The following is a 72,089-nucleotide window of genomic DNA, read 5'->3' as shown; positions in this document are numbered from 1 at the left end:
ATATAGACCTGGAAAGGTGCAGAATATGTCCCCTTTAAGACAATGACAAATTGACAAATAGACAAATTTCACTGTTTTGACAAACCTTTGAAGCATCTTTTGCTCTTTTTCAGTTTTTTGTTTTGCAGGATGTTTATTGACAAGAGTTAAGGTACATTAGATTGTCTGGAAGCTTGTGCAAATGCCTGAGGAATGAAGATATTTTATAAATAGACAGTAATGGGAAGAAGCATTTACATAACAAGGTTTTCATTCGGTGAGTAATAAAAGGTTCACCTCACCAAGTTCAAATGTCATTTTATTAGTATGTGCACTTTAATTCTGACAGACGTGGGGATTTTATTGTCATTATGAGTTGAATAAAAAGCTCCATGTAGACTCAGTTGTTGTTCTCTGCTTCCTCTAAACCCACTCGTGCTTCATCAGGGTGGCTGCTCGGTGCAGCAGGCCTCCCCGTGGCCACGCCTCGTGTATCGGTTCTGATCAAAGAGACTCCGGCAGGGAGATTACCCAAAGAGGGAGCACTCCAGGGTTTCCGCCGGGCACAGATGGCACACAGCGAGCCTCGAGGCCCGGGGCAGGAGCCGGTGAGGAAAATCAGAAAGATGTGGGCACGGTGCTGAAGCTGTCTGGGGAGAAGAGCCCCCTGGCCACTGACAGCCCATCCAAATGGAGGCAATCTTACAGCTCCTCAAGGGAATGGCTTGCAAATGTATACCCATTCCCTTCTTCCTACGTAGCGTGCCTCCATCTCATGTATGAATGAAGCTGAACAGGAGAAGGGGGAAGCGATGAGGAAGGGGGGGGGGGAGGAGAGAGAGGATGATGTGGTGGAGGAGAGGCAGGCAATCTCTGTGTGTCCTTTGAAGCTTGTCTTATGGCTTTTCTCTGTCAGGTCTCTCTCCGGGGACACTCAAGGAATCTGGCAATGGAAGGCATCTGTATTGTCAAAAATCGGAGACTGAGTTGGAGCATCCAGCCTGAAACGTCTCTGCATATAGTAAATAGCTCACAACATAACCTATGACATTCAGACCTCAGCTGGCTCGGAGACAGTGACGTGAACAAGGCTGAGCAACATGAATAGATACGATGCAGTAATGGAAGAATCAACTTTCTTTAAATCTGGGTTGTATTTTTTTGGTTGTGTCCATCGTTGCTATTGAATATGACATTTTATTCAATTAATTTGTAGAGATTTCATAAGTGGGGCATTTGCTAACAGCTTACATTTAGTTCTTTGAGTTATTTACAATGTTGTGTGAAGTCAAGAGGTTGTAATATGTAGCAAAACCGAGTAAAGCTCTATAAACAGGACCGCGTTCCCGCACATGCTCAGTGGCGTCTGCTTTACACAGAACAACTCTCCAGAGACTGAAACGTGATCACTGTTATTAGTATTTGGAGCCGTTTCTAAACATACTAACAAGACCGTAATCTGTGTGCTGAAGGAACATGTCACCCAGTGCAGCGGTGTGACTCACTGACATGTTTTTAATAGTTTTTGGACAACAACTGAGGTTTCTGGCACAGAGGAATAAGATATATCAGCCATATCCTTTAATACAGAAAAAATGTGCTGGCTAAAAGATTGTTAGATCAACAGAAAATGAATCAACAATCAATTAACATTTGCTGGTTTCAGCCTCTTAAATGTAAGAATTTGCTGCTTTTCTCTGTTTTCTATAATTGCAAACTGAATATTTTTGGGTTTTGGACTGTTGCTTGGACAAAATAAACGATTTTAAGACGTTACCTTGGACACTGGGACATTTTTGTGGGCATTTTACACAATTTCCTTTTTTTTTTTTTTTTTAACATTTTACAGACTAAATGATTCATTGAAAACATTTTCCACGGATCAACTATTGTGGTTAGTGGAAAAAGTGGTTTAGACGCTGTAAGTTTGGTAAAAAATTGGGGATTTTCAGAAAGTTCATGTTGCCTGCCTGGTGATAAATGCAGTTGAACAGTAAAGCTACAGATGTGGAATATGTAGCTTGTGAGTAACATGTTATCCGAGTCAACAGGGGTGATGACGATAGTATGAAGATAATATAAGGAGACCTGGAGTTTAAAAGCCTGGGTTTTCCTCTATGCAGGCATGTGTTTGTGCCTGAGTTACAGTCTTTTCTGCAGAGGTCTCCAGTCAAAAGCCTATCTTTAGCCTGCTGTGTGATTGTGGCAGAGCTCTGTAGGCCTTGTTTAGTCCCCTAGTGCAGAACTAATGTGCATCAGATCAATAGTAGCTCAGAGGCAGGGCTGAGATGAAGTGTGCACAACAGCAACAGAAACATGGCCACTGTGCTCTCACCATGTCAACTCCTCTCTCTCTCACCATCAGAGACAAATGTTTTGGGGTTATAGCTTCAAACTTTCCTGGTTTAATTTGAGTTTACGAAGGTTTTTCAAGCATTGCAAAAAAAAAAAGAAGAAGTGCATTGTAGCTGCAAAAAATACAAAAACACTCCGGGAATAGGTGCACTTTTTATTTGCACTGATTGTCTTCAGCGTGACATAATTTCTCTCAAATGTTCACATTGATTGTCTTTTCTTCCTTCTCTTCTTTCCATTTCTATGAGGGAATTCATGTATGGTATTCTTCAAGCTTGGTCAGGACTAAATAGCCTTATCTGAGCGTGCCTCGTGCCTTGTGTATCGCGTGTCAGACACGATTGTTTTCGGAGGACATGACAGGCAGATAGACAGATACTGCCGTATGCCGACTCCTTGTCAATTCTCAGAGCGGCAGCATGTGCGTTCACTCTGTGTTATCAGGCGGGAGATTGATTTCTATGTCCATCTTGTTTGCCCTTCCCTTTGTGTTTCAAAGCTCAATTTAGAGAGGCCTATGATGTATTGACGCGCGCACCGTGAATTACCCTGCTAAAAGATGCAAGCGCACAAAACATCTCGCCAAAACGGATAGGTTGTGTCCTTCCATTTGTGACGGTGGGTTGTTGCTGTTCAGGGCACGTCCTCATTGTGAGGCAGCGTGTGATGTCTCGCAGAGATGAGGCTAATGTTTGGCAGCCAAACTGCAGCAGCACTAACTAGATCAAGTCACACTAAAATAGGATGTCAATGGTGACTAATATGAAGAAACTATTTGCCTCGTGGCAAAGCTTTTCTTTTTTTTTTTTTTTTTCCTCAGCTCTATTCACCTTGCAAACGCATTCATCACTGTGCAACACAATAAACGAACAAACACCATCGCTCTCTACAGCAGAACCCCGCCATCCCCCCTACACTCTGTCTCTCTTTATCCGCTCTCCCACCATAAACCTGGGCCTTTACTTCATTACCTCGACAGGCCGTTTGTAGGCCTGAATGCTGCACATCTAATTAAGAAACTTGCTTAATTAAAAAAAGAGGCAATAAGCCTTTAATGGTGACAAAAAATAATGAGTATGTCAGTGAGGGATCCAATAATGACCGAATGAAATACTTCTGCAGCGACTTGAAGAGCAGACATTACAGCCGGGCCCTTCACACGTTTTGACCGCCGTCCGCCTCGACCGTAGCCCGACCAGCGAAAAAACCCTCAGCTCAGCCGGTCGCCATTGTTGTTTGGTCAGGAGGACAAATGAGATAGTTAGTGGCTGTAATAGATGTGGCTGTAAAAGCTACCGTGGCCGTATTAGCTCTGCTCCCTCACCCATCAAGAGCTGAGCCGAATATCAGCCACTAAAGGCCTTGAGGAGAGAAGGCACGTCTCCAGAATACAGAGGAGCATCCAGCTAAATGCCAGCAGGCCGGAGTCATTTATCTCCCCGTAATGTTTCATGACTATTATTATGCTCATTCATTCACTGTGATGTGCGGAGCTGCGGAGTTCAGCGGTGTCAGATGGTTCTAATATTGTGCGGCGTTGAGTTTTTGATGCTAATTGTCAAACATTTGACCCTGCTCCCCTAAAGCCGGGAACAAACTGGAAGACATTTAAAACCCTGTGAGAAAGACACATTTTAATTGCCGAGTTTGGAGATACAGTCGTCTCTGTCTTCTGCGGAACAAGCTCAAAGCACAGGATTACATTCACATTTGTTCCGAATCCAGTCGTAAAACATGTTGACTCTCCACAATCGATGAAAACTATTCATTTATGGCCACATGAGGGACACCGTTAATCCATGGCTAATACATATTTTGATAATAAATTGATAATTAAAAGAATAAGGGCTTGTAGACATATACTAGACAAAAAAAGAGGTAAAACATCATCATAGAATACCTGTAAAAAATAGATTATTTGCTTTTTTCCTGCAATTGTTTTGTATTATTGGATTATTTATTATTTTATATTCATATACATGTGTTTCTCAGCTGTATCAATGTGTTGACCAGTATGTGCAACAACATACAACACGTTTTTAGGCTATTTTTAGGGTTTGACTTGTAGGCACAAAGGACAAAAATTTCTCCAGACTCCTTAATGTTAAAGGAAGATTGTGGTTAAATTATAACAAGACTGAGAGTCTACAGCCATGCTAGCAGCTCTGTGAGGCCACTTATGCACAGCGGTCCTTTGAGCTAAATGCTAACATGCTCATGATGAAGATGCTGATGTTGAGCAGGTATAATGTTGACCATGTTCACCAGCTTAGTTTAGTGCAGATGCAGGAGTTGATCAAATAAATTAAAATTTTGACCTGATTGTGGTGCTAAAGGAAAAGTCAGGGAATCATTAAAGATATCTGTACCAAATTTCATGGCATTCAATAGTTGTCAAGACATTTCTGTGTGGACTAAAGTGGTTTACTGATCGACTGACATTGCCGTCCTTTATTCAACAGCGCTGCATCTTTCCAGAAACAGTACCCGTTATTCTGGCTAAACCACAAACCTCACTGTTAACAGTTTAATAGTGCATAATTCTTCTGTAAACGGTAGTTCAACAGTGAATTCTGCCTCACAAGAGGTACATGTACGATTTTTGTAATTGGGGTGAACTGACCCTTTAAAGGACTTTAAAGGACAGCTCCTATAACGAGAGTATCACAGCCCAATACGACAATAATGTGAATTTAGCCCTCCTTCAAAATTAAAAAGATCTGTCTGAGGTATGAAAGATTTAACGATTTTTATTTCCATTTCAATGACTTTCAACAAAGTATTAACCAATTGTGGTATTTATACTTTGACTTAAACACTTTTTCTACAGCTGATTAACTGTAACTGCTACAAATATATGAATTTGATGTGGCATTGTCCTCTCTTAGCTAGTTATATATACAGAAATAGTGCAAAATACATCACCAAGACCTCATCATTTTCACATTGTGAGAGAATTTTCTGGGCGATTTTTGCTTTAAGGGAAGCCATCAGAACTTGAAAGAACGCCATAACTTTTGCAGCGTGCAACGTGCGATATAAATACCGGCAGCGCGGCTTGTGAATGCATGTAAATACCTTCATGAATGCTAATGGCACATTTACAATACAAAGCAGCGCACTCAAGAAGGTGAAGCAGCTCGAGCATCATGTGTTTGCTACATAACAGATGGTTACATCACGCTGTAAATTTCCTCACACAAGGCCAGCGACTCCGCCGTGATGTGACCCAGCCGGCGAGGAGAATGAGCGGATGGAAGATGGAAGAGGATGAAGTCAAGGATGAGTATGCTCTTCGCTCGGTTTAGGCTGAGCTGTGATTGGTGGGCTCAAGTTCAACAGCTTTGTTTGTTGCTGCAGTGAAGCGATAATCAATGCCTGTCTATCAGCATGAGGGAGAGTATTTCTGAGGCCCAGTGGGGGGAGAAAGTGTCAGGAAGAGCAGCAGTGAGGGATAGTATTCAGTGTGAAATGGCAGCAAAGGTCACAAGCTTCCATGCATGAGAAACAGGCCACAGTTGCTTCCTTTTTAACCCAGACCTTGAAGTTAGCGATGAAAGTAAGCACAATTTCTCACGTCATTATAAGACATGAAAGAGAAAAAAAAAAAATCTGTTTGCTGCTGTGAAAAAGGACACACAACAAACTGTTTCTTATTTCATCCCAAAGCCTTTGTGGCGCTTCCTGTTGCAGCTACTTGATTGTATTTCACTGTTTTCCGAGTTGATTCAATGAACTAAAATGAGATGAGACACATTCATTCCCGCAGGACAGGACAGTCGCTCTCTAGAGTGGATTTACTGACTGAAGCTTGAACACAAAAAAAAAAAAAATTCTCATGCATCAAGGTTGCTTTTCCCCCGCACACGTAAAACGTCTCGTCATTCATTAAGCGGATCAGACTGTGTTTCTGTCTAGAGTTCTGGCAACGTTGATTGATAATTTAAAGTTAAATTTGAGCCTCTTTTCAGACTTGCATGTTGTGAATGTGACGGCAGTTTTACATGTTGGTCAGATGTCGTTAAAGTTATGACGGCAATCATAAACTAAACTGGGTCGAGTTATATTTTTGTAAAAGAAATAAACCAGATTAAAATAAAGGAAGGAAGTACGTACAGACATCATCTTTTTTGCACAACAAAAATAAAATCTGTTTAAAATACCACGAAACATTGAATATATGTTAACTTTAACCCTCCTGTTGTCTTCCCGTCGACCGTGCAACTTTTGTCCTCTCGGGTCATTTCTGACCCGGGAGGACAAAAGTCCACAGATGTTATAAATTTTAATAAAATACCCAAAATTCAATGAAAGTAGTGATCATTACTTTTACTTGCAAAGTGTGTGGTATGGAACCATCCATGTGATTTTCAGGCAATTAGATGAAAGAAATCCATATTTCAGATATAAAAACATTTGAAAACGGGTCAAATTTGACCCGAGGACAACAGGAGGGTTAAAGTCCACCTCTGCTTAAAAAAAGGGCAAATTTCTCTGTGCTCACCTTAAATCTGAATTAAAGGCGTGCACCTACGAGCATGATTTGTGACATCACAACTAGTTTGGAGCCAATCGTGGTCCAGTATGCAACTCACAAAAGTGTAATGTGGAAACTTGAAGCCTCCAGTGCACAAACACTGAGAATTGACTTTACAGTGAAGTAGGAGACATCTTGTGTCCAACAGTTACATGTTTCAAATCTACATTTTTGTGTATCCATAGATTATCCAATTAGTGAGAAGTAGGAGATGTTATTTTAAGGATTTTTAACAAGGTAATTGAACTTTTTTTGTGAAAAAAAGATATATCAGACACAATTAATTACTCCAAGTAGACGATTTCTTAAAACATGTTTGGAGGGGATCTTTAAATTGATTAAGAGATTATTCTTCAAATGTCAAATTATTCTATAAACATGTTGTTCCTCTGTGGTGTTGGGAAAAAGTGAAAAAGATGCCAACTATACAGATAAAATCACATATATCCAGCAAAATGGTTAACATACAGCATGTACAACATCTCATAATTGATCACCATCAGACTGTTCAGACTTTATGAAATATGCAGCAGTTTTCTGATAAATGATGAAACTGATGAGAGAATTCATAAGTGGATTTAACTGTAGGAAGCGGCGGCAAGCTTCCCTTGTGCTCAAAAGGGTTATTATTTAAGGCTTCATCACTGATCTTCTTCTTTCATATCTGTACTTTCAACTCACAGCTCCTGATGTCAAATATCGCACAAGCATTGAGGCTGCTTCTGTAACATATCTGAATAAAACCATTTCGAAACATTCACATTGCAGACACCTATAACTGAATGACAAAATCTATCACTTTAACAGATGAAACCAGCAATGTTAAAAGGAAAATTCACCGCTGTGAATATGATGGTTTCTTAAAACTAGGTCACCTGTGTGGTAGAAATGTGCAATTATTTTTTTTAAATTGGTGACCTATGTCTAGAGAAAACTGAGAAGAAGGCTGCAGATTCCCCAAACTGCTCAGAATGCATTGCGTGGTTCCCGTCCAATCAGACTGAATGACTCCACTGATGGTGTGTTTATGGCCAGCAGAGCAGCTGTTTAGCAAAGACAAAAAGTTAGTGAGCAGTTATATCTCTTTATTTAGGCTTATTTTCATTTACAAAACGTTTTTTTTCCCCATCGAGTCTGGATATATATCGATGCAAGGATCATAAAACAAACGGTGCGCTGGAGTTAGTTATGTTCCACCAAACTGGAAGAATCTTGCACAGTCATGATAGTCTTAAAACATATAGGAAGGCCCTTTGTAATGCCAGAGCTGCCTATTACTCATCATTAATAAAGTTCCTTTTCAGCACTTTAGCCAGGCTGACAAAGAGTTATAACTCGATTGATCGATGTGTTCCTATAGCTCTCAGTAGTAATGACTTCATGAGCTTCTTTAATGATATAACTTTAACTATTAGAGACAAAATTCATCATCTCCTGCAATCAGCGGGCACCAATTTATCCCCAAACACAGGAACCTTAGAAACAGCTGTAAAACCTGATATATATTTAGACTGTTTTTCTCCAGTTGAGCTTTCTGAACTAAATGCGATGATTTTTTCATCTAAAACATCAACTTGTCTCTTAGACTCCATCCCAACTAGGCTGCTTGAGGAAGTCTTACCCTTAGTTAGCACTTCTTTACTAGATATGATCAATCTGTCTTTAGTAACAGGCTAATGTATGTACCATAGTCTTTTAAAGTTGCTGTAATTAAACCTCTTAAAAAGCCTACTGTTCATTCAGGCGTTTTAACCAACTATAGACCTATATCTAACCTTCCATTTCTCTCTGAGATCCTTGAGAAAGCAGACGCCAATCAGTTGTGTGACTTTCTACATAACAGTAGTTTATTTGAGGATTTTCAGTCAGGATTTAGAGCGCATCATAGCACAGAAACAGCACTGGTGAAAGTCACAAATGATCTCCTAACTGCATCAGACAAAGGACTTCTCTCTGTGCTTGTCTTGTTAGATCTCAGTGCCACATTTGACACCACTGACCCTCACATCATATTACAGAGACTGGAACATTTTATTAAGCTGGTTTAAGTCCTGTTTATTAGATCGATTTCAGTTTGTATGTTAACTATGAATCCTCCGTGCGCATAAAAGTTAGACATGGAGTTCCACAAGGTTCTGTACTTGGACCAATACTATTCATATACTATTTTATATGCTTCCTTTAGGTAATATTATAGGAAACACTCCATAAATTTTCATTGTTATGCAGATGATACCCAATTATATTTATCAATGAAGCCAGATGAAGCCAAGTTAACTAAACTTCAAGCATGCTTTAAGGACACAAAGACCTGGATGAGCTGCAATTTTCTGCGACTAAACTCAGACTAAACTATAGTTATTAAGTTTTGCCCTAAACATCTTAGAAACACATTATCTAATGATATAGCTTCTCTGGATGGCATTACCTTAGCCTCCAGCACCACCATAAGGTATCTGGAAGTTATCTTTATCTTCTATTGTTGTTGCTGGGCTTCTCTGTGTCTCTCTCTCCCCTCTCCCTTTTCTCTCTAAACTCAACTGGTCAAGGCAGATGGCCGCCAAACCTAGACCCCAGTTCTGCTTTGGGTTTCTTGCTGTTAAAGGGCAAGTTTTTTCTTGCCGCTGTCGCCAAGTGCTTGCTCATGGGGTAATATTGGGTCTCTAAAATAAAAAGTACAGTCTAGACCTGCTCTATGGGGTTAGGGTGCCCTGAGATAACTTCTGTTGTGATTTGGCACTATATAAATAAAAATGAATTGAAATGCACTGAAATTGAAATTATGTTGATCAATGCAAACTTACCAAGAGCTGTAACGTTACACAAGCCTGAATGCTGCCAGAGCAGCTGGTGGACAGTCAAAAGCCTCTGAGTCTGCTGTCTCCATCTCAGCTTCTTTTTGGGAAACAATCATGGATGAAGGGATGAAAAACTGCATCCAAATACTGTTTCTTTTACTGTTTAGGATGATGAGTTAAAGTCTGATATAATATTCTGTCAGGTTCACCAAAGCACCGCAAAGTTTGTTGCAGCACAGAGTTTTCTGTTCTCTCTGCACCAGTTGATGGTGCAGCTGCCTGTCCAGCTGCAGGTGCTTCTCTTCTGGCTGCCGCTGTACCGTAGCTCTGGTCCGGTGGTCACTTCCTCTGACTGTCTGATTCCACCCACAGTGTGATATTCGGCCTCATATCATGAAACTAGTTTTCTTCCAAATATACTGACATATTTAAAGTATGTAGTAGTATTTTAGTGTCTGTTTTTGTCTATCACTAGCGTAACATGGTAGGTGGATTGTTTTGGGAGACCCACATTTGACCGTCCTTAAAGGCACCACTACTGATGCAGGCTGTTGTTCTTCTTTGCCCCCAACTATGTCACTGTACACGTCAAATGATGGTGCTGGTGCCGGAAGAACAACAGATTTTGCAGCGGCGCCCCAGAGACACAGAGAACATTAAAAACACTCTTCCCACTATATGCCTATTATGGATAGATAGAGATAAGAAAATCGGCAAAGTGGTCCTTTAAGTATTCATGCCTGAAAAGAGCTTTAGTTTGGTTCAGTGTTAATTTCCATTGCACGTAGCACCATGTGACCTGCCTCCTCTACCAGCCGTTGGCATTGTCTTCCTCCATGATAAACAGAGTTTCTGAGAGCGTCTGATGAGCGCGCGGACAATGTAGCGTTAATGGGTTTGTGAGTGCTGTTTTAATTTCCCATGTGGAGGCCGGGGGAGCCCGTCCTCCTGACCCTGGCGTGTGTCGGACAGCCCTTCCAGAGCTCAGCGGAGAAAAACGGCCTTATTAGCCCAGTTCATTAAAATCATTAATAGTCATGAAATGAGAGGCACCAGAGTCCAAAAGGCTTAATGCTCCATCCATATTAATTAGACGCCCACAAATCTGAAGTGAGGGAAACCTGGGCCGCTGCAGCTCCCGCCACACATACACACACATAAACATGCACACACATACACACATTTAAGCAACCTGCCTACTGTGGCGTAACCTCCACGCACCTCTCACCCTCCCCTCCCCCAACTGTCACTGCCGCTACCCTCCTGTTACCACTCCCGATTAAATTCCGTTTTAATTAAAACTGATCACATTAAGAAACTGATGTGGTTAATTAACTGGACTCTGGTGGAAGTGCCTTCCTCTACATCTGACGGCTGCATTGTAAAACACTTTCCGTCGAGGGAAGGAACGCATGGTGGGGGCGCCTGCTTGTAATCCCACCACCACCACCACCACCACCACCACCCCCCCTCGCTGCCTTCCACCCTCGCTACCCTCCTCTGCTTCACACAATCCTCATTTCTCTTTAAATTCACTGCAAAACTCATCTGTCTTAACAAGTAATTTATCTAATTTTCAGGCTTCAAGTCTCCTTAATTCAAGAAAAAAAAAATCTGCCAATGTGGTGCTTCCATTTGTTCCCACTGAAACGTAGGCTCTGCAGTAACATCTAGTGTCATCTGTAGGAAACTACAGTTATAAAAGGCGTGTTCCCTTCCACAAACCTTATTTTTTTTGTATCAAATTTAAGAAACGTATGACTTTAGAGGGTTAATATAATCCCAATTCTGCATTTGTGAGAAACTAAACCAAGTGCAAAGTGCAGCCCTGTGTTGTTGGCTGTTAAGAAAGCACATGACAACTTTTCCAGTCACAGCAGACAGATGTTTTTAGCAAAAAAAACAACCTTTAAGTCAACACTACCTGCTCAGCATCAAACACAAAGACACAGTTAACGACTAGCTGGTGAACATAGCGGAGCATTTAGCAGTGAAAAGAACCAGATATTTCCCTCGGGAGTCGGTGGAGACTAAAAACAGAGCTAAAAGAGAGTGAATATTGGACTTACATTAACCAGATGGACAGAAACACGACTCCAAATGAATGATAGTGTTGCTCTGTAACTGCTGGATGAGGAAATAAGCAACATCTTAACTTAAAATATGATATATCAATGTGTTGACAACTTGTTTCTACTGCCCCCAGGTGGCCATAAAATCAGTTATTGTCTGTTGGGGAAATTGTCATTGATATACAGTTGTTACCATGAGCAAAGAGACAGTAAAATAATGCTGATTGCACCTTTAAAAGAGACTGAATGAGGCTGCACAATATCAAGAAAATGATAGTAGATTCTTTAAAGGGCTCGGTGATAAAGTAACTAGCCAGCTAAAATTGATTTTTTAGGCCTTCCCTCACTCTTTTCTTCTTTTTGCACGCTCTATCCTTTTTACTTGACACACCCTTTTCTTTCTCCCTCCCTCTCTCTCTCTTTGCTTTCCTCTTCGTTCCTCTTCTCTCCTTGTCACATGCCTCCCCTGTCTTCCTCGCCGGCCTCTGACCACACGGCGCTCTTGCTAGCAGTTAGAAGTTATGGTTTGTGGCTGGTGAGCTGACAGCGCTACAGCAGAGGGCGAGATAAGGCTGTGACCTCTCTGGCCGGAGAGGATGAGATGAATACATTTACTCCCTGTGTGATGGTAGGCTGGGGCTGGGGAGCGGAAGGAGAGGAGGGGAAGGGAGGGAAGGAGGGAGGGGGGGGGGTCAGTGAGTGCTGTCCCTGGGCGCCTGGCCCCCCCTCCCCAACTAAATCTGCTGTATCTGTAACAAGGGCTTCAGACAGCATGGACGGGGAGAGGGAGGAGGAGGGATGAGGAAGGAGGAGGGAGGGAGGGAGGGAGGGGTTGGATAGGTGGGGTGTAGATATATATATATATATATATGTGAGTGTGTTTCGTCTCTTCTTTTTCCCCAAGGCCTGATATTGGATGATGTCCCAAAATCAAGGCCTCCTGCCACAAGGCCATGATTCATCACCCTGAATAGATGTATGTGTGGTTCTGTGTGTGTGTGTGTGAGAATGAAAGAGAGAGTGGGAGTATCTGTGTGTGCAGTACAGTACATGTGTGGGTGTGTGTCAGTTTCTTTTAGTCTGTCTACATCTAGTTTGCATTTCTTTCTTTTTTTCAGTGCATACATACATACATAATTAGGTATTAAACATTTACTGGGTTTTGTCATTGTTTAGACATATACTTCACTGGAATTTAACTCCTGTAATGCAAACAAAGGCTAAATTTAAAGCATGTGATAAAGGATGATTGTGAAATCTTATTTTCAGCTATAAAACATTCAACTCATTTGAATCAACATTTGAGAAGCTTGTTTTGTTCTGTGGAATTTTTTAGAAACAATGAAATCGTGAAAAGCAGAAACGGCGTTCTGCTGAGGAGGGAAAAAAGGAGTCGAGAATCTGAACAGTCGGCACTGAGGGAAAAAGAGTCACTGGTATTGCACAGTTACAGCATCAGTTGCCCCTTAACTTCACATTGCATGTAATTTTAATGTTTACTGACCACTTTCAAAGGTGTAGCAGATGCACAAACAGCAAGTATAAATTCATTTCAGTATGAGAGATTTTAAACCTGCTTGTTTCAGACAGATAATCATCACATCCACAGAGTACACCGACCTCTGAAAAACGCTCCTCTGGTTTCAAAGCATTGAAAGTCAGCTGCATTGCATTAATGAACTATATTTTGCTGAAAAATGTAACCAAGAAGACAAACACAAAGTAAAACAACTGACACTGTGAAAACTATAGTATGAATGTGTTTGCTCACTGTGTTTACTTTGAGCATTCAGTTCAGACTCGTGCCATGTTGATACGGATATGTAAATACATTTGATCATAGACTGTATATAAAGATGGATGTAGCGAAGTGTAACGTCACCCGCTGGTTTGCATTGGAGCTGGTTTGAAGACAAGATTTTTTGCTTATGGTCGGCGCCATCTCATCTTCCAAATAAGGAGTGCAATGTGTTGCCTTTCATGCTCTGGAAACACGCCCAGCTACCAAAGCGAATGCTAGCTTACTGGGCTAATGTTAGCTACTTGGGCTAAATTGTGCTAACAGGGCAGGTATCATTATTAAGTAACATTAAACTCAGGCTGACTCAACTGTCAATCAACACCCACACAGCAGACGTCAAAGCTACTATAAGTCTTTAGATCTTATTAACGGAACAATAATTTCCAAAATGACCACTCATCAGAGGACTTGAATTTAGCGATTGAGACCACAATGACTCCTTGACTTAGTGTTTCTGGAGAGAAGTCGAGGCTTTTTGAATGGAAGTCGACTCTAGCAGCCATTGGTGGAATTGCACTTTAAGGTACTTCCACACTGGCTTCAGCCTCAAGACATAGTAGTTGCCGCTTGGGTTTGAGCTTGTAAGATTGCTATTGTGACTGTTTTATTAAAGTGACTAATTCAGACATGAGACTGACAGATTAAATTGCCATCAGATTAATGTAAAGGGGGGCGTTCTTGAAAAGGGTTTAAGAAAGGTTGCTGTTAATCTGCTGACTCTGAGATCTCAAATGTTGGAGCTTCCTTGAACGCAGAAATATGAAAAGTTTTCCAGATAATCCAAGTTAACAACTTCATTACAATGCACAAAGAGTTAACTTTGTATTTTTGCTGTTATGGATTATCTATTTCATTCAAGGTACGGTAGAACTTTGTAAACTGATTGTCATGGACGGTGTTCTCCAATCAACTGAAACCAATAGCTGTCTTTTTTGATATTATTCAGCATCAATATTAAATATTGTATGCATGACTTATATTTGATGGGCTAAAACAAGTAAATCTGTCAGTATGTTACTTAACATGAACATTTCAGTTACACTGACACACCCTTGGTGTTTTTTTTACCCATAAAAGGTGTGTAAAATTTTATCCCTTTACTACAAATCCTATACATTTGCAATCAAATGCATCATCCTTCATTTTTGCTGAACATTATTGAATGCAGGTTGTGAAGTTTTAAATTTTCTGATCGTTCCCTCAAAGTTCCAGTCAGTCTTTGGTTTCCATTCATTTCTGAACTACGTGAAAATCAATTAGCGGACTCTTGAAACTTTCTTGAGTTGTGTAAATCATCACAGCAGACATTTCTTCCCCCTTAATTTCTGTCAAAGTTGAGTTATTGTGGTTACATTGGTAATGCAGCTCAAGTGTAGATTGATTTGAAAAGTCTGCAAATCATTACCTTGTAGAAATCATGTAACACTGACAAAAAACAGACTTGATGTTCACTGTGATGAATTACAAGCACGTTTCAAGAGCTTTAAGTTTTTTTTATACCCTGTGGAAATGAATGAAAATCAATGGCTGCCTGAAACGGTTGACAAAACGCAATAAAATTTCTAAAACACAGCAGCTAAATGTTTAATTGTGGTGAGAAATACAATAAATTTGTCGTAAATCGGCCAAAAAACCTGTAAAACCCCTGAACATTTTGAACGTTTGTCTTTGTATGAGTGCGTGTGTGTAAGTGTGTGTGTAAGTGTGTGTGTTTGTGTTTCTTTTTTGAGTGTGTGTGTGTCCACCAAGGGCATCATTTATCCACCAGCCCAGAGGCAAAAACAACCTGCTGCCAGTATTGATGGTTCCTCTTGCAGTACCTGTGTGGATTGGGTTCAGAGGTCACCAGTCACAGGCAATCAGGAGTAAATGGAGCCTGTGTAACACTAGACAAACGGCTAAGAGCTTTAGAACAAAGCCAAGGCCGCCGTTCTGTGTGTGTTGCTGTATATATATATATGTGTGTGTGTGTGTGTGTGTGTGTTTTTTGTGTATTACTGCAATACTCCGTTATTTCACTCAACCTTAGCCACTGTAACAGGATTAATTCTTGTTTATTTCCAAGCGTCTGACCTTCCTGACGATCCCTTTATCCTTATTTCTTCTCAAAATTGCAAACCTCACCCAAAAGAAGTCACATCCTTTTTTTTTTTTTTTTCCTTCCATTTTTAACGAAATTAAATGATTGCTGGGTGAGCCACTCAACAGGCAAACACATTTCCAATCCTTTTATCCCCTTAGTAAGGTTTAACACTCTCAGCTCCTCCGGGCGGCCTCGTCCCCTGCTCATCTGCAGGCTAATCCAGTGCTGTTTTATTGTCTTATTGACTCTGCCAGCCCGAACGCCAAGAATCATAACAGCTTGTGGGAAGCGTCACGAAGGCGAGCTGACGAATTCGGCGTCTCGGAGCGGGGACGAGCTGAGGCAGGGGCTCTAGAAGAGGACACATATCAAAGAGGTATTAAATGCACTGATCCGCCGTGCCTTAACTCTCTCTTACATCATCATAAAACATCATCCAATTTACCAGCACTGTCAGAGAGGAACCATAATACATTTGCATAATGCAGCGTCTTCACTATGTTAATTCTCTCTCAACTCAGCCATGTACAAGGACTCTTTTTTTTTTTTTTTTTTGTGTTTAGACTTCTTCTATCTCTCTCGCTCGGTATATTGTGTGTGCATGAGTGCATTACACCATGCTAGCATGTCAATGACTGTGAAAGATTATGGAGGTAAATGAGGCTCTCCAAAGCCCTCCAAGCTCTCCATACAGCGGTGTGATAGTGATACCGCAGGGCATCGCAGGAGGAGCAATAGAAACACATTACTGCCGAAATCACATTGCTCTCCTCCACTGAGGGGTGTAAGTTACCGGGGAAATGGATGGAGCACACGGGGAGAGAGAGAGAGAGGAGGTGGGGGATGAGGTTGAGCCTCTCTACAAATTTGCATTGACACATGTGATCTCTTTTTAATTTTCTGGCTGTGTGAAATATGGGAGATGACTTGATTAAATTGTCTTGGCTGGATTCTGATGCAAAGCGGCGCACGCTGACTGTGTGCACCCACCTCTGGTGTCTTTGTACTGTAAGTTCAAGTGTGTTAAAGGTAGAAAACGCTACTTCAGACCTTCTGACAGTGTCTTGCATCATCGATCTGTGCAGTGCAGTGCAGTGCAGAATTTACTGTCTGATGGGATGTTGTGATTGAACCCTGAGCCAGGGTCAAGTCTAGTTGGAGGCCGGCTTTTATCAAATCTAATGTCTCGGTCAGTGCTCTTTTCTGTTTGGCTTGCAGGCAATTTTCTGTATTTTTCTTATCGTCATCAGGTCTCATGTGCAGAGCCAAAGCAACAATGAATTGATCTACTTACAAGTATTGTATCCAAAGCCTGATATATCTTATTTCTCTGTGCCATAGACGTCCGTTGTTGTCCAGAAACCATTAAAAACACATCAGTGAGCCACACCGCTGCACTGGGTGACATTTTCCTTCATCACAAAGACTTTGGACATGGTAGTTTGTTTAGAAACATCTCCAAAGACTAATGACTGTCAAGTTTTTAGTCTCTGGAGAGTAGTTCTGTAGGCTGTAAGGCAGACGCCACTGCTGTCACAACTTCGCTAGCTTGTTGTGCGACATATTGCAACGTCTTGACTTCATACCAAAGTTCTTTGAGAAATTTACAATGTACAATGTTTGTAGTTTCTTTTGTATGTGTGTATCCAAAGCCTGATAAACTGTATCTTATCCCTCTGTGCTGTAGACCTCTGTTATTGTCCTTGTTGTTGTGTAAAAGCCAGGTCATGGGTGTAACCATGCATTGGGGGGGGGTTGTATCCCAGTACAGAGAAAATACCAATCTGTGCCCCCCAATATACAGTAGGAAATATATCAAATATGTCCTCCTGTTATAAACCCTGTCAACAGATCTGTCTCTTCTTATTTCCTATTTATATTAACCTCAGAATCAGATCTCTAATCCACATCATGTTGTTCTGTGTCGACAGGTTCTTTTGGTCAGTCAGTGGAGGTCAACAAATGGAGAAAGTAATGTTATCTAAAAAGCGGCAAAAGCAGGATTGGCAGCCGGAAAAGGTTTTTTTTACGGGTACGGGAAGTCAGACGTCTCTGGCCCATTAATTGGGATCAGCATTCAGGCTGCAAGATGTTCCAGCTGCAGCCTGTTGCAGATGTCTGTCTTGACCTGCAAATACATCAACTGCTAAGCTTTAAACATGATGGCTGATATCTTAAAAATACTGATAGCTTAAAACAGGAAATACCATTATGTGAGAGGTATTTCTTACCCTATTCATGGTGGAGAAGTCCCTTTCGTAGTTTACACTCCTGATTGGGGCTGCCAGGCCAATGGCAGCCAGCTGGCTTATGGTTGGGTACATGATCCCAAACTCCTCATATTTCGAGGACAGCTCTGACAATACAGCCAGCTGAGTCTTGTTCTGAAAAGGTTCATATTATGATTAACACTGTTCATGATCATTTTATGTGAAAATATCACATTTTAAAGTTACCTTGAGTGGACCAGAGACCACTTGATCCCTGAAGGAGGCCCATTCTTCAAGGACTATGCCAAAATCAAGCAGAAAAAAAACTTCCCCAACAGTGTCCTCAGGTGTGCATGTGCAATTTCGTTCATATCTGCCTGTGGACCCAGTATCCCAAAAGCAGCAACTCTCGGGATGGGCAGTCAGGCCATCCAGATACGGATCCATCACCTGATCAAACAAACAGTGAGAAAAAATGTCAGTGAACTATTAGTCTAAATAAAACTAAATTGAAGTTACATCAATTAAATTAACCAAAATCTACATACCAAATTGACTTAGATGAGAAAGATCAATTGCGGTACCTTATGTTTGTGCAAAATAAACATGAAGTTGAAATATTGCAGCTGAACTGATTTGGGTTATTAAAGTTACCTGCTCTTTGATTGCCAGGAACATGACATCCTCCTTTTGGAAGAGCTTAAGACAGGCGTGCCAGGTGAGGGAGCACATCTGCTTGCAGGCAATGAAACGATATGTAGCGAGGAATGAGTACAATCCCTTTGCACCAGGACGATCGCAGGTCTCTACTTCCTCTGCCAAGGCTCCCAGTACAGCAGTGATGTTTTACTGAAGGTTTTTTTACAGCTTCATGTTGAGAGAGCAGTCGTTTCTTCTTTACTTGCTAATCAATGACAGATGAGACAGTTTATAAATACAATGTAAGCTGTATTTATTAGGAATGACTGTACCATGCAATTTCTTTGGAATTTAACTTATTCACCTTCACTTTCAGCTCACACAACCTAAGAACTTCTGCAGCTGCACTATTCCTGAAGTACAGGTGAAGCTGCTCTAGATGGTCTCTGAACATGGCTGTGTGTATAACCAGCCTACACACATCACAATGACCACTGAGGAGCCATGGCCATTCATCCGTCAGTTGTTTTACGAACCCATTTTGTTTTCCTATTGAATGTATTTCATTTAAACAATCAATTAAGAGAAATAAAATATTCCAAATCCAGTTTAATTCCATACAAAGAAGAAAAAACAAGTTAACCTACCTGTCATAACTGCAGTGCCGTCAGTTCCTAGTTCTAAGGTTAAGTGTGTGAAGATGTCCTTCACGCAACTGAATCTTCTTTCCCCACGGTCAGGTTATATGAGATCCAGGAATTGGCAGAAGAGATTCCCCTCTTTGTTTCCCCCAATATATATTGAACTATTATTAGTCAATGACTATGTTTACATGCACACTTATATTCCACTACTATCCCGAATATGACAATATTCCGAATTTGATACAAGTCATGTAAACAGCATTTTCCATTTGGATATTCCGAATTAGGCCTTATTCCAAATGTAGCATTTTCCAATTAAGATGTGGGATATGCCAATGTTATTCAGGTTTTAGGAGCATTCTTTGGACATGTATACAGTGCATTCAGAACATGCATCTCAGTTGGGGTTTTTACTGCGGTTTACAACACACAGACTTTTGCTTGTTTACCGTAAGCTCTGTGCGTTGCAAACAAAACCAACTATCCACCAGTTTGCAAGGCTGGGATAGAGATGCATGACGGGCTGGTTGTGTAACACAACCTTGTTCAGGCAAAATGACATATGATGGAGCTGGATGGCAGACAGAGGAGAGGAATGAGAGGAGAGGAGAGGCGTTGTGTGCCTTCACCACGACGGGGAACGGGGGAGGATTGGTTATTATCCTGACTGACGGTGACGACTCGGTGTGATGCACCAAAAAAACACTCAACAGTGTAGTAAACATCATACTACTACTGGATGTGCCTGTAGCTATAAATTTATAATATCAGTCATTTCAATATCACTTATAAATATAAGGCAGCAGCTCACTAATGTTTTTCACCTCGCCGGTTTACTTCACTGCCTGCAGAGATCTTGTGATTCCCGTTCCCACCGGAGCAGAGGGAAACCTTGAAAACCCTCTGCATGTAAACAGTAATATTAGTGGAATATTCATTTTCATTAGCCATGTAAACAGCTTAGTAGGGATATTGTCTTTTTCTGAATAAGGGCAAAAAAATGGTCTATTTTGTGCATGTAAACACACACTTGCACACTTGAAGTGCCCCCCATCTCCCACTTTACACGTAAAAAGGTGAGATTTACTATAGGTATAAAGACCATAGATCGACATGAACGACATGCTAAATATCATTATTTCCATCATAAATGAGGACTACAGTCAAAACCATTACAGAGTGTGTCTAAAAAGAATCATCTAACCCATATACCAAATGAGGCAAACCCAATAACGACTGTTGCAAGCAATTCAACAGCTGAATGATCACAGAGCGCCAGGTGAGGTGATGTGAAGGTATAAAGGAATAGCACATTGCAACGCTTAAGCTATTAGAAATTATGGCTCTTTTGTTGTTATGTTGTTTTTCAGAAGGGAAAAAAAAAGGGAATGAAAACAGAATATTGATTTGATTTTCATTTCAAAATCCACAAACAAAAAGGCCTTTTTTTTTTTGGTTTTCCTGGTCAGAAACGGCACATGCAACATTTATAAAGGACTTGATTTTCCTTCACGCCTTTACAAAACAGAAAATAAAATAGTTAACTAATGCATGAGCCGTAGCACTCAGGAATATGAAGGTGTACTTATTCCACACAGGAGGGCGGATTAGTAAAATGGTCTTTGAACACATTTTCTACCAGCAATGAAGTGCAGTTACTACTATTATTACTGAAATAAACAGCGTCTCTCTCTCCTCGCCATTCTCAACGCCTCCGTGGTGTTGAAAGACACACAGCAGCGGCTACTTTTCAACTGTTTTCTTATGCTTATTATCCATATTCTTATTAATAAGAATACAGTACTTTATAAGGGTTGTATCTGCCATTTCTGACCATGAAAACTGTTTATGTTTTTCATTTTTTTCACGTCGGTGCCCCCCAGCACGGCAAATTGGTTGGCGCCCCCGGGCACTCGCCTGATGTGATGTATGGATAATCTGGCCCAGGGCCTACCTCACATGACTCACAGGCTGTAAACGTAACTGCGTTCTCGTGCATGCACCACAGCGGCGGCGTCTGCCTCACACAGAACTACTCTCCGGAGACTGTACGGAGACATGATTATCGTTATTAGTCTTTGGAGTCTTTTCTAAACAAGCTGTTGTGTCCGTAATCTGCGTGGTGAAGGAACATGTCGCCCAGTGCAGCGGTGCGGCTCAGTGTTGTGTTTTTAATCTTTTTCGGACAACAACAGAGGTCTATGGCACAGAGGAACAAGCTATATCAGGCTTTAATACACACACAGTACTTGTAATTAGTTCATTGTTGGTGTGACTCTGTACATGAGACTTATTGACAATAAGAAGAATACTGAAATTCACAAGCCTTAAATTTTAAAATAGTATTACAGGACATCTCAAACAATGTTAGTTTTATGTCAATCCAGCCTTGACTTCAGTTTGTTTATTTTGTCATTAATGCATGAAAGTTGAAAAGTCAAGAAGCCGACTGGTTGATTAAAGCTGCTGGTTGTTTCAGTCACAGTCAGAGAAGCAAGACGAGCTACCCGAGAGCTTACATGAGATGATGATGTGAAGACAAGTTTGCTCATATATGTAACGTAAGAATAAAGCCTGTTGTCTAAATGAGCTCAGAGTAGAGACAGAGGAGGTGCTTCTGATCTGAAACCTTCCTCATTAAAGGCTTGTAGTGCCATCTGCTGCAGAATCAGACTTGTTACACAAATGGCAGATGTGGAAGATGTTTCTCACACTTTGAAGCACCATAAAATTGATATTTCATGTTTTACCCTACAAATCGTGTTTGCATCACTGTCAATCATGTTCCAAAGCATGCTTGTGTTGGTTTACATTTTAAGATTGTGTTTTTGCTTTGGCTTTCCATTCATTTTAGTCTTATAACTTGCAGAGACTTGATCAGAGTGAACATCACGCCAGCTTTTATTTCTCTCAAAGGTGTAATATTGTTATGTTGTGGTGAAGTTTAGTCTTTTTAAATCTATATATATATGCTTGTATTACCATGCAATGAAAATATAACCAATAAAAAATAAATGCTGACATGATATTCACTGAAGATATTTCTGTACGTCCCACCAGACAACTAAAAGATGAAGCTAAATTTACCTTAAAAAAACACACTTACTCTTTATGCACAAGGCCAGATTAACCTTCTATGGGGCCCCAGGGCAAAAGTTTATAGTTGGGCGTCTATTGACTCCCAGTATAGTACTCTAGAGCTGCAAGGATCGGTTGATTAGTTGATTGGTGGACGGACACACAAACACAGAAATGCCAAAGATTCTCTGGTACCAGCTTCTCTGTTGCCCCCCCCCCCCCCCCGCTGGATGGGATATGTATAACCTGTGATACTCTATTGACCCTGTGTTGTGCTCTGCTTTCTCCCAGGTGGCCCTGATCTAGTGATTGAGGGAGGACCTATAAAGAGGGCAGGGATTCTCCATTTTCCAGCCTTGGCAGCAGCTGTTTTGTGTGTAGTCTTCTTTTCGCGGCTTTATTTCTGTTAGGTTTAGTTCTTATGTGGGGTTAGGTTAGAGGGGAGAGCCCAGATCCTACGGCCCTTCGTGGGTTGGTCTGGGTGTCTCCTCTTCTTTTTGTTCTTTTTGGCCGGTTCACCAGCATTTGTTAGTATTTATTGTTGTTTGTGTTAATAAATTGATTTAACTGTGGTGAAATCTCCTGACTTTTAATTATGTTTGAGAGGGTCGTAACATTCTCAAATGTGAATATTTTTCCATGATAGTAAAACAACTGATCGGTTATTTAAAAAAAATAATTGTCAGACCTATTGATCATGAATATAATTGTTGTTTTCAGACTTGCAGTACTCCTAAGATGGCTTTCTGCGTGCAATGTGATAAAAAACATAACTGTACAACAAATGAGCACAATATAAACAATAATGTCTTAAAACCGGATTTTGACACAGTCCATCCTCAAGACCAGGACCAGAAGACGGAGGATGGAGGACCTGTCAAGAATGAATATTAGTACTTTCAGATTATGCAGATTCAAATGATATGGAGTCAACATGGGGCTTCTGTGGCCCCTGAGCAGTTGAGCAGTTGCCCATTTTACCCAGTAAAAGTCTGTAGTCCAGACTTGTTTATGCAATGATGGATATGATTTTTTTTTGGATTTGTACAAACTGGATTGATTCAGTGAATGTGGATGTGGGAAAACATGTGATATGATGAAGTCAAACAATGAAAGTGAATGAAAGGTTTGTTATTTTAACCTTCACTCATAGTATTCCTTATGTTTTACAAAATTACAGCTGCTTTATCAAACAACAACATGGCATCATGTTCATAACATGAAGCAAATATGCCTCACAAACCCCTGCTGTTACTTTTGTATGTTTTTCTTACAGATGAAAACAAAATATTGGCCCTGCAATAAAATCATTTTGAGCAGATTATAGAGCAGTTATTTGCAGGCAGCTGCTGCTACTTACTTGCATCGGGTCCCACATCCACATTAAGAAACTACACGTGGATCTCTTAGAGGTGCACCGTTTAAATCTGTTCATGACTTTGACTGTTGTCCTTTTCAGTTATGACACTATTGTGTTTCACTTCACTGCAGTATGTTGATGCAGAGACGTTCCAGGTTTTTCTGGTAATTTGCTGCCACCTACAGGACACAGAGCTGCTGTGTTTTGTGCTAACAGGAAGTGAGAGATAACAGTTGATACTGTTGTGCTCTTCTCTGTAGACAGATCTGAAAAATTGAATGTAAAATATTCAGTTTGTATAACAATATAATAACGTAAAGTATACATAAAGTAGGAAAAATAACGCAATATCCCTACATGAGTATATTATACCCTTGTGATATATGTATATTATTTTATTTGTTATTTTTCACTATTTAATTTACTTTCCTTGCTGATCATGACCTGCTACACTGAAGTTGTCACGAGTGTGTGTACGAGGCGAACAGGAGGATCCAAACGCAGGCATCAAATGAACAGGTCTACAGCTGGCAATAAGAAGGAAATCTAAACAGTCCAAACAGTCTAAATAAGTAAACAAATCCAGCAGGGCGAGGCAGGTAGGTCAAAAACACAGGTAGAAGAATAATGAGCAGGGAAACCAGTGACTGCAGATATCAGACAGGCAGAGAAACAGAACGGTTGGAATGCAAAGGAATTAAACATCATTGCTGAACTGGCAGGGATTGAATTAATCTGGGCCAGTATATATACCACTGTGGCTGATGGGATGATGAGAGGAAGGTGATGACTGGAGAAATGGAAAGTTCATTAACAATGCAAAGATCTGGGGAAGTAAGAAGGTGGCTGCAGGCAGGGACGGAGGCGGAACGGGCTAAATGAACAGGACTGAGGCCGTAGTCGTGACAGAAGTGTCGTCTTTGTACGGACTTGCTGCTGGATTGTTTCATGTCTTCATGAATTGGCAAAGACAATAAAAAGGGGAAGCAAGCAGTCTGGAATATGTCAATGATTATTTTTTGTGCAGCGTCAGGTTTAAAAAAATCACACTTGTTACCTCAGAGGACAAAATGTCCCTTCCTAAAACTGCTATAAAAATACTATATATTAATATTTTCCACTTTCACTGAGTTAAATTTTTTGACCAACATCAGTCCTGATCATAACAGGAATTTTAACCCTTTAAATGCCAGTTATTGACATGGTGCCACTATGTTTTTAAATGAAAAACACACAAAAAGTGAATTATTTTCCATACAGGTCTACTAAATGATAGTGGACACTCTTTTTTTTGGATTATCACAGTCTGGGATATGTCAGTGATTGGCAACAATATTGATTTTGATGCATTATTATTATTTTTTATGCAACGTCAGATTTAAAAATAAAAATCACATTGTGGAAAAACATGTTACCTTCCTTTAAATGTCAGAGTGGGAGGGGAATTATGACCACACACATACCTCCTACATCTCCTACATCCATATCAACACACACACACACCATTTTTGTTGCATACATTTGCTCCATGTGCTCCATAATGCAGCAGTAATGCCCCTAGTGGAAACCAGGACAACAGCATGTATTTTCCCCAGAGGGCAAACACGAGAAAATGTCTCAGTCTGGTGGAAAATAGTCAAAACTATAATTTTGAAGCCAGGGATCTAGATTGATGCATGATGTTATGTTTTAATAGGTGTGGGATTAAAAATGACAGTTTTAATGGGTTTCAAGGGGGACATTTTTGTCGTTAAGGAGCTGAGTGTCATTATTTTGATTACATAGTTTATTATAGACTTATTATAAGGAAATGAGGTTGAACTTCCACAATTGGACAAAAAAAAAATCTTACAACCTTATCAAATTTTATGCCGTATGCATTAACACAACCAGAATTATCACAAATTAAAAAGCCAAACATGTCCCCAGTGAGGCATAAAGGTTAAGCAATTAGAGGAGGATGTCAGAAACCCAGTTGTTTTAATGATACTGAGAGGTTTCAGGCAGGATGACGACCGGTGAGATTAGATCTCAACTAAATGAATCAAGATGTCTTCAGGAAATTCACCCGGCCATCTGCTTTCTGCTCCTGGTGCTCCAATATCTATTGTCTGTGTATTCATTTCAACATTGACAGATAATATCTAAAAAAGAAGTACTTCTACGTGCTTAATTTAACCAGATATGTGCATATTTACCTGCTACAGTACTTTACATGATGGATTCACAGCACCATGCTGATCTCCAGGTCGTCTGCAAGAGAACAGAAAGACAGTCCATCTGAAAATCTCTCCTAGGAGTTAATTTAGCTAAAAATACTTAGACTTCAGAGTCACACTTATTTATGAAGCATCCAACTCTTACTTTCAGTAATGAGGTCTACTCCTAGGAGAGAGTGTGACTTTGCTGTTTTACAACCACAAAGTATGACGTGTTCTCCTACATAGACGTCACTTAGCCTTCATAGAGCGTAAACAAAGCTGAAAACAAATAAATGTAGCCTTCTAAGTAAATTAAAATAATAGGTAGACCTAATGTGACTCAGCTGTGGGGAATCAGCCCCATTCAACCACATTATTTTACAATTCCCATAATATTGCAGCATCTTGCATATAAGACCACTGTATGTCTAATTCCCATTTAACCACACCTCCTGTTAACTTATGCTCCCAATATGAGGAGGGGAAAATATTAGTTCTGTAATCTCACACTGTTTGACATTACAGAACTAATAATTTCTAATAGCCTGCACATTGCAACACATTGTCTCAACACATCACCTCACCTGGCGCTCTGTGATCATTCAGCTGTTGAAATGGTTGCTTGCAACAGTTGTTATTGGACTTGCCTTCTTTGTTATATGTGTGTAATGATATTTTTAGACATACTATGTAATGGTTTTGCATGTAGTCCTCATAAAGGCCATTTATAATGGACATAATGATATTTAGCATGACGTGTTGCATTGGGATGTGAGATGCATTCAGATTGGAGCCTCAGTATAAGGGCTGATATGGTATTTGTGGGCCAGTGTTTATCTATGGTGGTTTTTTGGTTGTGTCTTACATTTTTTGTAGTATGTGTGTTGAGTCTGTACTTCAGCAGTAAGCTTTTATAAATCTATGGTCTTCACGCTTCAGTAAATTTCACTTTTTTACATGTAAATTGGAAGGAAGGGGGCACTTTAATTGTGGTCACCCTGGGGCACCACATCGTGTTAATCCAGGCCTGGTCACACAGCTTTAGCAAATGCACTCTAGCCTGATTAAATAATAAGATTTAAGACCAGAGAAAAAAATATTTTAGTTGTTGTAATAAAGTTGAGATTTATTGGTCTATCCAGCCAGACAGACATGACATATAAATTTTAGTCTGCCCTCAGTATCTGTACAAGCCCTATCAAACTTTGATTGCTGTTGCAAAGCTGCATGTCCCCCATTACAACATTTTTGGGGGTAAAAACGATTTTTCAATACATTTATTCTCTTATCTGTCTGAACACCTTCTCCTGGAAACTCTAAACAGGTCAGACCTCATCTGGAGCTTAAATATCGGCAGAGATAGGAGTGATTTCCCATGTTAAGAAAGTAGATAAGATGCTTCTACTCCTCGTCCTAAAAGTAGGGCCAAAAATGCATCATTCAGACGATATTTGCCCAGTTAGAAGAGATTAATTACTCTGAGAAGCTTGATCAATACTGGATGCACCTGGCGGAGTAACGTCATTTTACCCAACACTGTCGCCCTGTGACCAAAAGTAGTAACAGCACCGGAAACTCTGAATGTACTACATTAGTTTTAACAACAAAAAAGTGTAACACTTATAAATAAACAACAATGAACATATGTAGTAACATTTAAACAACTTTGAGAGCTAAGTTAAGCCCAAGGAGAAAAGTACAGGCTTATTTTAATAAATTTACCATCCGGCTACATTATAATTATACATTATACATTATAATTATTACTATTATTATTATTCATTTTGACTATAAAGCGACAATCAGCCCCCATATCAATCTTCATCTCCTCCTAAACCCCCTTAACAGTGATGGTCATGTTGAAGGTCGCTTCCCCTTTAAAACATTTTTTTTTGGAAACGTCGATACTGTAGTGCTGTCCATGCAGAGCTGAGAGGAGGGGTGAGACTAGGGTGAGGAGTGGGGAAGAGATAACTCAGACTGACAAGCATCCACAGGGATGAGAAACCCCGGAGAGGACACACGTGTTTTCACCATGTAGAAGCCGAAAAGACGTACGTGCGGACTCTGAATTTCTCCACAAACTTCCAGACAGCATGTAGCCTGAGCTGCTGCGACTGCAAAAAAAAAAAAAAAACCCAGCGACTGACGCATGCGGATTCCTCCCCAGAGATTAAAAACGAAAAGGAAAAAAAACGCAGGTAAGCATGTCACCCAGCTTCTCTACGCAGATGCAGAGGTGAGGAGAGGGATCTTCTTTCCTCCCCGGATCAATTTTTCATGTGCGACCCTCGAGGCTTTTTTTTTTAACAGGGATGAACTTTGGTCCTGTTGTGTCAGATTACAGTGACAGTCATGGAGGTGTGTTTCTTATCTAGGGGTGAATTCCAGCGGTTTGCATGCAGCAGACCTGACCGCTGTAAACAAACAGCGCGGCTGCCTTTCAGCACCAAGGACAGAGCTCCGGAGGCTGCTGCGCAGTTTGAAACCAAAAGCGTCTCCCGATGACACAACATGCAGAAATACTGTGTCCCTATTTGAATAAAACATGGATCAGCTTATCAATGAAGCGCACAGTCAGAGATTTAAACCAAAAAAATCTGATGTCTGAGCTGTGAAATTGCGTTTGCACCATTTTTTCCCCTGTTTTCCCAGACACCACAGGGCCTTCTGTATTCTCCTTTCAGGCAGAAATTCATCTGACAGGATATAAAGCTGTCTTAATGCTAGTCAGAGAATAAGAATGGCTGGATAAAAAAATGGACACCTTTATTAACAGAGTGACTGGGTGTGACGCTGAGCTATGAAAGGTGAAAGTTGAGCTACTGTGTGAAAATGCTCTAAATTTGACTCCTCATTAGGCTTCTGAATGTTTGGGATTGACAAAATTAGCTGCTCCAAACTTCCAGTAATTAGGACAGTCTTGTTAAAAGTGGATTCAGACAAAAAAAAAAAAGAAAGACATACAGTATTTTCTCATTTATCATGTCAGATAAGATACCTGACATAGATACATATCTAACCATGCTGATGGTTTTAGAATGCACCTCAGAGTCGACTGTTTATAGGAAATATTTCCAGTGAAAGCAGAAACGACGAGGACAGAACCTGGACAAAATAAAATAAAAACTGCCTCTGCATGGCTAAATACTACAGTACTACAGGAAAGTGAGAAAATATGTTTTCTGTCATTTGTCTGAACCAATATTTTAAATGTCAGATTGCCAGTAAAATCCTTAAAAAAAAAAGGAAAGGAAGCATCCGCCTGGTAAATTAGCTGTTAGACTGCATACTGACACATTTACAAAAGGGATATTTATTGACACAGTCTGCACTCTACCAGCTGTCAGTCTGGCTGACAGGACTGATTTGCCTCTGATCATAAAAAGTCAGGCTGTATTTCTTGAGTTCTGATATCTTGGCGATCCATTAAATATACAAACCCCAGACTCCCAACAGACTCCATTTTCTGCTGCGTCAGCTGCAAATAAAGGCTGAATTTGAGCTATTGTATGTCTTTATTTTGCTTTGATGCTCTATTTTCTTAATGCCAAAACAGTTTTCTTTAATATGCCTATTATTTTGATCTTCTACTCTTAATCATTTTGTATAAAACATGCAAATTAATCTACTGATTGATAGATGGACTGTGACTCTGTTTTACAGGAGCAGAAAATGGCAGCCGCAGACATCCTGTACTTCACTTTGTGGATCGCCACGTTCTTCACCACCGGACTCGGATGCCCTGAGCTCTGTTCCTGCTCAGATAAATACAACCGTCATTTTGCAGAATGCTCCTACAAAAGCTTGGCTGAAATCCCAGATGGTTTGCCTCCCAATGTTACAACTTTGAGTCTCTCAGGTAACAGGATCAGTTTGATACCGTTAGGAAGTTTCGACAATGTCACCCGGGTGACGTCTCTGTGGTTGGCTCGCAATGAGCTCTTCTCCATCGAACCAGGGGCGCTCTCGCCCCTGGTTTATCTGTGTAACTTTGACATCAGCTACAATAAAATTGTACACTTCCCATGGGAGGATCTGCAGAATCTCACAAGCTTGCAGCTGTTGAAGATGAACCACAACGAGATGGTCAACCTGCCGAGGGACGCCTTGTCCAACCTCAAAGACCTGAGGTCCCTCCGTCTCAACAATAACAAGTTCATAACCTTAGCTGAGGGGACGTTTGATGGCTTAATCTTTTTGTCACATTTGCAGATCCATCACAATCCTTTTGCATGCACCTGCTCCCTCGACTGGCTCAGAAACTGGATTTCAACATCCACCATCTCAGTCGCAGATCAGAATTTGATCACTTGTGCAACTCCAGAGAAACTTAAAGGACAAGTGATTGGGAAGTTGCCTGAGTCAAAGTGCACAAGCCCAAATGTCACAATACGAATGGAGTCAAATATCCATGTCACAACTTTCTACGAGGACAGCGCTTTGGTCTTGACTTGTGAATTCAAAGGAAACCCAAAACCACTGGTCATGTGGAGTATTCACAGCCAAAGCCAGAGGCAAGACCTGGCTTTGTCATTTACTGAGGATGACTCAGCAGAATCAAACAAAGACTCCTTGCTCTCCCATAATCCCATCAAAGTGTTTAATAATGGGACTCTAATCATTTCATGCCTCAGGAAGGAAGACGGCGGCAGCTACAGCTGCTCTGCCACTAATGAATTTGGTAGAGCTGAAGATTCTCTGTCAGTGGAGGTGGTGGCTAAACCAACACCAGCACCAACACCTGTAAAGGAAATGACCACAACTCCCATTTACACTAAAACACACCCATCTGTACACCAAACAACAGACAAACCAACTGTTTTTGATTTTGTGCATCTGCCTGATTTAAAGAGAAAAGACTTCATGAACAACAAGCCCACTTTCTCGCCTAGTGTAGAGATCAATTCTAAGTCTTCTGACGTGGTCACGAGTAAGCCATTACGTGCTAGTAAATGTGGCGTGACGGCTAATACAAGATATATTTCAAGTAATGTCTTTAATGGGAGCCTGGATGATATCAAGCAGTACACATTTGACTTTGGTGTCATTGCCTTGGGGGTGTCAGAAACAGAGGCAACAGTACGGCTCAATCCTCTTCTCATACCCAGAGATAAGAGCGCCAACCGCGCCGCTGCAACATCTGAGAGCTTTGAAAGTGACAGCGAAGAGTCTCATGACCCCTCAACCTCCGAAGAAGCCCCTTCGAATGGCTTGTATTTGTGCGTCACTGCCGACCGCAAACACTCGGCTGTGCAGTGGTCGCGGATCAAGGAGGGCGTCAACACCTACCTGTTCGGCGGTTTACGCCCCGGCACCAACTACTCCCTGTGTCTGACCTACAGAAGGGAGGACTGTGAGGTGCAGGTGATGTTCACCACCAGGAGGAGGGTTCCCAATCTGCTCATCATCATCTCGGTCAGCATCTGCCTTCTGACCGTGTCCACCGTGCCTCTTCTCGGTGCGACGTGCTTCCACTTGGTGTACAAATACCGCAGCAAGACGTACAAGTTGATCCTGAAGGCTAAAGACCAGTATCACATAGAGAGGAACCTCACCACCAACTTTAACATCCACGCACCCCACACTGAGTCTCAGAGGAAGATTAACGGTAGCCAGCTGGACGAGGAGGAAGGGGAGACGGAGAGCATAGACGGAGACAAAGAGGCGGATACAGAAGAAAGTGTGGTGACTGAATCTTTTGCTTTGTCTCAGTACAAAGGGAATTTAGACGACTGTGAGGCAGGATCCGAGTATAGTGACAGGTTGCCTCTGGGGGCTGAAGCAGTCAATATTACATGCAACTACAAATATCCAAATCAGTAAGTCTTGACTGTTTCTGGCATAAAAGATTGTTATAAAATTATTTGGTTAAGGGGTAAAACAGGTATTTTTCAGTTAGTGCCAATGGTGTGGGTTCTCATAAATGTCGATGTTTTTCACTCTGGTCTGACAAGACTCAAAATGCATACACTCGTTTTAAACCACACCCCAGGCTGTACTGTAACATTCAGTGTCTACCAGCTGCCAGGCTCATTTGATTGTCGTTTTCCAGTCAAAACTGAACTAGGTCTGGTTTTAACCCTGTTCTTTCCATTCCTCTTGCTGCTGCTCTTTGAATATTTTTTTGTAGCTGGAAATATTTTCCAACTTCCACAAGCAACACTAAAAAGCAAATGACACAGCAAAGTGTTCCGCAGAGAGAGAGAAGCTGGTTGCACCAGTTTCACCATGTTATTAACATTTAATAGCTGATGCCTTTCAGCTAGAGGCCTTCCAGGCAGGAGTCACATTTAAAGGAATAGTTTGAAATTCTGGGAAACACCCACCGTGTTTCTTCCTGCTTCCACTTTAATGCTAAGCTGAGCTAACCGAACGTTGGCTCTATATTTAGAACGGACATGAGAGCGGTATCGATCTTATCATTTAACTCTACGCAAGAAAGCCTGTTTCCCTCGCTAGTCCTTTAACAACAACTCACTAACAAGCACTCGGAAAGTGTGTATCTTTCACCACAGCTGCACACTTTTCCAAATTTATTATCATAATAGTAGAAATATTTTAAACATTTTTAATGTGAATCTGAATCAAAATACACATAATGATAGACAATCATGGGATGCATGTATGAGATACTGTACGATGTAATTCATTCAAGTACGTACAGTAGTTCATGGAGGATGTCACAGTCATGGCCATGTTCCTTGTCTATGGACCAACTTTCAATGTAATTTCAGTGAAATCTACTAACACATTTTAATGATATTCCACTAGCTAACAAACAGACAACATGACCTCATTGGTGAATCTGTTCTAACACAGTAAACATGAAGGCTTATTGTTGATTTGTGCTTCTTGAACGATCTGAAACTGTGAAATGTCTGATGTACAGCTGCAAATATTTGTAGCAACATTTTGAGAGTGCATATAACCGATGTGCTGGCACTCCTTGGACACTTGCAACCAAATAAATTTAATTAATTTTTTTCTTTTTAAGTCTCTGTATTAGCGTTTTCATCGTGTTAATTGTTTTGATCAGCAAAAGGACAAAAGGACTCTTATTTCTAGTGGTAGAAATAAGAGTCTCTGCCAGGAAATAATCCATTTTACAAACTTTAAACTTAAATTATCACCTCCATTTCTATTTGTTCAGAGCATCTTTGTTAGATTTTGTTACTAATAAACAGATAGATAAAATAAGGTGGGAACACAACACATCAAGCTATTAAGCTTGGTTTGACAACAAAAAAAAAGGTATTAAAAGAAATATTGTAATAAATATACAGCAAAATAAATGTAAACTAGACGCAGACAGCAGTAAATGGTTTAACTGTAACAGCAAAAGATAGCAATATTCTGCTTTTAAACTACTACATTTGTGCTGTCACAGTTAGGAGTAAAGTAAGCTTAAACATACAGAGATGCAATCCTCTCATACCTCCAAAATACTGGAGTATAAATGTTTAGTGTAGTTTCAAAGAGAAAACTATTGTATCCTGAACTACTGTGAGCTAAAATTACTGTTTTCCTGTTGTATTAAACTAAATGGGTGTTTTAAATACGCTCTCTGTCACTTTAGTAAAATGTGGACAATTTAATTCAGTATTATCCACTAAGTTTACTGCCGTGTGTAACAGTAAAAGCACTTCTGAGCATGTATGTGAAGTAATTGCTCTGTTGTATCTGGGTCATGTGTCCATCCTGTTGTGTTTCCCAGAGTACTGTGTTTGGAGACCTGCATGCTGCTTGTTACTGTGAGTCACACTATGCTGTCTGTGTACATATCCTTGACTCAAATGCTGTACTAACTTTGGGTCGTTATTGGCTGCTGTCGTTTTTCTTTTCTGTTTTATACCCTTGTAATACAGGAAATAATATGTTTTTACTAAAGTGTTAATGTTAAATATCCTCACTAACTCTCCTAATCCTATGTGCCTCAATAAAGTTTTGACAAAGGAATACTGAATGATTGCTTATCTCTCTTTTTCTCAACAGCTTAATGACCAATATTTTAAATAACTATCTAATTAGTTAATTAATCAGGTAGTTTCTTACTTTTCATTTACATGTCATGCCAAACATTTGACCCATCTCACATGAGATCACAAGACATTACTATATGTCAAACATCAACATGTTTTCAATATGAACCTCCAGCAATTAATTGGTACAAAAATAAATTATCACAACATTCATATCAAATGTGTTGATGTTTAAAAAAAAAATAGTTACATGTTAATTTTATCCTATGGTCATTACACAACAACTACCACTATATGGAGGATCAATAAAGCCTTGCAGGTAGTTAAATAACTGAATTATTTGATTTGTTTGGATAATAAAATGGGTGGTTAATAAAAGTTTTTATAAATGAATAAATTAATCATAATCAGAAAATTGGTAGGATATTAAGAAGAGTGACTAGAAAAAGACTTAGCAATTGAATAAGCCATTAATAAAAAGATCATGTAGTAATTAAGTAATTTGAATTTGAAAAGTGCAATGAATCAGTAAGGATTGCTCAATATGAAAATAGTAGATTGTGTAAAACAAAATTAAAATCTGTATTTAAAACAGGATATAAGTGAAGTCACAAATTTGACAGCATGCTTTCTATTTGAGTGCTTTATTTTTCTTCAGCAGTCACTTGTTGCATTTGAGGAAAACTGTTTATTTGCAAAAACAGTATATAAGAATTGAAAGGCATCATGTAACATAAAACTGAAAATATGCAATAACTTCAATATCTCATTATATGATTTATCCCACAATTATAGAAAACTTTTAACAAAAGATATTTAGATATTATATTGTAATTACTAGTATATTAACCAAGGTTTACACTGGAGTTTTTTTTTGCTTTAAAAGAGGGATTACCTTTGATAAAATTCTGCCATCCATTACCCTCTTGAACAACATTAGATAGGCCTTTATCAGTGAACACAATTTGACATGTCACAGTAGGAAAAGCATGGAGAACATACTGAGAACCAGCTGGATTAACCCGGGGCAAAAATGAGCTCTTATCGACCTGCTCCTCCCACTCTGACAACGCCATTGATCACCACTGGCCTGTATATCATGCATGTCAATATGAAATTACTAAAAGGTCTCTAGACTGTTGCACAAATGATAGTTAATTTTCTCATACAGTAAGATGGGAGGCACTATATCTTATTGTCAGAGCCTCAGAGACGTTTTGCTGGGTAGGTTTCTTTGATTTTCTTTTATATTTTTTATTTTAGCAACATGAGCATATGCTCTTTTATTTACAAGTGAAACCTTGGCTTTTGTGGCCATTAAGGGTCCAGGGCTGAGGGGTATTAAGCTCACAGCTCCCTCTGGGCATGCAGGTTTTATCCAAGAAACCTGTAATTAAGGCCAAGTCAGTGACAGATGGGTCGGTTGGAGACAAACGCTAAAACACAAGACGTGATGTGAATGATTGATGGTCTGGAACTTGGCCTTCAACAAAAATTGTGCCTCTGTTTTTGAGCTTGTCCCCATGTACCTGACCTCCATAAAAGACTCTTTGAATAATCCCCTGCACAATGCTTTTGTTGATTCAAAATCCTTCAACCATATAAGATCAAGCATCATGTCAGTATGAGTGGCAGGTTACTCCAAACACAAGCACATAAAACATTTCACCACGAGGAAATGCAGGTTTAAAATCAAAACTCAGCTCAGCATTTGGTATTTTTTATATTTGGTCACCAAACTGTGCAATGTGGATTAGTCGAAGTTCTCAGATTTTGACTCATTTGATTCATTCATCACCCAAATTATACAATTTCCTGCAACTGTCCAACCATGTTGTGACTGGTTAACAAAGTTTTTTGGTTAGTTCAAGTACATCTAAGTTTATTTCTTGCTCCGAACTGACACATAAGTTCCTCCAGGCAGCATAGATTCCATTTAATGAACAGACTAGAAGTCACAAAGTGTATACTGTGATTTGCTCACAGCAGCATAAGCGATGTTGTTTGGAGTATACTGCCAGCCGTACTGTATAGATTAGGGATCTTAATCAGTTTTATCTTGGTTAGTCTGGATCTCGGTGGACTGGACTGGCTCGGCAGCTTCTTTCTTGCTGCCTTTCTTAGAGCTGCGTTTCGGGGTCCCATTCAAGACACTCTCCATGGTCTGCAGTGTCTGGAAGTGCTTCCTGGAGCCCAGCAGGGACGGGTTGTTGACCAGCGTGTACAGCAGCTGCCAGCGAGAGCGAATCCTCCGACTGCTGGTTGTCTTGTTCTGCCGATTCTCCTGGATGCCTGAAAGCATGGAGGAGCAGGCTGTCAGGGCAGAACGAGATACCAAACTAAGGGGTCAAAAGTCCGTGAATGCATACTGTGTGTTACTGGTGTTATTAGGAAATGACCTTAAAATTAATTCTTTTGGTAATTTTTAAGGAAAAATTCCAAACATTTGTTGGTTGCAGCTTCGCAAATGTGATTATTTGAAGCTTTGCTGTGACACACATAATAATAAACTAAATATCATTGGATTTTTGACTGTTGTTCAGACAAAGAACTATTTTCTGACATTTTATAGACAGAACGAATAATCAATTAATCAAGAAAAAAAACTGCAGTTTAATTGATAATGAAAATAATTGTTAGTTGCAGTCCTATAAAAAACCTTCTATCCAGTAATAGTGATTTTCATGTTTTACAATCAGTTGAAGGATATCAAGGATGGTTTTCTTCCTTGAAAAGGAACTGCAACTGTATTTTAGCCATGCTAGAAGCATGACTTTAGGCATGACAGGTTGGTTGGTTCAAACCGAGATAGCTCGACAGCTATCACACGAAATTTCATGAAATTTTGTACAGACATTCATGATCCCTGCAGGATGATTCCCAATGATTCCCTTTATCCCCTGACTTTTCATCTTGCACCATCACCAACACGTCAAAATTACCACTGTAAAACATGACGTAATTGGAGATTAAAGCTAACATAGCATACTACTATACTAGCATTAGCAAGTTACTATAGCATGCTAAATGTTACTTATTAAGTTACCATGCTAACTGTATGCATGATAACAGGTAACAGTATATATTACATCCTTGCTACCAACATACGTAGTGATAAATGTTAAATACGACATGCTTACTGTGAGCATGTTCAAGCTAACATTAGCTCAAAGTACAGCTGATCGACAAAGTCCAGCCTGAAGTTGATTCAAGTTGTAATTACCACTGAGAAACCCAGACTTTTCTGAAAGTACTAATGTATCCAACTTGACGTCTAAAAATACTGAAGTACTTGAAAATGTAGCAAATAGGGACACTTCACATCAGCCAAAGTCCATCATTTATGGTGATTAAACACAAAATTATAGTGTTATGTTGTCAGTGCACAGAATCTTTAAACCTCACTCAGCCAACTCTGTAACCAAACAACCAACTTGAGTTGTGTGATGTGAACGCTTGCTAGTTGTAAACATGTGAATGTCTCCTATCTTTCCCATCAATCCCATATGATATCAACGTGGTATAAACCCTTTTGATGCTTCCTCTGGCGTCACCTTCAGGCTGAGTTTTATACATTTTTCTCCCATTTGGACCTAAGAATAAAAAGATGTCTCTCAATTTTCATTTACTGCATTCTCTAGAATGTAAATGAGGATTACAGTTTGTCTTGTTAATATTCAGTATTGGAATTTTCCACATTTTATATAAAATTTATGAAGCACAGGCCAGATGTAGAACTTGGCTGCATGTGTCTCCGTGATGCATAAGTATTTTGTTTATTTGTACGTATATTTGTTTGTGCAGTTTAGGGTCTCTACCTTCCTCTGCGTCTCTTATTTTCTGTCCAACCCTGCCACCTTCAACCATCATGTCCAGCAGCAGCCCACAGAAAGCCTTCATCACTGGGTGCGACTGGCTGACCTCCACCTTCAGGAAGTTGGTGTAGTAGCTGTAGGCTGGATGGGGTCAAAGTTCACAGAACATGACTAAAGTCACACAAAGACCATGGTCAAGAAATATCCTCTTCTATCTGTAACACATTTTCTTTGACTATGGAACTTGTACTTGTTTTTTTTATTATTATCAACAAAGCACTTAAGAAGACGAGTAGTAGTATATATTTTTATATTTGTATTTTTTGTGTAGTTAAACTCAATATAGCTTATTCCTCTGTGTCATATGATTCAACTGTTGCCCAAAAACAGTTAAAAACTATTAAAATCATACCTGGGTCAAAGGACTCAGCGGTGCGGTGCAGCAGACTGATGTCAATACGACCAAGATGGATGATGTTGAACAAAGCGGTAATCACCATTCTCCATATGCCGACTATCAATCCCACCACAATGTTGATCAAGAACAGCAGATACGTCAGAAGAAACAGACTCTCTCTGGAAATCAAACAAATATATATCAGTCTAAATTAGGATTGTTGTTTTATGAGAACACAGCAACATCCATAATCAGTATTTAAAATGATTATAATCTCTTAAACATTATACTTCAGTGAGTTTAGTGTTGTTTTCAAGCAGGCAGTACTGTTCATTAAACAGTAGAGTTGCAGAGCCTGCTGATTGATACATAAATACATTTTTTATCAGTTAATTATTTAATCTATAAATCTATCTCTGGTTCCAGCTTCTCAAATGTGAATATTTTCTGGTTTCTTTATTCTTCTGTGACGGTAAACTAAATATCTTTGGGTTGTGGACTGTTGGTTGGAACAAAACGTTGGTGTTTGGGAAACAGTGATCAACATTTCTCATCATTTTCTGACATTTTATAGACCAAACACATAAAACTAGAGTCCCACTAATCATTAATTGCCTTATCAATACACACTATAGATACTACATACTACTAAATTCTTTACCAATAAATAAGTTGCAATCAGGCTCACATACCTGTTGTTCAAGTCTCTCGTACCAGCTTCCTTTTTGATGAAAGCAAACTTAGCAGTCACGTGTTGAAGCCCAGTAACCAGTATCAGCGTGACCCAGCCTGGCCTGTAATGATGGAATATGAAGAAAATAAATGTTATCTTTGTTCTGATCAGTAATTATAAAATAATATTTTAAAAAAGCTACAGTACATGAAAGGTTGCTGACTCACCATGCCTTTCCCAGGATTTCAAAGACGATGATGTTACGACCGTAAAAAACAGGGATGATGATCAAAAACACGAAGAACAAGAAGCAGATGAAAAACACAACCGTCTGGATCGCCATTCCTGCCAAGACGACACAGAAACAGACCATCTTTAATCTCAAACTCAAACACATTTCCAAATTAAATTAAAATTTTTCTTCAATGCATTTTTTTTTTTTTTTAGCAAAGCAGTTAATTAAAAATGTTTTGTGATGTGAGAATCTGAAGAACTGATTAATCTATTTCACCAATCACTCTTAATATTAATAAAAGATTAAGGCTGGAATTATTCTATATTTTTATTGCTGTCAACAAATCCCATTAAAAGACCAAAACCAGCTTGAACTTGAACTTGTGTTGGTTCAAGTTCCCTACCCTGTCTGTAGCACTCAGCTCACAAACCATTCAAGATTTAAAAACATCACAGATATACAGTTAACTTTTTTAAAAAGCTAAATAATTTTCTAAAACAGCTAGCCTCTGTAGTTTTTAGCAAATGTTACTAAAACAGAAGTAAATTGTTTTGTGCATTTGTTGGGGGCTATTTTCAGCTGTGGATTGATACACATTTGGTGCTCTAGTGAGTATTTCCTGCAGCAGGACAGTGTATGTACATGGCGCACAGTGGAACAGTGTGGCTAATTGATGGAATAATGGTGCTCCCCTAGACATGACAACAAATCTTGTCTATCTGAACTACCTGTGCTGTGACAGTAGGATCAATTTATTGTTTGTTTTGGTCTTTTCATGGGATTTACTGACAATATGACAGGATATTAAAGGATATGTTTGGCAATTTTTAGAATAAAGAAGAATAAGATGTTGATGATGATCCAAAGATATAGCTTTGGATACATACAACACTTGTTAATAGGATCAATTCATTGTTGGTTTGGCTCTGCACATGAGATTTGTTGATAATAACAAAAACACAGAAAATCGCCAGCCAAATCCTTTAATACTGATCATTTTTCTGCGTATTTGAGCTTCACCCAGGCAGATGATTGCAGCCTGGTATCCCGTCAAGCCCATCCAACAGACGATGCCGGGGTTGGATGGACGGATGGTCTTCTGGCTGTTGTAAATGTTGTAAACGTCTCCTTTGTACAATCCTCTCAGGTTTGACCTGAAACACAAAGCATCAGAGAGAGGTGGGCAGGCTCATATTTGGCAGCAGGTGTTCCTTGCAGCAATAATTTCATTCATTTCCCCCGTAGAGAATATCAGCTGACTGAGTATTTCCTGCAAGTGGATGGACCTGAGACTCTCCTGGTTGAATCAACAGAACAAACAATAACTTTGGTGAAAAACTGATTCATACACAAAAATAAAAAAATAAACAAACAAAACAAAACACAACTTGTATCACAACTTGAGCTAAGAACGTCCCAGGGAGCACTGCAGTTGGAAACATCAACTCTGAAAGCTTAAAGCTGCAATATATGATTTTTTTGGCCACTTTAGGGCAGAAAAACGAGCTGTAACCGTAATTATAACCTTTCGTTGTGTGTCCTTTTTGATTTTCAATACATTTTTTTATCAATTCAGTAAACATGGTTCAGTTTTGCTCCTGATTGCAACGACAAAATGTTGTTACTTTCTACAACCCTGTTGTTTCGGTTAATAAGTGCTGCAATGTCTAGTCTGACATATTGAAACATGTCATAAAGTGATTGTATATAACTGAGAGGTTGTCAAGGAGAGCAGCCCAATACTGAGGTTAGTATTAAAACTAAGCTTTCACATTCTTCTGTAACTATTAACTTCTCTCTGTTGGGTTTTACTGCACTTACCTGTGAAGTATCATGGACTTCATGAGCATGACAAGACTGACCACACAAGAGAGGGTCATCGCACAGAGGTAGCAAACTAACAGACAACACGAGGCAAAAGAAAAAAACAAAATTAAGTCTCTTCTGTGCACAAATATTTTATAAATTTTGGCATCACATCACCACAAACCTTCCAGCAACCATGTGTAGAAAGTCACGATTTGGACAACTTCCATCCTGTCGTCTGATAGGACGATCCCGAACCCCAGAAGCAGGAAGGCGATGTTTTCATCAATACCAGAACGAACAATATGGAGGGTGGGGACGACGAGGACGACTAACAACAACGCTGTCTGAAAGGTGAAACACATTTAGTGCAGTTCCTGAATGTCTGCTCCACTAACATCGATAACAACATTTTGTCTGATTTAAGAGGTCAAAGGTCATAATGAGGGTTTGTATTGTTGACTTACATGGTATATCGCCACAAGGGCAACAAACGCTGATACAGCGAGCTTTAGTGGAAATCGAAACACTGAAAGAGAAAAGGAGTTATTATCTAAGTGGACTTTATTTCAGCCCACAAACATTAGAGGCAAACATCACTGCTGAGATTTAAAGTTTTAGGGAGTAAAGTGTGTGATAAATAATGCCAGATGTCCAGGAACAGTGATGTATATTTGAAATGAGGACATAGTCATAAAGTGAAAAAATGTGTATGAGTGCATGCACCTTTTTCCGGGATATAAATATAACTCTTAGGCACTTCCAGTATCCTCTCTGCCAGCGTCGGTTTGTCTGTAGTTAAGGAGCTAAAACATATAAACACAGAGACTCAATCAGCCAAACTTTCTTTTAAATTTACATACAATGACATATATTATCATTTAAATCTGATCTTTACTGAGGATCATACTCTTAGGAGGATGTACTCTGCTCATTTCTTTAAATAAAAGTAACAATGCAAATGCTACTACAAGTAAAAGTCCTGCATTATTTCACAAAGCAAAAATAAACATTTATTTTGGCAGTAAAATGTACTCAAGTGTCAAAAGAGTAACACTTTAATTTAAGTTATTTAGCAGTTATAAGCAGGATGCAAACATTTATTAAATGGTTTAAAACACATCCTGTAGTTGTAAGAAGATATGAACACTTAGTCTTTATAAATGTACAGAACAGTCGGCAGTTATAACTTCCACTATGAAGACACATTTTATATTATTACAATTATGTTTTTTATTATATTGTCATTCATTTATATGTTTATACACCAGCCTCCACTTATAGATGCCTCCAAGAGGAGTTACAGTTGTTGACAAATGCATTAATAAACACTTATATCTGATAACAACTACATTTTGAAGGATTACATGTTATAGGATGAACTGTGATAACTTTAGTGATTCCTTGACTTTTCATCTAGCGCCATCTTCAGGTCGTACTTTGTAGTGCTAATTAGCAAATATAAACATGCTAACACACTTAACTAGAGAGAGAACATGGTAAACATTATACCTGCTAAACATCAGCATGTTAGCATTGTCATTGTGAGCATGTTAGCATGCTGATGTTAGCATTTAGCTAAATGTCTAAAAAGAAAGAGTCTTCAAATTGTGTCCTTGTGTCACTATTATTAAGCTAAAACAAGGCTATGGGATTTTTTGAGCAAATTTACTAGTAACTACAGCTGTAAGATGCATATAGTGGATAAAATGTGTATTTCTTACTGAAATGTAGCGGAGAAAAAGTAGAAAGTCTCAAAAAGGGACATACTCAAGTGCTAGCTTCACCTCTAATTGTTAGGATTCAGTGTTTTCTTTTTTGTTTTTGTGAGGACTGAAAATGTCTCTGAAACACCATTTAAAACTTAATTTATAAGATCATAAACTACATACGTCCATTAAAACACCAAATAAAGAAAACTGTCTGTTAGGCAGGTTTCATTGCTGGTTTTGTTGGAGCGGTAAAATAATACAATAACTTCCATCATATCGATCTTTGTCATAACCTGATGTAGGCTCCTGAATATACAGTAAATATGTGATTCAGTGTCTTATCTCCATTCACCTGGCAGTTGAGGACCTTTTCTTGAGAAGTGACTTCACATACTCGGTGTAGTAGCTGCTGTCGAGGTCCTGTGAGCAAAAATACAGACTTCATACAAGAATATCCATAATGATCAGTGTCTGTATGACAAAGTGGCTACAGGAGCTTAAATATAGAAGGTCACAAGATTAATTTCTTCAACTCTCTGAGTGCAAAATCTCATTAAATGTTGTATAATGTGGAATCATAATACACTAGTCTCAGAAAATGAAAACTGTGTGCTTTGAACTCTTCAGAAAAAGCATGAAAAAGCAAACCATCATTCTTTCTGGATGACCTTTAATGGTTAACTTTTTAAAAAGAATAAATAAAAAGAAAAGAAAAAGCTGAAGTCCAATTAAAAGTTTGGAGATTAGTGACTGAAAGTGTTTGTTTATTCATTCACACCACAGAGGCTTCTCTATTAAATCATTTGCATAAACTGTAGACAGATTAAACCTGCTGTAGAAACAAAAAAACTGTTGTATTAGTATGTTTGGAGAGGAAAGAAATATCACCTCTCTCGTCATAATCTGTTGAAGGACGCCGAGTTAAACCCCAACTCTGTTCTACACAAGCTGCTTACTGTAATCATGGTTATGCTTTACATAGTTGAAATTCATGTTTTCCTACGTCAGCTGCACCAGAGACAGCCTGAGAATAGTTTTCATGTTGATATTTCAGGTCAATATTTCATTAAACAGAAAACTTTTTGAACCGCTGATCAGAGGACAAACAATATATTTGTATTCACTGATGTTTGATGTCTGTATTGTGACTTTTCTCACCTCGTCAGACTTCGGCCCTTTAATAAACAGCAAAGGAAACTGGACACAGAGATATGCGAGGCAGGCTAACTGAGGCAGACTCGCAAGCAGAGCATAGAATTTATAGATCTGTGGAGAGAAAATGGAGACACAGCAATAAAAACAACATTCGAAAAACTCATCAGCAAGCTGCTCATCAGGGACCCGTCTCACAAAAGAGATTTGTGAGCACTGCTTACATGCAGGTCGCAAATTGAGCCAGCGCTCCGTTCCACAAATTACTTTTACTCGTAAAACTGCAGATTTGTGAGTCCCACAGTCCTCTCGCATGATCCTGCACACGTCGCGGGTACGGTGTCTCATTTTATTAGTTAAACATGTAAAAATTTACATGAGAGGAAATTATCTCATGTCGCAAGTCGCAGCTTGGAAATTGCAAATTTGATGAAATGGGCCCCAGAAGTAACGTCTCGGTCACTCAGGGTAATCCACTGTCAACAGTTTTTATTATTTTGTACAAAAAAAAAAGAAAGCTGCACTGATGTTTTTCATATCAACAGTGGATCAAATGACTAAATGTAAAAGGACACTCTCACTGTATTCTGCAGCTCTCAGCCCTACGAAGCATCTTTCAGCTCATTGTTTTGGTTTTAAAGCAGCTTTTTTTTTAATGAAAAAGCTCAAACCCACCGAACACAACCTGCCCAGCACCAAACAACAGACAAACAGACAAAGTTAATGAGTAGCTGGTGAAGAAAATTGAACATTTATCAGCTAAAGAGACAGATTTTTTTTCTCGGGAGTGGGCTGAGACCTAAAAAAAAAACCTAAAAGAAGAATGAATACTAGACTTATGCTGTGTCTCAAATCACATACTTCTGTACTTACACTTTACATTTTGAGTGCATGAGTGCATTCAAAATGGTCAAAAAGTTGAGTGTGGAACTATGGACAGGGGAAGGACCACTTTTCAAACTGGAAATGGCGGCCGGGTACGTTGTAACTACGGTGAACATCGCTGCATAATACAAATGTAAGTTATACATGTGTTTTTTAGCACTAAGCACCACTATACTGTTGTCGGATATAAGCCATCAGTATGTTTTTTGGGTTAATTTAGCAGTCTGTAATGATTTGGTAGCACGAACGATAACGTGAATGCTAACGTTAGCTAATGCTAATTTGCGATCGTCATTTCCGGTAGGTGCACAACGGCTGTGTTTGATTTGAGACAACACTACCCTGTCAAAATTTGCACACTACGCCAGTAATATATAGTGTGCACAGTGTACTAACAGAAGTATGTGATTTGAGACACAGCTGCACATTCGCCTGGTAGGCAAAAACACAACTACAAATGAATGTTAATGTTGCTCCGTGTGTAAATAAGCAATTGATAACGTTGCTAGCAACTTTAAAGGTGGTAATATGTCAGTGTTTACAGCTTGCTCTGCTGCCTCCAAGAAAATTGATTCATGCAACTTTGGATGGCAGAAGTTTCCAAATGTGTTGAAAATCGATGTGGAACAGTAAAATGTTGTCGGCGTCTCACCTCTGGCGTCTTTGGACAGTCAAACTTCTGCCACACCAGAACCCCGAAGTGACTGAAGGAGAGGAGCGTCCCGAACACGTAACCTGCTATGTGCTGCAGAGTGCAACAAACCAACAGAGGATAGTACAGGACTGGATAGTAGAAGATAGCGATTATCTTCATGTACTCTGAAAAAAAAGGGATGAAAGAGAGGAATGTATTATTTCCTTAAGTGTTATATCCTAAAATACTAAATATTAACTAACCTGTTGCAAGCTAGCTTCTGTAACACAATATATTTTCTCATAGAAGGTGTTTTTTTTGTAAAACTTTCTTTTATTTTGTCTCCTTTAAATCACTTAATTGCATTTTTAGTTCACAAACTCAAGGGACAGTCAACTAAAATACACTGAAATTTAAATTAAAGCCACTTTGTGTGCAATTTTTATGTTATTATAGTGATGTGCCACAGTGTCTTTTTTTGCAACTCTGTCTCCTAAAAATTACATTTATATATTATTAAATTGTTTTCCCAGTTATGTTGTGTTGAACGCTACATTTATGGTAGTTTCTCTTAAATGCTAATAAACATGTTGTGCTTTAAGTCATTGCAGACTTTTTTTCTGTATTAAATAAAGACCATCTTTCCTTAATCTTAAACAAGTGCTGCCGGTGCCTAAACATAACCATAAAAAGTTTAATATTACTGTAGTATATTTATACTGCAAGATCAGCTACTGGTGGAGAAGAACCACATTTCACTCATATATTCGGTATCAGCATTTTTGCAACTTGCCAAAGATGTTAATTAACAACATTTTACAGTATGTTGAGAGAAAATTTAATTCAGCTAGCATTACATTTCCTGCAAAACGTATTTGCTGTTGCAATTTAGTCGTGTAGGAATGTAATTTCTTGGAGACATGGTTGCTTTTTTGATATTACAGCTGAGGACACCAATCAAATATGTTCAAAATCAATACGTAGTGGTTTCAATCATTATTGTAAGGTTTGTATTTTTATTATATTGCTGTATTACACTGCATTAGTCTGTGATTAATCAAATTTAATATTTTACTGTCTAGAGTTACTGATTTCATTTAAATTTTACGTACGTAATACAATTTTAAAGGAATTGTGTTCCCTTAATTTTAATTTAAAAATCAAATCATTCTGAGTGATTGTATATTCCTACATTGTACAAAATTTGACTCTTTATTTATGATAATTTAAAAGATCTAATGTTTGAGTGAATATATGCTCACATCAGAACCAATAGTTTAATCAAACCTTCAATCAGTTTCATCAGAAAATCGACCTAAACATCACGCATCATTTTCTTATGACAAAAAATGACAAATCTCCACCTTTGATTTCTGCCGGAGTCTCTTTGGAGAACGGCAGCGGGTCCGGTGCGATCACCAGCATCGCCAGCTTGCTGAACATCAGTCCAAAAACAGCCATGACCAGACCTTTTTTCTGTGTCTGATCCAGGAAGTTTGCTGGACTGTGGGATCAGACAGGAACATTTACGCAACAGAAAACAAACCTGAAGTCTGAAGTCCTGCTTAACTCTACGATTAGGCGCCTAAACTCACCTAAAGATGCTGGAGGATCCTCGTGTGAATCCTTGGCAGAGTTTGTTTTTCCTGGTTAGAACTGCCAGGATTAACATGACCACCAGCTAGAGGGAAAGATCACATTCATCAGGACTTCTGTTACACCTCAGACCTCACAGCACTTCATTTTACACTGATAAGATAAATAAACACTATATGGATAACAAATATTCCACCTTTGTGTCAACAGTTTGGGGAACGTCCTGTTTTAACATAATGCCTACTTTTGGGTAGACTTCTGTGTGTCCCTATAGGCCTTACAATAGAGACCCACTGAACAAGGGCAAGGCGAGGAGTTTCCATGGGAAGTGAGATTTGCAAGGCATTGTGGGATTCCAGGTGACACTGGATTGTCCAGCAACATCAAAAACTTAATTTGCATAAAGTTGAAACATTTTAACTTCATGCAAATGAGGGTATTTGCCGGGAAACTCTGTAGTGATTTGCCAAACGAAAAAAGTGTTGTAGAGGTGGGACAGAGAGTTTATTCTTTACTTGCTGCCGATAAATGTCTTTGGAGGAGACGATCGCTGCTACGGCCTTTCAAAGTGCTGCACAAAGTCACATAAATTGCTGAAAAATGTCACAGTTTAGTTTTTACACAAGTTTCGCAAACATGATAGCTACTCACTAGCTCGACAAAAAGTGGCAGCAGCAATGATGTATGATTTTTTCACTTCCAAAAGAGTCTGGTCTTTGTCATACCTACCGACTCACTGACTGACATATACAGCCAAAACAAACCACAAACCACAAGTCAAAGCGTTCAGAGTGTCAGTAGATGGGGTTCGACCTTCCAGCTGCCAGCAGCAACATACAGAAAGTCAAAGTGATCTTAACAAGACAAAGTGGATCACTTTCAAATTTCAAGAATTTCAAATGGGAGTCAATGACAGTTGAATGGTGTATAGTGTGTTTAAGCAGCACATTTCTGCACGTAGGGTAAAGGTTATAACAATATATCACAATACATATACGTACCTACATGAAATGGATTGAATTTCCTCCTTTTTGTGTTCACACACATTAAACTTCAAGGATATTACATTCATAGTGTAAACTGTAGGAGGTGTTAACTGCAGCCTGAAAATGTTCACATGTTCAGACATTTGTTGTTTTTTTGTCAGTTTGTTTCTGTTTATTGTCTTTTAAGTTAAAATATTTGAGGGAATTTGTACATTTAATGCTTAAGAAAAAAGCAAATAAGGATGTTTTGTGAGTTCTGTGGTTTAAATTGTTTGATAACTTGACCTCATTTGGTGTTGCTATTTTTTATCTGGCGTTAAAACTTCCCATATATATCAATCTCCTATATACTATACTCTCCTTTACCTCCTTACATCACAAAAGACTGAACCCCTCCAGCGAAATGGACACACAAAGAAGCTCAGAACTGTTTATTGATTTTTAGATTTTATCCTCAGTAATCTCATGTAATTCTTGTTCATTCTATCGTGGTATTTATGATAGAGAGATGTATGATCAGTAGTAATGCTTAATTATTTGGTACTGTACAGCAAATTTCCCTCTGGGACAATAAAGTCTTATCTTATTCTTTCTGGTCAAAGCTACAGTTGATTTAATTTATTTTCAGTTAATGCTATTTGTAGTGCGTGCCAGCTATAGCTCATTAAAACTATCCAACTTCATGAAAGAACAAAACAAAGCAGCTTTGTAGATGCAAAGCTTTGAGTGCCTCGTATAAAAAGCCCAATTTGGCAAAGAACATGGTTCAGACTACAGAGTCTTGTTATCTGTGACTTGCTGCAGTGATTCAGTCACTGACCCGGCTGTCACGGTTTATTACACATCATTTAAAATTGGTCCGTGTCCGTTCTGTGAGTGGTCGAGGTAAAGTGGCCTTCACTTGAAAATGAGTGAGGACAAAATGATGGAAGATATCATTAAACTTTAAGTTTGCATCAAGCAAAGACAACTGAAAAACTTCGGCAACATGAAGGAGATCTACACTTATTCCACTCATGCCTTACGTACTGTAGGAAGAGGACGATGTAGTGAAAATACTTTTGATTTTCTAGTGCACTGTTTGTGGTATAGTTATAGAGTTATAAAGTGTTGTTTCCCATTCTGTATTCCCATTTCATGTATTTCTTTAAACAATATCCTTAATAGAAACTCAGGACTCTCTTGGATAACGTAACGATCCTATAGGTTTGTATTATGACCATCAGTTTCGATTATTGCAGCTTCGTTTCTGAGAAATCACATTTTGTCCATGATTTTGGCAGACAGCTAAGAATACCACAATACCCATGAGTCTCAGCTGCCGTTGCTATGGAGAAGAAGCCATAGGCGTGAATAATTTGTTCCTGAAGTTGTAAACAATAACTGTAGTTGCTGAATTCACTCAAAAGTGGCCCAGAAACTAAAAGAAAACTGATTCAAATCTTTAGTTTCTGCCCACCGTTAGTGTCGCAACTGACCAAATTTGAAGCTTGGTGATCGGCTGTTTCTTGCTGAAATGCACCTTGGGAGTCGTAGTTAACTTCTACCCTGAAATTTTTATGTACAGTCTTTTACCTTCGACTGAATACTAAAGAACCAAATATTTTCTATTTTCTAACACAGTTTTTCATCTTTTGTACTGACGATTTAACCAGAGGAGTTTCATACCAATCCAAACCATGGAAGAGTTCAAACTGTGAGTAACTTAATGTTGTCTTTGGGAAAAATTATCAGTATTTTAACTTCCAGAAATGAAGACACCAAAAATATCTCCTCCACCAGTGGTTAGTTTCAGTTAAACATTCAGTTGCTAGCAGTAGTTGTAGTTTAACTGACGTTGGTGTGGTGTGATCAGACCAAACGTGGTGCGATTACATTACAAGTCAATGCAAAGATGCAAGTAGTAGTAAATTAGCTTTACGTTTTCTGACTTTTTACAAATCTTTGCTTTTTTTCTTGTAAATTACCAGATAGATCAGCCCTTTAAACACTATGTTAATGAAGTTATGTGAGATGAGAGCGCCACCTTTTGGTTGAACTGTACACAGCTCGTAGATATTGCATTGAACGGGCATTGCTTGGCTTTAAAGGGTCAGAAGCTAAAAAGACTGGGAACCAGTGATTTAATCTACTCTGACACTTAATAAGATGTATGATTATATTTTTTTTAAATGTGTGTACTTACAGATATTGACAGTATGCATATGTTGAAGAGCTGGTCGTCCGCTGTGGGGTCACACGGCAAAATAACTCTGTGGCAAAAATGCGATTACATTGGAATAAGCAAAACTGAATTCAGAATAACAGACAGATAAATGTGCACACAAATCAGTTAAAATATCAGAATCCAGGAACAGCTACTGCAAACATTTATCCACAGTTTCCTGATTTGCACTGATCGATTGATATTGGAGAAGTAAATAATATGAATTGATAAGTATTTTATCGGATGAATCCTGGTTTCAGGGTTTAAAAAGACGTCCAATTAAAATTTTACACATCAATCAAGCAAGTACAAGAACTGGTTTGATCTTTGAAACTGTGCAAATAAACCACAATAACAAGTCAAATGTCCATTAATCAGCAATTAGCTAATTAATAGCCAGGCTGCACTTTTACATAGAATCAATACACAAAGAAGTCATCAAAATAGGGATGGAAATCATTCAAAACTGCACCATAACAGATTATTAACAAATGTATTAAAGGAATATTGATCAGAACAGGCTAACTGATAGTTGCACCTCTGTAATTTAATCAGATTTAAACTTGAATTAATCTTCAGATTGGTTTTATACTCACTCTTTGGGAGCTATTGTAGGGTCTGCACTGTTGGAGTACCAGTCTGAATAATCATAGTATGAATATTCAAAAGGCTCAAACTCGACCTTGCTTTGATTCATTGCGCTTGTTTAGTCAAGACGAACAGGTGAAGAAATAAAGATCCAGAGGACTCCGGATCCAGATCCTCCTCCTCCGGTCAGGTAACCTCGCTCAGGGATCTGCTGGTGCTGTAACGCGTCGGGACAGTTTGGCCCAAAAAACCCCCTGACGCATTCCAGTCCGACTAAGAACCAAACACAGCAGATTAACAGCTGCACAGAGGGGAGCGAGAGAGAGAGAGAGAGAGAGAGAAACGTTCAACAATACAATGAATAAGAGAAGAAGTGGAGAGGAAACTGACCTAAAGTGACCTCTGGTGCTCACTGAAGAACTGTTTGTCCTTGATGATGATTTGGTTTTCTGGTAAATTAACAATAAACCTAAATATTCTCACTTAATCAATATTCAAATATCTCTTATTAGAAACATGTATTGTCAAGTCATATATTGTTGGTCAATATTGTGATTTTTCCTGATTCTCTTATTATATTAAATCAGCACCGTTTGGGGCTTTAATTAATCAGATAAGTGTAATTTTTCATGTAACAATGTATTGTATGTTTGTTGTTTTTTGCACATTGGTATCAAATTATTAATATTATAATGGTTATTGATATTTTTGTATTTCCTCATTGTTATCTGTGTGTATAAGTGTGTGACTGTGAACAGTTGGAAGTTTTTTGGAGGTGCTGATATTCAAATCGTCATTGATAACTGAACCTGAACTGAATCTATTTTACAAAGTGCTGTTTTCATCTGTGTAGATTTTAATATATATTTGAATAGTTTGACTTGTTTCATGTTTGTCCAAAGCACATTTTGTTGTCAGTTCTTTAAAGAAAGTGTTTCTTGTGCAACTGTGTCAATCAGAATTTAATCTTTTCTTACTGTCGATTAGCTCTCATGTGCATTTTCCCTTTGTTTTTAAAACCTTGCTGATAAAGTGAGATACCATCTTTCCCAAACGAAAATTAGATTGCAAGATTGTCTTTGTATTTACTATTATGTAGCCTGAAGTAGGGGTGTTTTAAATCTCATAAAGCATTTTAGTGATGCTTCCTGCCTCCTGATTTGTTTCTCTTTGTTTTTATTCTTTCAGTAATTTTTGCTTGTTTTTCTTCTTCTTCTATATTATAATGTCTTGTGTTTGGTGCACTCACGTTGAAATAAAAGCACTCTGTGATTTCTCGTTGAGATTAGGTAATGTTATTTTTGCGCTGCAACGTGGCTTTAACCTGTTTGCCTCCCGCTGCCTGTTACTTATGAGAGTAATCTTATAATAAGATGAAAATCTCTCTTTTAAACAGGGGCAACCTTTGTGTGAAAAGAGCTTAGGAAAGGCCAAAATGAGAATGTTGATCGTTTGACACGTGAGGTAAGACCTCAGTGTAGTGTAGTGTTTTATTTTACACTATGAAAAGAAGAAAGGAAGGTAAGAACAGATTCATTAGAGCACAGACCTTCAACTTTACCAAATTGTAGCATAAAGATGGATTCAGTGATCCAGTTAGATCTTCTGCTTTCCCTTTTTGTGCATCATAAATAATTTTTAAAGCCACGTTTTAAGCCACTGGACTCATAACTTACAGCTAAAAGTGACAAACTTTGCTGTGAAATCAGATGAAAGTTTCTTAATCTGGATCTGTGAGCTCACTCATATGACAGAGGCCGCAGAGGGCCAGCTGATCTGATCCCAGGATTTTCTGACCGTGTGGGCATTGCACGGGACCCACAATGCTCAGCTGCTGGTATTTCACCATTAAGAAAACACAGCTAATGAAGAAACAAACGTTCTGGATGCTTCTCTTGACTTCTTTCACTGTCAAATTACACGACACAACCTACAATATCAAATGTCTGGAAGCGCTGGAAGCAAAACTGTGAATTTCCTCTTCTTGCTGTACTTACTTGCTGGCACTTATTTTACATTTTCTGTTGCAGCACTGGATTACGGAGCTAAAAGAAGTGTTTGATGAGTCCACGAGGTGTCCAGTTCTGGTCCTCTGATGTTTTTCATGTGTTTGAATCAGAAGGTAAAGTAATACTGAGTGACATCGCTTATCTAACTGACATTTAGGATGAGTTACACCAAAGCAGCTCAACTACAACCATCTGCTTCCACATCTCATTTCAAAGTGGGGGAACAGTTTATTTCAATCACACTGTCACTATACAGATGCAGGCTTAAAGATATAAGGAACAGAGCCTAAAAGTCGAACTGCATACTTCCTGATTATAGCTTCTGTGTGCAACTTCAAAGTGTCAAATTAACGGTAATATTTGGTGTATTTGATCACCATAAACAAATAAGATGTTGTCTTTGGATTGTCAAATAAACAATCAAAAGTACACATTTACAACTTTGTCAGCAGAAGGTTTAGTTTTATTTGGTCTGGAAGAACAGCATCTATTTCCTGTTTTGTGATTTCAACTCAGTCGAACACAAAGACGAGGCAGCTAGTCATGCTAATAGTGATGTTTTGGTTTTTCAACTTGTAGTGTTTACTTTCTTGCAGCAGTGCACAACTGCCACCCTTAAATATGCCTTTACATTTCTTATATAATGAGAAAATATAAAATTTTAACCAGAAAACGTTCTCGTTAGAACAAAAGAGTATCTTGTTATAATCAATCAATCAATCAATTTTTATTTATATAGCGCCATATCACAACAGAAGTCATCTCAAGGCACTTTTCACATAGAGCAGGTCAAGACCGTACTCTTTAATATACAGAGACCCAACAATTCCCCCATGAGCAAGCACTTGGTAAAGGAACTTTACCAAGTTAGTTTAAGTAAAGGAACTTTAAACCTTAAACTAGAAAAAACTTTTTTCATTTTATTTCTAAATATATTTCTAATTAAAATGATGAAGTTTTCTCATAAAAGTAGATGCTACAACTGTGACAAACACATCCCATGGCCTTGGTTTTGTCTCCAGTAGACATGCAGAGTCCACATGCTGATAACAACCCGATCATGGTCGGTTAGTAAGAGCAGAATTTCATTATGCCAGAAAAGAAAGTAAGATTTGATCCTTTCATTCAAACGTTCTCACATCCATTTCACACTGCAGTTTTTATAAGAAACAGATAAATATTTCAAACACCTTTCTAGTAATAACGAGTATTTATTCTCATTATGATGAGAAAATGTGCTAATTTCAGCAAAAATAAGCATCTTGTTATAACAAGTTGCTTTTCTTGTTATAATCAGAAAAAGGAACTTGTTAAGCAATTTTTTGTACTGGTGGCAGCATTATGATGTACGCCGTTCTTTGTTGCCTCTTCTTCCACAGCATCATGTTTTCACCTGTTTATAGGAAGTGACTGGTTGTTACTTCCACTTCACTCTGCAAACAAATCTCACTAAATTACAAAATTATATGGCAAAATAGGTAGATAGTCATTGAGACAATATTCCCTATGTGCAGGACGACATCGTTTTTCTCAGCCATCTGAAATGTGTTTAAATTTAGGCACAAAATCTACATGGTTAAGTTTAGAGAAAGATGACAGTCATGGTTAAAGGAAACCAATGATGGTAAGAAAAGAGATGCTCTCATGTTGAAGTCACACATTTTGTTGACATGATCACAGAATCACAATCCTATAACTACATCATGTTACTTCCGTCTGTACTCCTGACAGACAGCAGCCACAACAGGTTCCTGGCAGGTAAACATACTGTAAATAAATGATGTAATTTCCTTTGTATACTGACCTGTTTTCTGGTAAAAACAACCTCCTCATCATCGTTTTACACATTCTTAGTTAAATCCAAAACGATTGCAGTTTCTACCTTAATTTTGTTTTCACATTTTCAGATCTTGCAACCATGAATTCTATGATTTATTTCTGAATTTTGAAATAACAGCATGTCTGTAAAAAAAAACAAAAAACCAACAACACCAGTGTTGCTTCTTACTGTATTTAAACCCTGATCTTCCACTGTATCGTCCATCTCTTAACAAGAACTACATAGACTCTCTGGGCGAGTTTATTACCTAAAGTCAGTACTCCAGTTATTATCCATGAGAAGCCTTTTAACTGGCCCTTAACTCAACATTTCTGCTTCATAACAAAAGTAATTGGATTCAGCATGTTCAAAACTGGGCTCATTGTTCATAACAAGAAACAATCTGAACAGTCAAGAAACTCTGGAACTCACATTGAAGAGACTCAACGCTAATTTACATTAAAGACTTTGTTTTAGATCATGTTTAGGACGTGTGTGTGTGTGTGTGTGTGTGTGTGTGTGTGTGTGTGTGTGTGTGTGCATGTGTGTGCATGTGTGTGTGTGTGTACCAGGTATTCCTCATGTTGTGGGGACTTCAGTCTTTTTACACAGTCACATGTGGGGACTCGACTCCCTCTTGGGGTCAAAAGGCAAGTCTGAAATGACGAAACACCTCAACCCCATCAGATAGCTGGTGGAGCTCTTAACTGCTTGAAGGAGGGCGACACACAGACATTTCACCTTTATTTAAACAGCATTGTGCTCAATCAAATCCCAACGCTGCAGCTTACAACTTTGAAGGGGCAAAACAGGAATAATGAGTCCAAAACCACTTTTCATACATCACACAAGGCATCCTGTAGGATAATTATAACATTCAGTAATTAAGCCAACATGTGTCATCTGTATTTTCACCAGTGTTTCCTTTATACATTGTAGCACCATCTTGTGGTTAAATCAAAACAAATCAATCCAATCCAAACCGATCAAACGTCAAATTCTAGTGTAATTTCCAATAAATTGTAAGTTAAATAATAACAGTTAAACTTGTTAGGCTTGTAAGGAAACATTCAGTCCATGTGGAGTTTGTTTAATAACGTGAACTCACACTGAACAGATTCAACTCTAATTCATATTTTATGCTAAGACTTTGTTTTGGGATTTTGTGTGTGTGTGTGTGTACTAGGTATTCATGATGTTGTGGGGACTCGCCTCTCTTTTGGGGACAAAAAGCAAGTCCCCATAATGTAAATCATTAAATTTTAAGGTGAAGATTTGATTTAAGGTGAAGGTAAGGTAAGGATAAGGTTAAGTCTCCAGGAAATGAATGTAAGTCAGTATAATGTCCTCTGAAGTGATGGAAACATGACTGTGTGTGTGTGCACCACGTATTCATCATGTTATGGGGACTCGCCTCTCTTCTGGGGACAAAAAGCAAGTCCCCGTGATGTAAATCATTAAATTTTAAGGTGAAGACTTGATTTAAGGTGAAGGTAAGGTAAGGATAAGGTTAAGTCTCCAGGAAATGAATGTAAGTCAGTATAATGTCCTCTGAAGTGATGGAAACATGACTGTGTGTGTGTGCACCACGTATTCATCATGTTATGGGGACTCGCCTCTCTTCTGGGGACAAAAAGCAAGTCCCCGTGATGTAAATCATTAAATTTTAAGGTGAAGACTTGATTTAAGGTTAAGGTAAGGTTAGGATAAGGTTAAGTCTCCAGGAAATGAATGTAATTCAGTGTAATGTCCTCTGAAGTGATGGAAACATGACAGTGTGTGTGTGTGTGTGTGTGTGTGTGTGTGTGTGCTCCCTCTCCCTGGAGCTGTGACCACACAGTTTTCTGCCCTCCTGTGACTCACCTTTTACAACACTTCAGTAATGTCATCCACCTGCTCAAAGCACAGTTTAAACACTCAAATGTGTGTGTGTGTGTGTACCAAGTATTACTGACGTTGTGGGGACTCACCTCCCTCTTGGGGACAAAAAGCAAGTCCCTATATCATAAATTATAAAAGTTTTAGGGGAAAGTAAGGAGTAGGGCAAGTCTCCATGAAATTAATGTAAGTCAATGTAATGTTTAATTTGAAGTTTGTGTGTGTTGAGAGTTTTGTGTTGTTAACCAGACAGAAGAGGGCGCTGTTTGATTGATACTTGGCAGTAATGAAGGTCCATCTCTCAGTAATACTCGTCTGCCTGCACTGTGTAACTGACACACTGATAAAATATTTATATCCTCATACTTTACCAATTAAATTTCTCAATTTATTCCCTTGAAATCATGCACAACGCAGTCGTTTCCCTTCATTAATGAAAGCCTACAGGCTGCATCATGTCTTTTCAAGTGTTACAATCTCATAAAAATAGAATAAAAAAAACTGTTTTGAAGCAACTTTCACTTTATCAAGGCATGATAACATGAATACAACAGTCCCATTAATGACAGCAGGGAATATACAGTCCATCTATCACCAAACAAATAAAGATCTGCATTGTAATTTTCACAAAAAGACAAAAACAGAGAAACACTAGAGGACAAAATGTGATCGTGGGTCACTTCAGACACGAATCAAAGTCTAAATATGATACAAATAGACAGCAAGCATCATGACAAGAACTGAATTGCATTGTCATTTTTCAGAATGACCCGACGTGGAAACAACAAACAAATAATAAAGTGGCCTTTTTAAAAAAATAACAGCATGCAGAATCTCTGATATGTATACAGAATACAAAGCAAATATCTGTCGATTATCATTCCTCCAAACCGGGAGGTCGTGGATGACTGCATGGGTTTCTGGGTAACGGTTTTAGTTTTTGAACATATCACACAGCAGCTTCTCCATGGGAGTGTTTCCGATGGTCCTGTGGAAGAACAGCAGCTCTATCCGCTCCGAGTTCACGAAACGCAAGGAGGGAAGAAGAAGAAGCAGCTTTCCAAACCTAAAACACAAACAAGAAATATAATAGAATATGAATTGTTGCTGTTTAATCTGTTATAATCAATTTTAGTGTTAAATTTAAAGAAAAAAATCCACCCTAAAATACTATTATGCAACTATCAATGCCCATCTGGACTAATTTTGTGTTTTGGTGGTGTATTTTTATTGAGTCTCTGAGTAATTATTAAGACAAAAACATAATATCAAGTCAAATGTTTGGTAGCAGAAAGTTTCAATAATGTTTCAGCAGAATTTTTTAGGTCGAATACTCCCATTTTCTGTGAGTTCGGTTTTTCAAATTCAGTTCACAATGTGCAAACATACAGAACAGAAATCGACTGTAATTTAAATCACAGAAGAAAGAAAATAAATTAAAGGCAGAGTTTATGATTTAGTTTTAGTTCCCCTCCATCGCAAACCATGAGCTCCAAAAATAAGGGAGTTTACATTTACTTTACCTGGTTAACAACTTTTTATTACAAAACGATACCATTTGCTGTAAAAAATAATTCAGTTCTGCTAAGTTTTAGTACAGTAAACAATTTTGGCATTTGTCCTTTAATATAAAACAACAATATCATACAAAAGAGAAATTAATTGCAGAAAAGGAAGCACAGAAATTGATTTTTACAGTTAGATTTGAAGGAAAAAGAGACTACATCACTGTCAGTAAAGGGGTAACTCTCACTTCTACAGTAATTATATCCCATAGCTGAGTCAAACAATGATGTAGCTCTTTATTATTTAGGGATGTTAATAAAAAGAATTGTGGGAATTGTAGGAAAACACCAATTTAAATAGAAAGTAGAGGAGGCAGGAGGACAGGAAGTTGATTTCTCATTACAAAATGGCTCACAGAGCACAGTGAACACCACCAGTTAATGAGATTTAACAGATGTGTATTTAAAGGTGGATTTTTTGGGGGGGGGGGGCAGCGGTGATGTTATGAGGCAGGATGTTACCTGGCTGGTTGACTGGGATAGTGCGAGCGTATGTGTTGTCCCAGCATCACGTGAGACTGATCCTGCAGGTTCTCCACCTGTTCTGGGTCTTTCAGACCGCGAGTCTCTGCGGACGAGAAGAAAAACCGACGTGAGTCAAACAAATTCAAACAAAAAAGTTATTTATTTGCAATCTATAAACCAGTGTCACTCTCACATTAATTACATTTCAGTTCATAGATAAGAGATGAAGAGCTGAATTATCTAAATTAAAAATGTTCTAAAGGTCGGATAAGGAAAAAAATGTGATAAATCTTTGCTTAAATTGGTCATCAATATATCAAATTCCTGAAATATTCGCTGTGTAAGGATTATTATTAGAATTATCCATTTGCACAAATTATTTATCAGGGTTTGTATTAAACTTAAATCTTCTAAAAATAATCTGCTAGAGGTGAGAGGAACGTCTCACCTTCAAATCAAACGAGCTAATTTGGAGTTTTTCTCTTTTTTATTGCTTATTTTTTTATCACCTGATTTGAAATGTTTTTTTTCTTCTTTCCTGAATCTTATGTCTTTTTCTGTAGCAGCCAAAGTTTTTTTAGTATTTAAAAGTGTTCAAAAGATCAAAAAGTTCAAAACTATGTGATACAAAAGTGTAATTTGGGCAAAAAAAACATTTTAGATTATTTATTACCTCGGGAGCAAAAATATCCTCAGCAAATACCCTGACAACCTGCTACAGTAGATTTTAGCATTATATTTTATATGTTCATATCAGAATTTGTGATTATGTGATAGGTTTAATGCATTCTTTGTTAAAGTTTTTTTGTATTATATGCTTCACCTGACTTTTGGGAAAAACAAATTAAATTTGAAAGTCTATGCTAAGCTAACATTTTGGCCTCAAGATGGCGCTAGAGGAAAGCTCACGGAGTGTCAGAAATGTAAAAGGTTCGTCCTCTGTAGAGAATGAATGTGCTCAGTAAAAGTCATGACAATCTGACTGATAGAGTTTGATATTTTTGATAAAATTTCGATGTAACAGTGACTATAGAGGAAATATCCACATTGTGTTTAATGATAATCTGCCTGGTAGCGGTCCTTTATAATCTTATTTTTGTCAGATTATATTAAATTCACTGAACACAAGACTGATTGACTTGTTGAATATTAGTTGTTGTTTTTTTTTGGGGGGGGGGGGGGGGTTGTCAGTGCCAGCTCCTCACCTGGCTTGAAGAGCACGATGGCCTTGAGGCAGGCGAACTCGGTGGGGTCGACGGCGAGGGCCTTGAAGCGGCTGAAGACTTCCTGCAGGAGGCGCAGGTCCAGGCTGGTGTAGCTGGTTTTTCCCTGCATGCCGGGGCAGAGGTCCGGCAGAGAGAGCAGCGGGCAGCTGTCCAGCGGCAGAGACCACTGGATGGCACAGAGCAGGAAGAGCTCGCTCCACGCCTCCTCCAGCAGGATCACCTGGTGGGACACGAAGAAGCAGAAGATGAAAAACACTGAAATGACTCAGAGTTGAGAAATGCAGCTTTGTTTTTAGCTTCACTGTTTAGTTAAAGGGGAGCTCATTCCTGCCAGAAAAATATATATCTGTGATAACTGATGAACTGTATTATATATATAATATATAGGAAATTAAGATCAAATCAAATGTTATTGATAGCAGAAGGGAAATTTAGCAGTAACACAGAATTATGACTTAGCCTTACATAATTATGAATTACTATGTAATTTTGCCACATAGTTGTAGACAAAAAAATACTTTAATGACATACTAAGTCACACTTTTTCAGCTACAAATTAAAACTTATGACGAGTCAAAATTATGAGATGGGCACAAGACCTACAATTCTTTTCATTTTTTTTATTAAATTGATGTATAACTTTTTTATTTCCTTGGTGGGAACAGATTTGAAGCCGAAAAATTATTATTGAATTATTTTTAAACCAGAAAAGTTTTCACTATTTCAGTTCATTCATTCAAAACTGATGAACATATAAAAAACACCGAAATCAAGATATTTTTTTTAAAAATAGAGCCCTGAATTATAATTTTAAGCAGATAGTCACAATAGGTGATGTTTGAATTTCTATAAATCATTATCACAATTACAGTATGTTAAATCCTTAAACAAATAAAAACAAGTGTAAAGATTATAAGCCTCGTCAGCCTTAAATATATGAATAATATCTTCCATGTAAAAGTGAAAATATAATACTTAAAAAAATATGATACCTGCTTCAGTGAAATAATTCAGATTTCTAAAGACTGAAGAGAGGTGAGTCTCACCTGGTCTCTGAAGGGCAGGTTTGAAAACACTGGCAGGTTCTTGGCCCACTTCACCGACATGAAGAGGAGCCTCGCCGAGGTCTCGTACACGTTTTCGGAGCTGGACGGATACAGAGCCATGTGGTACTCCGAGGACGCTCTCTCTGGTTCGTTGCTGGTCACGTCGATGTTCTCGTCAACTGAAACACAAAAGACGAGTTTATAGTCACGCATAGATGAACCCGCTTCTGTTTAGTTCAGTTTATGTTCTTCAATCTGTGGCTGTTTTGTTGTGGGTTTGGGTTGTGTTCAGGTTTGGTTAGTTTCAAATTTAATTTTCTCTCTTTTTCTCTTTGACTGTCTGCATCCATTTGTCTTGCAGATGATACAGAATGCTCAGTGAGAAGAGATAAAGTGTTTCATTAGCCTGACAAGCTAACGGTCAGTAACGGATGAAACGGAGCAAAAATAAAACTTCAGGTCTATATGCCAGGTTTAGTCGGGTTGGGTCTTAAAGACACGGGTACAGGCTTGGTTCAGGTCAGTTTTAAGACAGTGCAGAAGTCTAGTTGGTGCATGTTAGCTTACCAGCATGCTATCAGTGAGCATGTTAACATGCTAATTCTGGCATGTTACATGCTAAATGGATGCAAGTTGCTGTTAGCATGCTGAAATGTAAATGTTAGCATGTAAGCATGCTTATACAAGAATAGCTGTGGACTTTTTGTCTCTTAAATTAAAACGTAATTCCAGTTCCTTCCTGAAAACAGCGTTGTGAACAGCATTATGTTTCACAGTGACCTCACTCTGTACCAGTAGGTGGAGATAAAACCATCACAGATTTCGGATCAACCCCTCCACCCTTCCTCCCTCTCTACTGAATAATCCCTTCTTGCATCATGTCCTGTCTTACCCCAGTGAAGTTCACAATGGTCCCATAACTGAAATGTTATGTCATATTTGTTCACATTTTGTCACCTTTTGCACCTGCAATAAATTGATCCTTTTTGCATGTAAAGAGTGAGTTCTTTTTTTCAGTGTGCAGCCATTTTTCTCCTAAAATATTGGACTGTTCATCTCGGCTACATGCACATTAAAGTTGCACATTAAAATTAAAGCAAAACCTTTTGTCTGATCTAATCTGATTTATTTTCCAGCCAGCAGCCTTCGCTCTCAGATATCAAACCCTCCTCACCGTCCTCGGGCTCCAGCTTGGCGCAGGTCTCGGCCGTCATGAGGCTGGCCATGAAGCGGTGGTTATTCTGCGGACTGACGCAACGCTGGGTGGCGACAGATGAGGTGATGGACATGGACGACGTGATGTGAGGCCACGTGATGACAGAGCCGCCCGAGGAGGAGGAAGAAGAGGAGGAGGACGAAGAAGAGGAGGAGGAGGTGGGCTCCCGTGTGGTGGCCAGGTGCTCCTTCTCTGGGTCCACGTCGATGGAGTCCAGACGGACCTGAGCTGTGCTGCGGGGCTGCCGCTCGTTCTGCACCGCTGCAGTGAGGAAAATGACGAGGAAGGAATGAAAGAAGGGGAAAAAGAAGTAATGAAAACGGCGGCAAGGAATGTTATACGTATATAGTTTTGATTTTATATTTGAATCTTGAGAGTGAAAGTTTTTTAGCATCATGTTAAATATGATTCCACACACTTACCATCTTTATTCATGCCCGCCTGCAGGCACTTCTTCAGCCGACATGCCTGGCACTGGTTACGATGGGCTTTGTCCACTGGACACATGCCTGTACCAGCCTGGCACCTGTAAACCCACAACCAAGCTTTTAAAGGGAGAGTCCACTCAAAACTAACTACTTTACAGTATATGTATATAATTTGTTTTCTTGTTGCCTGAAGAGAATTGAAAATGAGTATAAAACTTAAAGTAAAGTAGTAGTTATGAGAATATAAATCTCTGGTGAAATGTATCTGACATTCATGCTCATTTGTATGAAAATAAAAAGCCATCTGTCACTATCTGCATGGAAAATTTTGGACCATATGGACTGAGCGGTAAAACCTGACCAAATCCTTAATCTTAACCAGAATTTAAAATAAATTATAGCCTGACCTTCAAATTAATTTAAACACAGAATCTGTGATCCAAATGTAAAGAAATATCATAATGATTGGAGACAAAGTGACTGGCAGGTCTTTTCATTGTACATTAGACACTCTGAACAACAACAATATCTTTATTCAAGTTATTCATGTTTTGTGATGCTTTTAAAGGTTCGTTTACATCATTACGTGTGTTAATAATTGAATAAAACAAGCGTATTTTTTCAGCTTTGATTACTTGAAAAATCCAATTATTCAAATATTTATTTATGTGACTTTACAGGTATATTGACAAAATTACAGTTGAAACTGAACAAAAGTTATAAATCATGCCTTTAAAGGCTCAATCCGTAATTTTTGGACCATAATCTGTTACGGGTTTATTCACAAGCCACTGTAAAGCTGCACCTGTAGATGTAAAATAAGCTTTTTTTTTTGTTTTTCATCTGATCGTTATTGGAAAAAAAAATCCAAAAACAATAATAAATTTAGATGTTGTTGTTAGTCTTTGTCTTATGAGACCTGTCAATCAATTTGAGAGTGACAACAGTTTCCAATTGTCTATATTTTGGTTTGTGGCACTTCACTTTCGTTTACATTTGGATCATGAATTAAGTGAATATGCATTGCATTTGTTGTGTTTTTATGTGACAAAAACATACATTTGTACTATTCTATGTTTTTTGTCTGATATCATACAAAATTTAAGGGTTTTGTTGCATATAACTGAAGCTAATGGCTTTGACGATGTGTTGGATAAAATACACTTTGAATTTGCCTCCATTACCCATAATGCACTTCATCTACACATGGGGAACATCGTGTATCTTGAGTATCTGCAGATATTAAAGGACAAACCCAAAAGCTCAGATACAGTTATCTGACAGGGGAAGTTGTAGTTTTGTCTTGCCTGTAAATGAGCCTCCTCCTCACGCTGCGTTTGAAGAAGCCGCTGCAGCCGTTGCAGGCGTAGATGCCGTAGTGTTTCCCGCTGCTGGTGTCCCCGCACACTTTGCAGACCAGAGCCGGGCTCAGAGCTTTGCCCGGGGCCGGACTCTTGGCTGTGAGACAAACACGGTCACACAGGGCAGGTCGGTTAGTGCCATTCATTTAAAGTGGTATTGTTTCATACATGTGCCTGCCATCTGTGGTGTGAGCTCAGTCTGCATGAAGCTCAGCAGTCTGACAAAACACACGAGCCAATATTGCAACAGACGTTTAAGTCTGAAAATCTCATTTAGTGGATGATTATAAAATTTAAACAATAAATGGCTGGAGGCAGATTAACAACTAACACAAATGATGCAGGGATACTGAAATTAATCTAAATAAACCCATTAATTATAAATAAATTCAGATAGCTTTGCTTACAGTTGCATAATAAATATTTATTTTGACCTTGTGCTGCTTTAATCAAGTATATTTATATTCAGAAAACGTGAACTCGGAGCTGCCAGCTCTTTGTTTTTATTGTAATCAAAACAGATTCATGCACATATTCATGATCTTTTAATTTTACGTCACGCTTGTGTGGTGTTTTGAAATTTAGTGAAATTAAACACATGTTTTTTTGGAGTTTTATATTAAACAGATAGAAAGCACAAAACAGAGTATTTCAAATAGAAACATACACTTTAAAGATCAAGTTGATGAACATCAGAAAACTCCAAAAGCATGTTTTTCCAGACTCCTACAGGCCCTGGTTTGCCTTCCAACTCTCAGGCACCTGTTGCTCCTGAAGATCGTGCACTGTAGAGCTCTTACCTCTGCTGTCGTCTGTCCCGCCACTCCCGGACGATTCAGTGGGCGAAGACGAGGGCATCATGGAGATCTTCGATAGGTGATCTTCCATCATTTCTCGCTAAAAAAAAATATCTCCTTGACTGATACTGAGACAAGAAGCTTTGCTGTAAAGTGTTTGTCCTCCTCTCTGGCGCTTCAGAAAATTTCAAGATAACAACGTCCAAAAAAACACAAAAAGTTCAAGTTCCTTTTCAGTTTGTTGCAGCAAAACACTCGTAAAGTGAACAAATGTGGGCCTCTAGTTGCTCTCAGTGTGCAGATGGCAGGTTGAGTCCCCTGCGGAGCCTCTACTGTGTGGTGATGCAGATGGGCTGGGGTCCTGCCATGAAGCTCGCACTTGTTGCACGTCAACAGGTTGTGTGTCCTCCCACCGGCCGTCGGGGTCCGTCACTACTGTCTGTGGGTGCTCCTCGGTGGCAGCTCCTCAAAAGGGAGCCCAGAGGGGGGGTTGGGGGAGGATTAGCCCCAAGCGCTGTGTAAGCAGCATGCTTATTTGTCATCCTCTTAATCTTTACTGTTCATCTACTGGATCAATCAGTCACATTGCCAGAACATTGGTGCTGCTCAGACGCGGGTCCTCGTTTGAGTCCGCAAACAAAAACAGAAGAGGAACAACGAGGAAAACAGCGACAGCGATGACTGCTAAAACTCAAGCAGAGGAGTTGTAACTTTAGACCCATCCAGCTCCGTCTCCTCTGTCCACGAGGGCATCCGTCAGTCAACACTCCTCTTCGGTATCTGCGTTTAAAGGGATGATTACATGAGGCGCACATTATTATATTTACCAGCCTCTTCAATTTGTATTTCCCCTCCTTTCCCTACTTTTTTTTTTGCCTCTGAAATTGCAGCTCCATTTCCCCCCGCTGTATATTTGATCTGTGTGATTGCCTCCCATTCATAATGACTCCCAGTGTTTGCTCAGGAGCTGCCTATTAACTCCCATTTCGTTCTTTTTTGACAAACTAGAGATCATCCGCTTCCCTCCGGCTGCCAGGAGAATAGGTCACAGAGGGAATAATAGAATTTTGAATGGCTGATGTTTTGGCCGACACTAATTTAGCTCATTCATGAGGGTCTCCCCTGTATTATTAAGGAGGTAGAATCATCATACATGTGCCATTTACATAGGTAGAAATATTCAGCCGCGGCAAACAGGAGACTGAACCACTGAATATGAAATGTGCAGCCTTGTAATCATATTTGAAGGGAATTGACTTGCTGTTTACCAAAACGTCAGACGATTTGAGGCTAAATTAAAAACACTGTACTTTATTGCTATGATTAAGACCAGAAAGGCACCAAAATAAAAGCAAAGCAGCCATTAAAACACTATTTCCTTGTATCTTTGCAAAAAAAAAAACCCAAACAGTAGTTACAGGAGAACCGTCGTGGAAGATCCATTTGTTCAATTGAAAGCAGGTGTTTCACAGGCTTTCTGTTGTTAATGACAGTATGATCACGGTTTAACGTTCACGCAACTTTCTGCTCATTTTTCACCATTTGTTTCTTCGCACAGTTGAGCGGTTCGAGTGAATGATCTTAATCTGAAGAGGTGCCAAGTTTCTGACATCTGTGCTGTGCTGGTATCTGCACTGACTCTTTGTTGTTTGTTTTTCTGTTTGCTGTTTGTTCTGCACTTGTAACATTAATAATTGCACTGATCTTAGATTGGACATATGACCACTTGATTGTTTTTCTTCCTCTTGCGGGTCAGAAAACCAAAACAATGAGCTTAAAGACTCTAAAAAGCTCAGTAGAGCCGAGACAGTCTGCAGAGTCGGTGATAATCATCTGTTTGTCACTATTGTATAGACGACAGCTTTCACATTATGCATAGTCAATTATTATAATAAAAAAATATTGATTGGTGCAGCTTTAATTCAATTAATCTGTATATTGTGGGGAAAAAAATGTAAACAACTGTCCTCCAACTGTTTCATTACCGTTAAACTCTAAGTAGGAAATTTGCTTGAGGAGCAAATTTAATGTTGATGTCAGCGAGTTCTAGCTCCACAACAACAAGGCTTGACCATAATTGTTAAAACAAAGTGGAAAGCAGTTAAGTAGATTAGAGATTGACCACATTTTGTCTGCCTGTGCACCAGCCGCAGTCAACACAAGACAAGGGGGGGGTGAAGAAACACAATTAGCTCAAAAGATTAAAAGAGCAGTGAAGACACACTTCTTGTGGGCATCTTTAGCCATATGGTGGCTACTCTCTTCATCCTTGGCCACCACACTGTTGACCTTTGTAAGATTTACCAGTTAATTAGTCTTCTGGGGTCAATGCAGTACAGGCTTTCTGCATGGATTCATCCAATCACACACTGATTACTGATGTGCATATTTAGTCATTTATCTTTCAAAAAGGGCCAGAAAACACATCAACTATGTTTCCCACCATCGTTTTTGTGCACTTTTTCAATTTATGCATAAAAACTTCTTGAAATTCAAAAATTATAGTTCCAAAAACAGCTATAATGTTGTTTTATTGTGTTGTTTTGCAGTCGGCTGAGGCTGAAAAGTTGGCATATCGAAAAACAAGATGAGATAAAGGCATATTGATTTTTTCAAATACACTTCAAGTCAATGCAGTACCTGCCTCTGCTTCCTCCACTGTAGACTTAGAATTTATATCATGCTGCCACTTCCTGTTTTGGGCCTCCACCATCAGAAACACCAAAAAAATGTAGAATAAAAAGAGTGGTGGTTTCATCTGCGTTTCAAGCCCTAACATCAGAGAAAAACACCACAGGATAAACATAAGTCAGAAGAGACAATATACCTGCTGCTCTTTGAGGCGGTTCAGAGGACGGTAGACCAAGAAGACTTCAACATAGATGGAGATGTCATGCTCATCACTGCAGCTGTTGGTGTGGCTGTCAACCTTATGTAAGTGGAACTGAAATATGTAAATGTCCTTCAAGAGAGAACTGTGAGGCGATAGTATTTATATACACGGTGTGAGCTTATCCTGCGTTACTGTTTTCGTTGAATTATTTGTAACTTGTTGATTGAAAATTTGCACCTTTAATCCTTTAATTAAAGACCTTTAATCATATTTTTATGACCTTTCATATCAGTGTTTTTATTTCTCTTATGATGGGGGTGTCTTGACATGTGAATATAATTAGATGACTGATATCACTGGTCATTTTACTACATATATGCCTGATTTCCCTCTTTTGGGTATTTGCCTGGTCCTAACAATTCAGTCCAAAGTACTGTCTAAATGACATATCTATATATGTATATATGTATATATGTATATATATATATATATATATATATATATATATATATATATAGGCAAATGGATTTTTCAAATACACTTCATGTCAATGCAGTACTCGCCTCTGCTTCCTCTACTGTTGACTTAGAATTTATGTCATGCTGCCACTTCCTCTTGTGGGCCTCCACTCCACCAGAAAACCCCAAAAAATATAGAGTAAAAAGAGTGGTGGTTTCATCTCCAGTTCAAGTCCTAACATCTAAGAAAAACACCACAGGATAAACATAAGTCAAAAGTTAATTTAAAAAAAACACACACAAATCCATCTTGGGCGGGAAGGTTATGATGTATCAGAGCTGTTGGTGCACAATTAATTATGTAATCGTGTCATATCCTCTTGAGTATCTTCATATAAAGTTAGCTGATGGAAACAAAGTTCCTCATTTATATAAATATATACAGAACTTGTATTACACCCAGGTTTGTATGCACTCATACACTTTCTTTTATGTTTTTTATGTTTATTGAATGCTTGTCAGCATTCACATTAAATTGGCGTTTTTTCCTACTTTTTGACATTTTATAGACTAAACAATTAATTGATGAATCAAGAGAATAATCGTTAGTTGAGCCCTAGTTTAAAGTTGTGAGCAATTTAATTTATTTGGTCTTCAAAATAGATGTGAAACTCAAAGTGTTTGCCTACAGCAACTGAAGAACTGAAATCCCTCCCAATGAAAAACTTTCAAGTTAAAGGCCAGTATCCACTTGAGATGAGGCAACCAGTTACTGGACTGGTAGCGCTGGGGGAACCGTCAGGTACACGGCTAATAAAATTAAACATTCAAGCACCAACAGTATTTCAGCAGACATCATACTGAGATTTCTTTGAAGCTCAAGGAACCTCAGCGCTCATGTTCCACTTGAGCCAAAGAGGAAATATAAATGACAACAGATCGTAATTTAAAATATATGAAGGACTTAGCTTACAAACATACAGTATGTTTAATAGTAATACAGTTCAATATTTACTCGGTCAGTCAAGCTATTTATAACCAAAACCAAACTATTTAGCTTAATTTTTCCTGGATTAAAAAAAACTCACTTTTTTGACTATTTAAGTATCAAATATATCAAATCTTCTAGTTCTAGGTGTTAAAAAATTTCTTCTTAAGGACCATTAAACAATAGAGACCGGAGCCGAAGTATCAAATTTAACAGAATTTATTTTCTTGTACAAGAAGGAGCGTTTCACAATGCAACACGCAGGATTAGGTTACAAAGAAAAAGGCTCCTCAAGGAGCGCCTACAACAGGGTTTTATACACCTTAAGTGGGCGTTACAGTTCTTTTCTTAATCTATCAAATACAGACTTATACATAACGTCATGTTTGTTTTCAGTTCTCCTGTCCAGGAGCCATCCTGCCCAACTGACCCCCAGATAACATGTCTCACCCTTTCTCCAACGAATTTTACATCTTCCTCTTTATAAATATAATTCTGAACTTCCTTTAACCTCAGCTGATGAGTCTGCTAATGTTGCAGAGTTGCAGTACAAGACAGGAACAATTTATCATGATCTAAATAAAATAGTAACACTCATACACAGTGTAATCATAATTTTTATAACACTAGGATTGTTTTATTTGAATAGTTTTTAGAGGCTGTGAAAAAGTGGGTGAGACCATCATTTTGTATTTCCTGCCATACTTGTCATTTGTTTGTTTAGCCAGTCACATTGCTGTCACACACTACCCTGGGTTTTGTTTGTGTATACTACCCTGGGTTTTGTTTGTGTTTAGCATTGTTTTGTTACATTTACATCTGCATTTGTGGTTTAATTGAGACGGGAAAGCATTTAAGGTCATTATTTCTTGTTTATTAACAATATTTGTAGCAGCAGCGCTCTACAACAGTAGAGTTGGCACATGTGTGCCTGGACAGTGGAGTATGATTTTTTACTGATTTTCTTCATCCAGCAAATTCCTTTTTGCTTTGCTTGGTAGCATCAAAATACATTACATTTCGAATCAATTTGAATTATGCTATATGCCCTTACTTTTGTCATGATAATGATTTGGTACCATGCCATCTGATCACAACATCAAAGAAAAAACACCATTTTACTGGTATATATTTTTCCATTAAGCCTGTGATTCTTTCTGACTTACTGATGATGATTTTGAGTTTTTGCTCAAATTGTTTTCCTGAAGTGAATTTTATTCAGATGAAATGCAAAAGGCATAGGATTTTAATTAAGTTTTGAAATCAGTCTTGCTAACTAGCTACATCTGTACTGTTGCTAAAATAATGTCTTGTTTCAGTGGCAAGTTAACATTTCTGAAAGCGGAGCTGGACTTGTGATTCTAATGCTCCAAATTACATGTTGAGTTTCATTTTTCTTTGTTTTGTATGCCAACGTCTCAAAACGATGAATTTAATTTAGATAACATCCCATTGCTGTCTGCGTAGTAGCATGTACCACTTTGTAACTGATGAAATTGTGTTCTTTAATGCTTAAGTACTAGTAGATTTAGTACTCTAGCGGCCTATATGAAACACATCAGCAATTTTACAGCAATATCCCAGTCCTTCAGTGCAACACAAGCCCTGAGAACCACACGGTTCTCAAAATATGCGGCCCAAATGTTCTTCAAAGGTTTATTTATGATACAGGGCAGGTGTGGGGAAACACAGGGCAGGGCAGGGCTAACGATGCTAGATGCAGGACAGGTGTGTAGATGGGCAAAGCAAGCACAGGAACATAGGGGGGGAACACAGCAAAAAAACCCAGAAAACACAAAAGTCTTCAAAATTAACCTGCATAGAACCACCACAGTATAAACATGAATACAACTCAAATACCCAACACTACACTACAATCACTACAATCTCTCATCTGCATCAAACAAAACCAAAAATCCCAAAACACAAAAAGTCCAAATGCACAGGGTCCATGGCAGAAAGTCTATGGGAGGAATGTTTGCAAGGTGGTATCTCAAAAACTAAAAGTGCTAAAGTATCCATACTACATGGACAGGTGTCCCATGTGGAAATGCTTAACATATTAAAACATCTACAAACGTAGCATGTTAACATTTCTGCCTGTTGAATAATGATGTTTCATGGTATGACAACGCTGTGGTTAAGGTCTGGTTAGGTTTAGGCACAAAGACCACTTGGTTAGGGTTGGAGAAAGATCATGGTTTGGGTGAAAATAAAAATAAAAAATAAAATAAAAACAGCCGATGTCTCACTAAAAACACCCGGTTTTCTCACCAGAAAAATGGCTGCAAATGTCCTGACATCTCGCTAAAAACAGCCACTTTTGTCGGTTGAAACAGGAAGCGGGTACTAGTTTCAAGGTGCTCTCAAGCTCTCTGCTGACTTCCAACTTGCTACCAAGAAACTTACTAACCATCCACCTGCCCCTCCTCCTCCTAATAGGAAAGTCAGCTCATATAGATCACATGTGAACTACGTCACTTTAGAAATGTTGATATGATATGTTTTGTTGAAATGTTGATATGCTACGTAGATATTCAATGATTCTGTGGATTGCAGAAACTGTCAGTGTTTTATTCTGGCGACCAGGCTGCAATTTCTTTATGAGGATCTGCACGACATGCTGAATCATGGCACCAGTAGCCGCACCCTGTGGTCATGAGTAAAACACCACCATACTACTTATCAACTGCCAAATCTCTTCAATGTAATGTACTATGGTAACCGAATTCTGCAAAATTGTACAGATGGAGATGCAAGTGTGTTGTATTTGCAGCAATGCTTTGCAAGTTATTTCAGCTGTCAGCATTCACATGCATTTTCCACAGGAAATACATTTCTAATTTATCTGAAGTTGTGTCAGTTTTTACACCCTCGTCATGAGGAATATTTCATTTCAGCTGTATTAGCAATTCAAACTTTTTGAATTTTTAACTTTAACATTTAATGAATATTTTACTCTATAGTTTATTTTTCTCTATAATTATTATGATAATACATTACATTTACTTATTACTTAAACTTAGCATTCAGACAGGCTGCAGTGCCACTATAACTGATACCTTGGGAGTCTTCTTCTTGTCAAGAGTTAAATGCCTCAGAAACAGCATTTAGACGAAAACCAACTGACTGACCAGCGTCCGTCAATTCTCTTCTTCATGTATTATGCAACTTTAATTTACTTATAATGTGCTGATGGCACCTTTTAATATCTTATGAGCAAAAGGACCTCATGAACGTTAGCATTATTGCTTTATTATTTATTGAAATCACCTGCATTGTCCATTCAAATAATGTGAGCTTTGCAAAAAAGTGTCAAGGTTGAAGTTGGCAAGTCCTCAGTTATTAACCTCAGTTATGATTACTGAAATTAATTAAATAATAGTTTTCCTGCAGCTTTTCCACTTACAAGTCTTAAAAAGCTGAGCGTTTTTCAACCTTCAGTCTTGATGGTCAGAAATACTGACACAGGTAATTAACATGTTTAAGAGCGCCTTGCATACAGTAGTTTACATACTTAAAGAGCACTGCTAAGGCTGCAAAATCGAATAAACTTTCTTTTATTTAAGAGAAGAG

General features: G+C 38.7%; 3 protein-coding genes and 1 long non-coding RNA gene across 5 annotated transcripts; 2 read left to right on the top strand and 2 right to left on the bottom strand.

Moving 5' to 3' along the window:
- The first annotated feature begins 498 nt into the window (after positions 1–498).
- Positions 499–1,740, top strand: LOC137189169 (uncharacterized). The gene is made up of 2 exons (XR_010929596.1): positions 499–587; positions 896–1,740. It is a non-coding gene; the product is annotated as an uncharacterized lncRNA (long non-coding RNA).
- A 25,851-nt stretch (positions 1,741–27,591) lies between these two features.
- Positions 27,592–33,716, top strand: LOC137201185 (immunoglobulin superfamily containing leucine-rich repeat protein 2-like). Its single transcript, XM_067616147.1, has 2 exons — positions 27,592–27,958; positions 29,424–33,716. The coding sequence occupies exon 2, from the start codon at positions 29,433–29,435 to the stop codon at positions 31,581–31,583; it is 2,151 nt and encodes a 716-aa protein (XP_067472248.1). The 5' UTR covers positions 27,592–27,958; positions 29,424–29,432; the 3' UTR covers positions 31,584–33,716.
- Positions 33,717–34,367: 651 nt separating this feature from the next.
- LOC137201263 (receptor for retinol uptake stra6-like) lies at positions 34,368–50,730 on the bottom strand. Of its 2 annotated transcripts, none has more exons than XM_067616254.1 (17): positions 50,433–50,730; positions 49,816–49,882; positions 46,644–46,729; positions 46,413–46,552; positions 45,067–45,233; positions 43,536–43,643; positions 42,730–42,797; positions 41,392–41,471; positions 41,133–41,194; positions 40,850–41,012; positions 40,681–40,756; positions 39,880–40,013; positions 38,852–38,969; positions 38,644–38,745; positions 37,967–38,130; positions 37,558–37,695; positions 34,368–36,052 (listed from the first exon to the last, which is right to left on the bottom strand). In XM_067616254.1, exons 1-17 carry the CDS (start codon positions 50,531–50,533, stop codon positions 35,784–35,786), a joined length of 2,043 nt encoding a protein of 680 aa, XP_067472355.1. In that variant the 5' UTR covers positions 50,534–50,730; the 3' UTR covers positions 34,368–35,783. The 2 variants fall into 2 exon arrangements, with proteins under 2 accessions (XP_067472355.1, XP_067472435.1); XM_067616334.1 differs by having other exon boundaries at positions 34,368–36,031; positions 50,433–50,728.
- A 5,904-nt stretch (positions 50,731–56,634) lies between these two features.
- LOC137201099 (photoreceptor-specific nuclear receptor-like) lies at positions 56,635–67,163 on the bottom strand. The gene is made up of 9 exons (XM_067616026.1): positions 67,062–67,163; positions 64,238–65,014; positions 63,384–63,534; positions 62,071–62,174; positions 61,607–61,909; positions 60,433–60,611; positions 59,366–59,606; positions 58,158–58,263; positions 56,635–57,196 (listed from the first exon to the last, which is right to left on the bottom strand). Exons 2-9 carry the CDS (start codon positions 64,326–64,328, stop codon positions 57,064–57,066), a joined length of 1,308 nt encoding a protein of 435 aa, XP_067472127.1. The 5' UTR covers positions 64,329–65,014; positions 67,062–67,163; the 3' UTR covers positions 56,635–57,063.
- Between the last annotated feature and the right edge of the window lie 4,926 nt (positions 67,164–72,089).

The sequence above is a fragment of the Thunnus thynnus genome, chromosome 1 (genome assembly GCF_963924715.1).
Source record: "Thunnus thynnus chromosome 1, fThuThy2.1, whole genome shotgun sequence".
NCBI classification, from domain to species: Eukaryota; Metazoa; Chordata; class Actinopteri; order Scombriformes; family Scombridae; genus Thunnus; species Thunnus thynnus.
Note: the sequence above shows the minus strand (reverse complement) of the source record. Positions and strands in the feature narration are given on the sequence as shown.

Coding starts and splice junctions, on each gene's coding strand:
- LOC137201185 (XM_067616147.1), top strand. CDS start 29,433: ATGGCAGCCGCAGACATCCTGTACTTCACTTTGTGGATCGCCACGTTC.
- LOC137201263 (XM_067616254.1), bottom strand. CDS start 50,533: ATGAATCAAAGCAAGGTCGAGTTTGAGCCTTTTGAATATTCATACTAT. Junction 41,472..42,729: donor AAAAGGTCCTCAACTGCCAG/GTGAATGGAGAT, acceptor TATATGTTTTAG/CTCCTTAACTACAGACAAAC. Junction 41,013..41,132: donor CCCTTGTGGCGATATACCAT/GTAAGTCAACAA, acceptor TTCACCTTTCAG/ACAGCGTTGTTGTTAGTCGT.
- LOC137201099 (XM_067616026.1), bottom strand. CDS start 64,328: ATGATGGAAGATCACCTATCGAAGATCTCCATGATGCCCTCGTCTTCG. Junction 63,535..64,237: donor CGGGACAGACGACAGCAGAG/GTAAGAGCTCTA, acceptor TTTGTCTCACAG/CCAAGAGTCCGGCCCCGGGC. Junction 59,607..60,432: donor ACCTGCCCTTCAGAGACCAG/GTGAGACTCACC, acceptor GTGTCCCACCAG/GTGATCCTGCTGGAGGAGGC.